General features: G+C 39.5%; 3 protein-coding genes across 3 annotated transcripts; 1 reads left to right on the top strand and 2 right to left on the bottom strand.

Moving 5' to 3' along the window:
* Window positions 1-14,667: 14,667 nt before the first annotated feature.
* Window positions 14,668-22,053, bottom strand: LOC129775017 (alanine--tRNA ligase, cytoplasmic). Its single transcript, XM_055779171.1, has 3 exons — window positions 21,757-22,053; window positions 19,914-21,588; window positions 14,668-16,116 (listed from the first exon to the last, which is right to left on the bottom strand). The coding sequence occupies exons 2-3, from the start codon at window positions 21,570-21,572 to the stop codon at window positions 14,872-14,874; spliced, it is 2,904 nt and encodes a 967-aa protein (XP_055635146.1). The 5' UTR covers window positions 21,573-21,588; window positions 21,757-22,053; the 3' UTR covers window positions 14,668-14,871.
* A 15,567-nt stretch (window positions 22,054-37,620) lies between these two features.
* Window positions 37,621-40,084, top strand: LOC129775018 (aspartate--tRNA ligase, mitochondrial). The gene is made up of 5 exons (XM_055779172.1): window positions 37,621-37,855; window positions 37,910-38,584; window positions 38,644-39,192; window positions 39,247-39,369; window positions 39,442-40,084. The coding sequence occupies exons 1-5, from the start codon at window positions 37,730-37,732 to the stop codon at window positions 40,021-40,023; spliced, it is 2,055 nt and encodes a 684-aa protein (XP_055635147.1). The 5' UTR covers window positions 37,621-37,729; the 3' UTR covers window positions 40,024-40,084.
* A 7,054-nt stretch (window positions 40,085-47,138) lies between these two features.
* LOC129775020 (diacylglycerol O-acyltransferase 1) lies at window positions 47,139-61,882 on the bottom strand. Its single transcript, XM_055779174.1, has 9 exons — window positions 61,230-61,882; window positions 55,864-56,021; window positions 49,106-49,234; window positions 48,948-49,039; window positions 48,728-48,889; window positions 48,391-48,528; window positions 47,951-48,309; window positions 47,722-47,888; window positions 47,139-47,657 (listed from the first exon to the last, which is right to left on the bottom strand). The coding sequence occupies exons 2-9, from the start codon at window positions 55,977-55,979 to the stop codon at window positions 47,336-47,338; spliced, it is 1,485 nt and encodes a 494-aa protein (XP_055635149.1). The 5' UTR covers window positions 55,980-56,021; window positions 61,230-61,882; the 3' UTR covers window positions 47,139-47,335.
* Between the last annotated feature and the right edge of the window lie 10,207 nt (window positions 61,883-72,089).

Here is a 72,089-nt window from a genome sequence, read left to right as displayed (position 1 = left end):
CAACATGCGTGGCACGATTTTCAACAAGTCTGGTCAGTTTGTCTGCTTCGCCGACGACGTGGACATAATCGGAAGAACACATACGACGGTAGACGACTTGAATACCCGACTGAAACACGAAGCAGGGCTGATTGGGCTTGAGATCAATGCGTTCAAGATTAAAAATGTGGTAGCAGGAGGGATTGAACGCGACAGAATTCTTCTTGACAGAAGTGATGTGATCGATGGCGACGAGCTCGAGGTGGTAGAGGAATTTGTCTACCTTGGCTCGATGATAACAACTGACAACGATAATAGCCGTGAAATTTGAAGACGCATAGTCAATGGAAGTCGCGCCTACTATGGGCTCCGCAAATCATTAAGGTCCAACAAACTCCGACCCTGTACGAAGTGTACCATGTACAAATCCCTAATTCGACCGGTTGTTCTCTATAGAACGAAGTGTGGACTATGCTTGAAGAAGACTCACAAGCACTTGGTGTTTTCGAACGCAGAGTGCTCAGAACAATAAAAGGTGGTGTACGATTTGACGTAACTCTACGACCCAATGAGCGATATGCTTGGGCCAGGTGGAATAGTGCTTGGCACGTATTGGTGGGAGTTGGAGAACTGCAGCTATGAGCCGAGTTCATTGGCGGAACAATGTTGTCAATAAGCTCCAATCTCTTCATGAGATGTAAAATCATTGTACATAAATAAATACCGAAAAATGCATATGATCGGACTCATCATCGGCGCTTCATTCGGTAATCGGTAGTCATTCGTATCGGATGTATTTATTGATAGCTCCTGCGGTGGTTAGAACGAAAACGTCCATCATCGTTCTTTCTTAAGTCAAAGTGATTTCTTTTGTTGTGGTTTCTTTTCTTTCGCATCAGACTGTGTTAGAACAATTGAGTTGGTGAATTGAGTTAGCCAGTGGTGCGTTCCGTACACGAAAGCGAAAACGCGCCCCGACTGCGTGCACCGGACCACATACGTGAATAAGTGGAGTGCGCAAGCAAATCTCAGTCAACGAGAGGAGAAATTATTCCACAGCGAGCGCTGTAATCTTTTGTTCGTGCATCGGCATTGATTGCCCGTTCGACACCAATACACTGACGATAGTGTGGAGAGCGTGGTCAGCGGAAGCAGTCATTGAATCATACGCACTGTGTGCAAATTTAGGTATAGTCATAAAAAAATAATTATAAGATATAGTTTTTTTTTTGTTTTTTTTCATTATTTTTATTTCATTATTATTTTCTATATATTATATACAAAAATCATAATTAGAATTAAAGTTCCACGTAATGGCAGAGGGTGGTGGGGAGTCTCCTTATATGGAGATCTCCGACATGGAAACAAGTGACTCCCCCTTATGTATGAAAAAGGAAACAGGAAGAGCACTCAAACGCGATAACTCTTCCGGGGACGAGTCAACTCACCCTACTAAGCCCCCCTCGAAAAAACTCGCAAGTCTCCCTCCCCAACTTTCCGATTCTCCCACTCTCCCTCCTCAGCCCTCCAATACTCCCACTCTTCCTCCCCCTCCCTCGGTTTCGCTTCCTCCTTCTGATATTACCGTTACAACTCAATCCTCGTCCTCGTCTTCTCCCTCTGTTGTCTCCGCTCCACGTATCAGAGTCTATCCAGAAGATGCACCTGGAACTGGCCCGTGGGTTGTTTTCTTCCGGCCAAAACCAAATGGAAAAGGCCTTAACGTGATTCAGATCATGAAAGATCTGACCAGATACACTTCCGTAGAAGAAATTTTCAAGGTCAGACCGAACAAATTACGAGTTGTCGTGTCTGAACGGAAGGATGCAAACGAGATTGTTGCTGATAAGCATTTCATCCTCGAATATCGCGTATGGATTCCCTCCAATGACGTAGAAATCGGGGGGGTGATAACTGAAACGGGTCTGACGTGCGAAAAAATTAGAAGTGAAGGAGTTGGCAAGTTCAAGAAGCTCCCTTCGGCGGAGGTCATAATCTTGGACTGTCGCCAACTCGGTAAAGTCTCCCAAGAAAAGGAAATAACAAAATTCACGCCGTCCGACTCGTTTAGAATAACTTTTGCTGGTTCCGCTCTCCCGGACTACGTTATGGTGGACAAATTGAGGCTACCGGTGCGACTCTTCGTGCCAAAGCCCATGACTTGCCAAAAATGCAAGTCAGTCGGCCACACTTCAGCTTATTGTGGCAACAAGGAGCGCTGTGCAACTTGCGGAGAGCAACATGTGGGCGAATCTTGCAGTGCGACTGAGCATAAGTGTCCATATTGTGGGGGGACTCCACATGTGCTCTCAGCTTGTGAAACTTACAAGAGTCGCTGGGAGAAACAGAAGCGCTCTTTAAAGGAACGCTCGAAGCGCACTTTTGCGGAAATTTTGAAGGGCGCTTCTCCACTGGCCCAACAACAACAACAATCAATATCGACACACAATACCTTTTCCACGTTGCCAGTTGACGAAATGGAAGCGGACACAGCTAGCGGGGGCACACCGTGTATTTTCAAAGGGAATCCCCGGCGCAAAAATGTGACCACTCCCAAATTTCAAGAACAAGTCCCCCCGGTGAAAACCCCTGTTAGCTTGCCTAAAAAATCGAGTGCAGCGGACAAGCCAAATCAGGTTCCTCCTGGCTTCCGTGGGAATAGTTCACCTTCGAACGACCCAGCACTCGAGGGGACATCAAAAACCCCAAATGTCCCTTTTTTTGCGTCCAGCTCAACTTCCCAATCGGGATTTATAAAGTTGACTGACCTTGTGGATCAAATCTTCACGTGTTTTAATGTTTCCGACTCCATCAGAACCATTGTCATCTCAATGCTTCCAGTATTAAAGACAATTCTGCAACAATTGATGCAAACATGGCCCCTCCTTGCAATGATTATCTCTCTTGATGTCTAATTCAAATAGAGAGGTCGGAGATATCACTGTTTTACAGTGGAATTGTCGTAGTCTTATACCTAAATTGGATACGTTCAAATTTTTAATTCATAACTTCAACTGTGATGTTTTTGCTCTGTCCGAAACTTGGCTCTCTTCTCAAAATGATCTCTCTTTCCACGATTTTAATATTATACGCTTGGACCGTGATGACAGATACGGAGGGGTGCTATTGGGGATCAATAAATGCCACTCATTTTTTCGAATTGACCTTCCACCTATTGGAGGGATCGAAGCTGTTGCTTGTCATGCAAACATCAGAGGCAAAGACCTCTGTATTGTCAGCTTGTATTGGCCTCCGAGAGCTGCGGTTTGCCGCAAGCAACTTGCTGACATGTGCTCACTCCTTCCTGAGCCACGATTGATCTTGGGAGACTTCAACTCTCACGGAACTGCCTGGGGGGAACAGTACGATGACAATCGTTCATTGTTGATATATGACCTTTGTAACAGCTTCAATATGACCGTTTTAAACACTGGGGAAACAACACGTGTACCTAAACCTCCTGCTAAACCAAGTGCTCTTGACCTCTCGCTTTGCTCGAATTCACTATCGTTAGATTGCAAGTGGAATGTAATCCAGGACCCCAACGGTAGTGATCACTTGCCAATCAAAATTTCCATCACCATTGGGTCGAATTCTTCAGAATCTATAAACATGGCATATGACCTCACAAGACACATTGACTGGAAAAAATATGCGGACGCGATTGCTCTAGCCATCAATTCCAGAGATGGTTTGCCTCCATTGGAGGAGTATAACTTCATTTCTCGTTTGATATATGACAGCGCGGTTCGCGCTCAAACGAAACCCATCCCAGGCTCCACTATTCGTCGAAGGCCTCCCAATCCATGGTGGGATAGCCAATGTTCCAAGCTTTATCAGGATAAATCGAATGCATTTAAAGCTTTTCGGAAACGTGGAACCCCTGAAAATTTTCAAACGTATTTAGCCCTTGAGAATCAGTTCAAAAATTTGATCAAAGGGAAAAAACGTGCTTATTGGCGAAATTTCGTGGGAGGTTTATCACGAGAAACGTCAATGAAAAAATTATGGAAAGTGGCTCGAAACATGAGAAATCGCTCTTCATCGAATGAAAGCGAGGAATATTCACATCGATGGATTTTTAATTTTGCACGGAAGGTTTGTCCCGATTCCGTTCCTGTGCAAAAAATTGTTCGAGATATACCACAAGATAGGTGCGATCTTGATTCCGAGTTTTCGATGGTAGAATTCTCTCTTGCTCTCCTTTCTTGTAACAATTCTGCTCCGGGATCGGATAGAATTAAGTTCAACTTGCTGAAAAACCTCCCTGATGTGGCGAAACATCGCTTGTTGAATTTATTCAATCAGTTTCTGGAGCATAATATTGTTCCAGATGATTGGAGACAAGTGCGAGTTATAGCTATTAAAAAACCCGGAAAACCCGCGTCCGACTTCAATTCGTACCGCCCAATAGCAATGCTGTCTTGTATACGGAAATTGTTGGAGAAAATGATCTTGTTTCGCCTTGATCGTTGGGTTGAAACGAATGGCCTACTCTCAGATACACAATATGGGTTCCGCAGGGGCAAGGGGACGAATGATTGTCTTGCGTTGCTTTCTTCAGAAATTCAAATGGCTTACGCCGGAAAAAAACAAATGGCTTCAGTATTCTTGGACATAAAGGGGGCCTTTGATTCTGTTTCAATAGAGGTTTTGTCAGACAAATTACACTCTCGGGGTCTGCCGCCTCTATTGAATAATATGTTATATAACTTGCTTTGTGAGAAGCATTTGAACTTTTCTCACGGAGATTCGGCAGTAAGTCGGGTCTCTTACATGGGCCTCCCCCAGGGCTCATGTTTAAGCCCCCTTTTGTACAACTTCTATGTAAGCGACATCGACAATTGCCTTACACAAAATTGCAGCCTAAGACAACTTGCAGATGATGGAGTGGTGTCTGTCGTAGGATCAAACGAATCCGACCTGCAAGGACCCTTACAAGATACTTTGAACAATTTTTCAACCTGGGCCATTGGGCTAGGGATCGAATTCTCCACGGAGAAAACAGAGATGGTGGTTTTTTCTAGGAAGCATAGACCAGCAAAACCAAAGCTTCAACTTTTGGGTAAACCGATCACTCATGCTATGTCATTCAAGTATCTTGGGGTCTGGTTCGACTCCAAATGTACTTGGGGGGCCCATATTAGGTATCTGAGTAAAAAATGCCAACAAAGAATAAACTTTCTCCGTACAATTACCGGCACCTGGTGGGGAGCCCATCCCGAAGATCTTATAATGTTGTATCGAACAACTATTCTCTCAGTGATGGAGTATGGCAGTTTCTGTTTTCAATCAGCTGCCAAAACACACCTCATTAAACTCGAGCGAATTCAGTATCTTTGTCTCCGTATCGCGTTGGGATGTATGCCCTCAACGCATACCATGAGTCTCGAGGTTTTGGCAGGCCTACTCCCACTAAAAGATCGCTTCAAATTATTATCTCTTCGGTTCTTCATCCGGTGTAAGGTCATGAACCCATTGGTGATCGGAAATTTTGAGCAGCTGATCGAGCTAAATTTTCACTCCGGATTCATGAGTTCATATCATGAATTCATCTCCATGCAGGTTGATCCTTCTTCGTATATTCCCAACCGTGTTTGTTTCCCTGACTACATCAATTCCTCTGTGAATTTTGATCTGTCCATGAAGCAAGATATCCATGGATATTCAGATTACCAACGATCGAGGATCGCTCCAACGATCTTCGATGAAAAGTATGGGGGTATCAATTGTGATAATATGTACTTTACTGATGGGTCCACTATAAACGAGTCCACAGGATTTGGAGTGTTCAACGAATTTTTTAGCACCTCACACAGTCTTCAGAATCCTTGCTCAGTGTATATTGCTGAATTGGCAGCAATTCATTGGGCGCTGGACAGCGTCGCCTCACGACCTGTTGAACACTATTACATTGTAACGGATAGTCTTAGTTCTGTCGAAGCTAGGTAGTGCGGACTGAATCAAAACGGCTGTCAAAAAAGATCCAATTGAAATGTCAAAAGAGATCCAACGATCAGGAGTGTTATTTTTCTTATGATAATCAACACTATAAAAGAGGTATTGTTGTCAGGGGCAAAAATAATTCAAACAATAAAATGAACGAACTACATTTTTCCGTAAATTGTTTAATTAACCATTGCATCTCTGAAAGAGCATCTCAGCCTTTCACTGAGCTACGCCTTTTTAATGTCCCCTCTCTTTGACATAACGTTTTTCCGAACGAAATAAAAACAAACGAAGTCAGAGTCACGTAAATGTTTACTCCTGCGATTTGAAAATATTCCATAAAAAGTGGAAGGAAGAGATGCCAGATGATTTTTAAAAAAAGTCTGTAAAAACATGTGAATGTCTGTTAAAAATGTGGAAAAGTCTGTAAAAGTGTGCAGATCTATAGAAATGTCTTTTAACGTTAATTTTCACATATTCATTAATACTTTGTACATCGTGATGCACGTAAGATTGTATTTTGTATATATATACAGCCATTCCATGCCAAACCAATATAGTGGTTCTCAGATCTTCGTCAAAAGTGGTAATGTTGTACTTTATCGCAAAACATTAGACTCGTATTTTTTTATTTTTTCATTGGGGTGCCCATTTCCATTTTAGGGTGATCCAAAAAATCATTTTTTTCCACTTTTTCCCAAAATGACTTTTTTCAAAAATTTATAACTTTCGATCCACTTAACCGATTTAGATGATCGACATATCAAATTGAAGCCAATGAGCTTTAATTGAGAAATATTGAACTTGCAGATAACATGGATCCTATTTTCGTAATTATTGATTGTACTCGTTTTTTAATGTTTTCATGGCTTTGGACTAGGGGGCGCTATATTTTTTTATATTTTTTCTTGAAACGTGAGAAATTTTTACATAAAATATATCGATATCAGAGATGCTATTTTTTCGTTTTTGAAATATGATTTTTCAAAACTAATCGATGGTTTGAAAAACAAATTTTACCCATTTTTCCCACTACAAAAACATAACTCTTGAACTATTGGACCGACATGATCAAATTGAAGCTTACGAGCTATTTTTCTTTGGAAAAATGTTACTTTTGCGAAAAAATTTAATTCTTGTTTTTGTAATTATTGATTGAGTTATTTTTTCATAGTTTTCTCGTTTAAAGATAGGAGCGCTATATTTTTTTATATTTTTTATGGAAAGCTGAGGATTATTTACCTAACATATCTCGATATCGGAGATGTTATAATTATCGTTTTTAAGTTATAAATTTGTAAATTTAACATGTTTTAAGTCTTCGATCAATATTCATATGTGACTAAACTAGAACTATGCTACTAATATCCGTCCCGCAAGTGTGATATTTTTTCAAAGTTTGCTTATTGGCTTCCATTTAATACATCGATCATCAAAACCGGTTCAGTAGTTCAAATGTTATGATTTTTTGCAGAAAGTTATTTTTGGACAAAGGGGAAAAAATGATTTTTCGAACCACCGGATTACTTTGAAACATCATATCTAAAAAAACAAAAAAATAGCATCTCTGATATCGAGATATGTTATGTAAAAAATCCTCAGTTTTCAAGGAAAAATATAAAAATATAGCGCCCTCTAGTCCAAAGTCACAAAAAAAAAAACGACTACGATCAATAATTACTAAAATATAATTATTTTTTTCGCAAGTTAAATATTTTTTAATAAAAGGCTAAGTCATTAGTTTCAATTTTATATGTCGATCATCTAAATCGATTCAGTGATTCAAAAGTTTTTAATTTTCATTTGTCATTTTTGGGAAAAAGTGGAAAAAATTGATTTTTCGGACCACTTAATTTGATCAAAGGGAAACATGAGAAATCGCTCTTCATCGAATGAAAGCGAGGAATATTCACATCGATGGATTTTTAATTTTGCACGGAAGGTTTGTCCCGATTCCGTTCCTGTGCAAAAAATTGTTCGAGATATACCACAAGATAGGTGCGATCTTGATTCCGAGTTTTCGATGGTAGAATTCTCTCTTGCTCTCCTTTCTTGTAACAATTCTGCTCCGGGATCGGATAGAATTAAGTTCAACTTGCTGAAAAACCTCCCTGATGTGGCGAAACATCGCTTGTTGAATTTATTCAATCAGTTTCTGGAGCATAATATTGTTCCAGATGATTGGAGACAAGTGCGAGTTATAGCTATTAAAAAACCCGGAAAACCCGCGTCCGACTTCAATTCGTACCGCCCAATAGCAATGCTGTCTTGTATACGGAAATTGTTGGAGAAAATGATCTTGTTTCGCCTTGATCGTTGGGTTGAAACGAATGGCCTACTCTCAGATACACAATATGGGTTCCGCAGGGGCAAGGGGACGAATGATTGTCTTGCGTTGCTTTCTTCAGAAATTCAATTGGCTTACGCCGAAAAAAAACAAATGGCTTCAGTATTCTTGGACATAAAGGGGGCCTTTGATTCTGTTTCAATAGAGGTCCTGTCAGACAAATTACACTCTCGGGGTCTGCCGCCTCTATTGAATAATATGTTATATAACTTGCTTTGTGAGAAGCATTTGAACTTTTCTCACGGAGATTCGGCAGTAAGTCGGGTCTCTTACATGGGCCTCCCCCAGGGCTCATGTTTAAGCCCCCTTTTGTACAACTTCTATGTAAGCGACATCGACAATTGCCTTACACAAAATTGCAGCCTAAGACAACTTGCAGATGATGGAGTGGTGTCTGTCGTAGGATCAAACGAATCCGACCTGCAAGGACCCTTACAAGATACTTTGAACAATTTTTCAACCTGGGCCATTGGGCTAGGGATCGAATTCTCCACGGAGAAAACAGAGATGGTGGTTTTTTCTAGGAAGCATAGACCAGCAAAACCAAAGCTTCAACTTTTGGGTAAACCGATCACTCATGCTATGTCATTCAAGTATCTTGGGGTCTGGTTCGACTCCAAATGTACTTGGGGGGCCCATATTAGGTATCTGAGTAAAAAATGCCAACAAAGAATAAACTTTCTCCGTACAATTACCGGCACCTGGTGGGGAGCCCATCCCGAAGATCTTATAATGTTGTATCGAACAACTATTCTCTCAGTGATGGAGTATGGCAGTTTCTGTTTTCAATCAGCTGCCAAAACACACCTCATTAAACTCGAGCGAATTCAGTATCTTTGTCTCCGTATCGCGTTGGGATGTATGCCCTCAACGCATACCATGAGTCTCGAGGTTTTGGCAGGCCTACTCCCACTAAAAGATCGCTTCAAATTATTATCTCTTCGGTTCTTCATCCGGTGTAAGGTCATGAACCCATTGGTGATCGGAAATTTTGAGCAGCTGATCGAGCTAAATTTTCACTCCGGATTCATGAGTTCATATCATGAATTCATCTCCATGCAGGTTGATCCTTCTTCGTATATTCCCAACCGTGTTTGTTTCCCTGACTACATCAATTCCTCTGTGAATTTTGATCTGTCCATGAAGCAAGATATCCATGGATATTCAGATTACCAACGATCGAGGATCGCTCCAACGATCTTCGATGAAAAGTATGGGGGTATCAATTGTGATAATATGTACTTTACTGATGGGTCCACTATAAACGAGTCCACAGGATTTGGAGTGTTCAACGAATTTTTTAGCACCTCACACAGTCTTCAGAATCCTTGCTCAGTGTATATTGCTGAATTGGCAGCAATTCATTGGGCGCTGGACAGCGTCGCCTCACGACCTGTTGAACACTATTACATTGTAACGGATAGTCTTAGTTCTGTCGAAGCTAGGTAGTGCGGACTGAATCAAAACGGCTGTCAAAAAAGATCCAATTGAAATGTCAAAAGAGATCCAACGATCAGGAGTGTTATTTTTCTTATGATAATCAACACTATAAAAGAGGTATTGTTGTCAGGGGCAAAAATAATTCAAACAATAAAATGAACGAACTACATTTTTCCGTAAATTGTTTAATTAACCATTGCATCTCTGAAAGAGCATCTCAGCCTTTCACTGAGCTACGCCTTTTTAATGTCCCCTCTCTTTGACATAACGTTTTTCCGAACGAAATAAAAACAAACGAAGTCAGAGTCACGTAAATGTTTACTCCTGCGATTTGAAAATATTCCATAAAAAGTGGAAGGAAGAGATGCCAGATGATTTTTAAAAAAAGTCTGTAAAAACATGTGAATGTCTGTTAAAAATGTGGAAAAGTCTGTAAAAGTGTGCAGATCTATAGAAATGTCTTTTAACGTTAATTTTCACATATTCATTAATACTTTGTACATCGTGATGCACGTAAGATTGTATTTTGTATATATATACAGCCATTCCATGCCAAACCAATATAGTGGTTCTCAGATCTTCGTCAAAAGTGGTAATGTTGTACTTTATCGCAAAACATTAGACTCGTATTTTTTTATTTTTTCATTGGGGTGCCCATTTCCATTTTAGGGTGATCCAAAAAATCATTTTTTTCCACTTTTTCCCAAAATGACTTTTTTCAAAAATTTATAACTTTCGATCCACTTAACCGATTTAGATGATCGACATATCAAATTGAAGCCAATGAGCTTTAATTGAGAAATATTGAACTTGCAGATAACATGGATCCTATTTTCGTAATTATTGATTGTACTCGTTTTTTAATGTTTTCATGGCTTTGGACTAGGGGGCGCTATATTTTTTTATATTTTTTCTTGAAACGTGAGAAATTTTTACATAAAATATATCGATATCAGAGATGCTATTTTTTCGTTTTTGAAATATGATTTTTCAAAACTAATCGATGGTTTGAAAAACAAATTTTACCCATTTTTCCCACTACAAAAACATAACTCTTGAACTATTGGACCGACATGATCAAATTGAAGCTTACGAGCTATTTTTCTTTGGAAAAATGTTACTTTTGCGAAAAAATTTAATTCTTGTTTTTGTAATTATTGATTGAGTTATTTTTTCATAGTTTTCTCGTTTAAAGATAGGAGCGCTATATTTTTTTATATTTTTTATGGAAAGCTGAGGATTATTTACCTAACATATCTCGATATCGGAGATATTATAATTATCGTTTTTAAGTTATAAATTTGTAAATTTAACATGTTTTAAGTCTTCGATCAATATTCATATGTGACTAAACTAGAACTATGCTACTAATATCCGTCCCGCAAGTGTGATATTTTTTCAAAGTTTGCTTATTGGCTTCCATTTAATACATCGATCATCAAAACCGGTTCAGTAGTTCAAATGTTATGATTTTTTGCAGAAAGTTATTTTTGGACAAAGGGGAAAAAATGATTTTTCGAACCACCGGATTACTTTGAAACATCATATCTAAAAAAACAAAAAAATAGCATCTCTGATATCGAGATATGTTATGTAAAAAATCCTCAGTTTTCAAGGAAAAATATAAAAATATAGCGCCCTCTAGTCCAAAGTCACAAAAAAAAAAACGACTACGATCAATAATTACTAAAATATAATTATTTTTTTCGCAAGTTAAATATTTTTTAATAAAAGGCTAAGTCATTAGTTTCAATTTTATATGTCGATCATCTAAATCGATTCAGTGATTCAAAAGTTTTTAATTTTCATTTGTCATTTTTGGGAAAAAGTGGAAAAAATTGATTTTTCGGACCACTTAATAACTTATGTGTTGTAAGTGTGTTTAAATGTTTCAACGATCTACACATACATACATACACATACATACGCGTTGTTAATTTTTATAAAAATCGGTATTTCTTCGTTGATATATTGGACATCCACCAAGGTTTGCGGTCTTGTCGTTGATGAAACTTATAAGAAAATACAGTGTATATTTTCCATCCGCCATGCAAGGCTATACAAGTTTTAGATCCCCACTTAGCCATGAACTATGTCTGTGGTAACAATATCGAACAGTAACCCATTTTTCGTCATAAGCAGGCCCGAAAGCGAATGTAAAATGTTGAGAATAGAATGAAAATTTCTATTCGATTTTGTTTTAATACTAAGAAGACATAGTCCTGACCCTAGCCTTACTATTTTTCAATAAATCTCCTTGCATTTCAGCAAAACAATCTTATCTAGAACAAAAAATTATTATCAGAGACAATTTTCGTTCAAGATTTTTCGTTACCTGCAGAGAATGCAATTTTTCATTAATTGTGAATAACCGTATCCTCTCTTTCGTCTGCAATGAAGTCAGGGCAAAAGTACGGGTTCCTAACTTCATACACACCAGATGGGCCAACCAGAAAGACTGCCGGGCCGCAGGTTGAGAATAGCTGGTCTAACGTCATGTGTATTGATATAAACTAAATATAATAACTTTTCTGTATTAAAACTGTGGAAAATGTCATATGGTGAGTCGAATATTTTTGATGTGATGAATAGAGCCCTTTTATTTTTCAAAAACCTGTGAAATATTGTTATATCCAAAAAGTCTACAATAAAAACAAAAAGTGTTTTACAGACATGTCTGTAAATTTACAAACATATTTGTAAATCTGGCATCTCTGGTGGTCTAAGAATTTATTGCAAGAAATCGCTTGAAAACATGCATGAATTTGCTTGAAAATGAAGTGGATTGAGTCCGCACCACTTAGTGTCGAAGCTATCCGTTCAGTGAGGCCGGAAAAGCACTCGCCGTACTTCCTTGAGAGAATACGTGAAATTTTGAGTGCTTTAACCAGACGCTGTTACGTCATTACCTTTGTCTGGGTCCCTTCTCATTGCTCAATTCCGGGTAATGAGAGGGCTGACTCATTAGCAAAGGTAGGTGCAATTGAAGGCGATATTTATCAGCGTCAAATCGCCTTCAATGAATTTTATTCTTTAGTCCGCAAAAATACCATCGCTAACTGGCAACGCAAGTGGAATGAAGATGAATTGGGCCGTTGGTTTCACTCGATTATCCCTAAGGTTAGCCTCAATCCGTGGTTCAAAAGTCTGGAATTGAGTCGGGACTTTATTCGCACCTTCTCCCGACTCATGTCCAATCACTGTTCTTTAGATGCACTACTCTTTCGTTTCAATCTTGCCAGCAGCAATCTCTGTGTTTGTGGCCAAGGCTATCGCGACATCGAGCACGTTGTTTGGTCGTGCGAGGTGTATCTGGTCGCCAGATCGAATTTAGAAAACTCCCTTCGGGCCCGAGGAAGACAGCCCAATGTGCCGGTGAGAGATGTGTTGGCTCGGTTAGACCTTGATTACATGTCCCATATATATGTTTTCCTTAAAGCTATCGATCTTCGTGTGTGATTGTCCCTATGTCCTTATACCCTCCTTTCCTTCCTTTGCGGGTAATTCGTCCCCTTGCTATAAATAGTATAATAAGTTGAAATGTAAAAACACTATAGATATACAAACAGATTTAAGGATTGAGTGTTCATTAACATTGTTACCGTTTTCTTATACCCCATCCTTCTCCTAAAAATATGTCACCCTTCTAAACTCGAGTACACCGCGAGTAATCGGTTTTCCACCTTACTAACCATAGATGTAAGAAAATTGTTTATATATATAGTTTTAAAATTATATTTAAGAATTCGGCTCCTTTAAACTTAAGTTACTGAGCCTGCAAAAATAAACGAATTAATAAAAAAAAAAAAAAAATCATCGGCGCAGGATATAGCTTCTGGGGTGCGGTACGCAGCAAACGTATTAGGATGGGGAAAAAGTAATCCATTATTTTCTCGGTAGCTGCCTTTAGTGATCAATATCTCGCGTAATATCGATCATACAATTCCAAGTTTAGGTTCGTTGTAAAGGTGACATTTCACACTAAAACATTTCTTTGCTGTTTCTTGTTTGTTCCATTCAGTTGTGAGTCACAAGGTGTTAACAATGAAGGTCAACAAAGAGAAAATTCGGTACATTTTACACTTTTTCTATTATAAATGCAAAAATGCAAGCCAGACAGCTGAAATTGTGAATGGTGTTTATGATGCCAATACAGTAACAGTAAAATACGTGCAATTTAAATTAAACTTTCTTAAGTTTTTTTTAGTGCAATGCACTAATTTGAGATCTCTACTATCACCAAATGAATCGTTTGAAGCTAGCGATTGACCAGAAACGTCCAGAATTGACTAACAGAAGAGGCGTTGTGTTTGGGATGTTTTAATGCAACCACCATATATTCCGGAATTAGCACCAAGTGATTACCACCTTTTTTGGGACCAAGAGAAGATTGTAAAAAACTATTGCTAGAGTTTTTTTTGCCAAAAAGGACCAAGTCCTCTATGATAGTGACATTATGGAGCCATTTTTAGAATGGTAACAAATTTTACAACAAAACAATGCACATTTGATCGGACAATCCAAAGCACATTGAAAATAATTCTGAATTTCACCTAAAAATAATGGCTTACTTTTTCCCCAACCTAATTTATACTTCCGATATTACCAAGGGAATGCTAAGATGGCCGCCTTTTAGTAGCCAGCATAGAAATCATAACCTAAAATTAAAAATGAAGTGCTCCGCACGATTCTTCAGCTGTGATTTTAATTGAAAATCGTCAAGAAAGCTACCGGATGGGTATCCGAACATCGCTTGCCAAAGGAAACTATCCAACGTAATCAAATATTAACATATATGACTCCAAACATTAAACAATACGTGAGCTCCCTAAGCGCGAGCCCTGTTTTATGCTGCCTACGCTCAATTTGCATTGGATGGGATAGGGTTGCTAGAGCCCCGGATACTACTATCAAATGAAAGATTGTGATGTGTGAAAAAATGAACATTCAGATTTACGAGCCGGAACACAAGTTTTTATTTGATTTCAAGAGCTTCAATACCAAGCGTGCCTTTCAAAGTCACTAAAGTGAAACGGGAATAAATTAACGATAGTTTTAAGCAAATGCATGAATTCTCGATATGCCAATGTGTGTAAACTTAATCATTCAATCAGAAATGCTCTCCCGGAATTCTATTTGTATGCTCCGACGGATGCTTACGACAACTTCGAGGCGGCAAACTTTCGTGCGAGCTCAAGAATCTCCTCCACCTTGTCGTAGTTAGCACCAGATGCTTGTGCAGATTCCGGTTTGCCACCGCCTTTGCCTCCCAGGCTGGGTGAGATGTGCGAAATCCATTCGTTCGCTTTAAGGCCCTTTTCGACGGCAGATTTGGGGACGGATGCCAGACAGAAGATTTTTTTCGTGTCCGGATCGGAAGACACAAACAGGGCCGACTGCTCGGCATTAATTTTGCGCACTTCCTTCAGCGCCAAATCGAGCGCTTTGGTGTTGTTGAAGGCCTCCAATCGGTGTACCAGGAATGGTGCGTCCTTGTTTGCCAAAGACAATTCTTTTGCGTTTTCTACGACGGTGGTGGCAACCGCTGCTCTGGCGGCGCGTTCCTTGTCATCAAGTGTCTTCTTCAGCGATTTCAACACATTTCGGATTTCATCTTTTTTCACATACGGAACAACCGCTTGAGAAACGTCTTCGGATAGTTCAACGATCTTCTTCACGTGCTCTTTGGAATCCTTTCCGGTCTTATCGGCTTCGATAATCGATTTTAGTGCGTTCATTTCATTCTCTAGCAGTTCGGTTTTCTTGAGGGCCTTAACCGCCTCTGGACCGGTCAAAGCGACAATCCGACGAATTCCCTTGGCGATTGCTTCCTCAGTGGCGATGACAAAATCCACAATGTGACCAGATTGATGCAGATGAGTTCCACCACAAAACTCGACCGAGGTTTCCGTTCCGGCTATACCCTCTGGATGAGTTTCGAGCTCTTCCACAGGGACACCAAACGAGATGACACGCACCGGGTCCGGGTAGACTTCATCGAAAACTGATCGCAACCCGTTGATGGACTTTGCCACGGCGAGGTTGGCTTCTTTAGCATAAACCTGTACATTCTTCTTGACCACCTCCCGGGTGAGCCGTTCCGCCTCTGCGACCTGTTCGATCGTCATCGCAGATTTGTTGGTAAAATCAAACCGCAGTTTCTCGGGAACAACCAGAGAACCCCGTTGGTCTGTATCCTGTCCGAGCACCTTCAGCAGCGAATGGTTCAGAGCGTGAGTAGCAGAATGGTTTTTCATCGTTAGCTGTCGGCGGGTGACATCCATGTGGCATGCGACCTCATCCCCAACGTGCAGCGTTCCTTCGACGACTCCAATGTGCAGAATGTATCCGCCCCGATTGTAGACCAGATTCACGTTGAACTCGGTGCTCTCGTCGCTGGTCTGAAAACCGGAGAAAAGGTCGTCAATTTTGTTTCTAATAAACCCAAAATTTTTTTAAGGCATGTCAGGAAAATTCCCAGCTCGGGAAGATCCTTGACTGATTGAACCCAATATCTAAAAGTGTCTACTTAGACCATGACAGAGATATGTCACAATTCATAAATACTCGATATAACCGTCTGATAAAAAGATAGTTTACGACAATGCTGAATGAGCTATTCTCATTCCAGTTTCCAATTCAGACCACGCATAAAATTTATTGTGTAACATTCTCCAGACCTACCAAATGTGCTCAAACTCTCGTAGACAACGCTCATTATTCTATTTACAATATACATTAACAATAAAACGCATCGCAATCAAATGCATTAGCTTACTTTGAAAACGCTGCAGTCTCGTTAATGGTGTGTTGTTTGCAACAAGGTGTTGTACTATAGGTGGACCGGAATGTCAAAATTGCGGTTCGGCCATTGCTGGTGAACAAACAAATTGGTTTACAAAACAAATCGTATCTATTGGTGACAAATGCATTCGCTGGCAAAATAGCTGCTCGCGCTTTACTGTAGCTAGGTAATTTTTTGGATGTCTATTATAACAATTTCTCATAATTGCTTCTATTTTGTCTTTCATTTCTATACCAGGGCTATACCAAAGTTTCTAAAACGAAAGCGTTACGCCGGAGACCGAGATTTTGAGTATTAATAGCTCCTGAACAACTGAACGAACTGGTATGATAAACACTTCATTCGAAAGATAAAATGTCTACGCGTTATACACTTGTTACTTTTTGATCCAAAAACTTGTTTCAGTAGCCTATTGAAATAACCAATCGGTATATAAGCGAGCGCCGCTCGGAAATCCACTCAGTTATAATTGAACAGCGATTAAGGTATCATCGCAGGAATGAATGGATGTTTCCCTAACACAGACTTCAAAACCATGGAGCCAGGGGAAATCGGCATTGCAAAATAGATACAAGCAGCGGGTACTTTTGTACTCGCTTGCGTTTTTGCAAACCGGAATGTGTTCTCCCAACACAGATTCCGAAACTAATAAGTTGGGAAAATCGGCATTCCAAATCTCGGCAATACTTTTTATACTCCCATGCATTTTTACAGTCCGGAATGCGTTTTGCTAACACGGTCTACAAAAGCGGGTACAAATGCAACGCTTTGGCTCGGTTATTCAAGACTGTATGCCCTTCCATGTCGCCAGCTCACTGAATACTACGCATACCCTTTGATGATTAGGCAAAATGTTGATCATTATTTGCTGCGAAAACCACTACCATAATGCATGAATTGACCTAAATTGGGATTTGTTTGCAATTGAATTCGTAAATTGTTTCATTAAACACTAGTTTAATCACTTGTTGCTAATTGACAAAACACAAATGATTACTAAGCCAACGGCAGTCCTACGTCAACCTTGCGGTTATATCATAGGTATAACCCACCCATAGTTTTTTTCAGATATCACAATTAGCGGTCGAATGTTTTTAGTATTTCTTTTCACTCCTAGCCGCGCAATCAATACCTTTCCTTCTAAGCAAGATGCACTTCTGTTTGGCTCCCATTGGCGGGGAAGAGAGTGATAGTACGGCTATGGTGACAAGAAATAACGCTAATAGTGGCTCAACTTAATTCGCTCAGGGAAGAGGAGAATGTTGTGCATATACCGGGAAGGAGATTACCAGATCCGGAAGATCCGGAAAGAGCTGTTACAAGTAATTGGTTTTGCATAAATGCTAGAGCAAAAAGAGATTGACAATGATTGCAACAGGTTCGTGTTTACTTTTCAACTTGCCAAACAAGTGAACCACGAATTTCTGCATAAATCAAACAAATGGAGCCAAATTAGGCATGTGGAGGTTTCAGGGGACAAGAAATGTTTCTATGGTAGTTTGACGGTATTGATAATAAAAAAAATCCGTTTTGAGCGAGACGAAGTTTGCCGGGTCAGCTTGTTTATATACAAAATAAACTCGAAAACACTTCCCTGTGGCACCTCGACTGAGTTGCCAATGGGATCGGAAACAGAATTGATTGGAACGAGTCTTGTCGCACAAATATTGAAAGCCCTTTATACGACATTCCTACAATTCCAATACGCTTCAATGTTCGAACAATAACGGCCTAGAAATTGTTTTGAAGGCGCGTTCAAAATCCAAAAATTATCTCAAGTAGTCTCTTTCACAGCGATATTCTCTTTCCATTTTGTTATCACCAGATTCAGCACGGTTCAACAAAAGTGTTTCTCTCGATAACCCAACTGTTCTGGTATTCGCAAATTGTTGTTATCCAGGGTTGCCAACTATAATTTTCAAAAATTTGAAAGAATGAAAATAGAAATCAGGATGGTTTATATTGGGTTCCCCAGAAAGTTCGTGCTGTTTTTTAGTTAAACTAAAGCATATTTTTATAGGCATACTAACATATATTCAACTCATTATTATTTTGTTCTACAATATCCGGCCATCTTTCATGCAGTTAAAAAATTGTACCCTTCCAGAACATGTTTATTGACGTAGGACTACGTCTAACCGGATGCTATAGGGGGTAAAATTAAAATCTAGGCACTGAACATGTAGGAAAAAACGAAAGATTTCGAATGCTTATAACTCGAGCATTTCTTAATAGATCGCAATGATGTTTACATCAATTGATAGGAAATATTTCTACGCATCTAAAACAATGAATTGACGTCTGACCGGAGTATATGAGGGTGAAATGAAAACCTAAACACAGAACATGCAGAAAAAAATTAAAGATTTCGAATACTTATAACTCGAAAATTTCTTAATAGATCGGAAATATGTTCGCATCAACATTCGCTCTGCAAATATATGCAAGCTGCAAGTCCCTTGTACTCTCTTGTCTTTGTGCAGACCGGAATATGTTTCCCTAAAACGTACTTCTAATATCGATATCGATAATTTGCTCAATACAATATAATTGCCTACTTAGATAACGGTAGTCCCACGTCAACCTTGCGGTTATATGAAAGATATAACCAACAATTTTTTTTTGTATTTTAGAAGCCAATAAATAGAAAAACGCGAAAAAATATAAAAAAATCGGTATCAAATAAATGGTAATCGGTATCCTAGCGGTATCATATATAGTTTACAACCTATTCTCATGCCTGCCAAGTTTTTTGTGCACAATTTCATCAAAATCGGTCGAGCCGTTGACTTGGTAAGAGATCACTGCCGTTGAGGTCCTGGATTACATTCCACTTGTAACGATAGTGAATTCGAGCAAAGCGAAAGATCAAGAGCATTGGAGTTAGCAGGAGGTTCAGGTACACGCGTTGTTTCCCCAGTGTTCAAAACGATCATATTGAAACTGTTGCAAGGGTCATATAAATCAATAATGAACGGTTGTCGTCAAACTGCTCCTCCCAGGCGGTTCCTTGGGAGCTGAAGTCTCCCAAGATCAACCGTGGCTCAGGAAGGAGTGAGCACATGTCAACAAGTTGCTTGCGGCTAACGCAAATCTAGGAGGCCAATACAAGCTGACAGTTCAGAGGTCTTTGCTTCTGATATTTGCATGACAAGCAACAGCTTCAATCTCTTTAATAGATGGAAGGTCAATTCTGAAAAAAGAGTGACACTTATTGAATTCCAATAGCACTTCTCCTAATAAGACACCATAATCCAAGCGTATAATATTACAATCATAGAAAGAGAGATCAGTTCCTGAATAAACCCAAATAACCTAACAAAAAGTTATTTAAAAATTGATCTAAAAATGTTCCTTACCACACCCATTATAATAATTCGAACATGATATTACCTTAACTAAATATCCCTGGTCGTAAATTTGTCCACCGCTCTCCGCGTAGAAGTTGGTTTTGTCCAAAATCACAGCACATTCCTGTCCGGTCTGGATCTCCTCGACGAATTCATTGTTATATCGTAGAGCAAGCACCTTTCCGCTGCATTCTTCGAAGATATATTGCGCTAATGGATCGATGCTCTCGGCCTTATACCGGTACTTGAAGGAATCGTCCGTGACGGGAATCTTTTTCTCCTGTAGCTCGGAGATTGCGTGCACATCCAGATCAACGGTCGCCGTCTTAGATTTTTCCTTGCCTTGTGACAGAATATAGGACTGATGTTTGGCCTTTTCATACCCTTCCATATCAATGCTCATGTTTCTCTCCTCGGCCATCAGCTGAGTCAAATCCACAGGGAAGCCGTACGTATCGTAAAGACGCCAGGCAACGTCACCCGAAATGATCTTGCTGTCACCCAGCTTGGCGATGGTGCGATTCAGCAGATTACGACCACGCGTCAGCGTCTTCAAAAACTGCTGCTCCTCTTCGTTGATGATGTTCTTGATATGTTGTGGGTCCTTCTTGACTTCCGGGAAAGTATCCCCCAGGAGGAGCACAACAGTATCCACAAGCGTCGCGAAAAATCCGGGCTTTGCGTTGAGTTTTTCGGTTGCGTAACGCACCGCGCGACGCAGAATTCGTCTCAGCACGTAGCCCCGACCGGTGTTATCCGGAAAGCCGCCATCAGCGAGGGCAATCGTTATGGTACGAGCATGATCGGCTAGCACACGGTAAGCCATATCAATACCATCCACATCATCGGCTCCAACGCGTCCTTTGTAATCTGCAGCACCTGTTCCCTTCTGTATCGATTCAAACAACGGCACGAACACATCCGTATCGTAGTTCGATCGTTTGTCCTGAATAACCGAAACCAATCGCTCGAAACCCATTCCACAGTCGATGTGTTTCTTGGGAAGCAGCTTCAGGGATCCATCCTGCTCCCGATTAAACTGGATGAACACCAAGTTCCATATCTCAAGCACATCCGGATCATCCATATTGACCAGCTCGGGAACACTGCGACCTCCAATACGATCGAAGTGCAACTCCGAGCACGGTCCACACGGGCCAGTCTCTCCCATCTCCCAGAAGTTATCCTTCATGCTTCCCGGCAGAATGTGCTCCTCCTTAACGCCCAGCTTCAACCAAATCTCGCGACATTCCAAATCCGGCTCCAAACCAGATTCCGGTGCACCACCAAAGTACGTCACGTATAAGCGATCCTTCGGCAGCTTCAGCCGATCGGTCAACAACTCCCAAGCCCATGTGCAAATTTCCTTCTTGAAATAATCTCCAAACGACCAATTTCCCAACATCTCGAAGAACGTATGATGATAAACATCCTTTCCGACATCGTCCAAATCGTTGTGCTTGCCACCGGCACGGATGCACTTCTGGGTGTTGGCTGTGCGAACCCATTTGGCCATATCGCTGTTCGGATCGGCGGTTCCCAGGAAAATGGGCTTGAACTGGTTCATCCCGGCGTTAGCAAAGAGCAGAGTCGGATCATCCAGCGGGATCGTCGAGGACGAGTGCACATACAGATGCTCCTTCTCCTTGAAGAAATTCAGGAAAATATCCCGAATCTGCTTCGCTGTCAAGGAAGTATCCATTTTTCTATTCGAGTCTCTAAAATGCGCAACGAAAAAACAAAAAAAAACTGGTTTAGTGTGGTCGATATACTTTCACTTCCCAACAGTGCACAATGCAATCCACGGTGGCATTTGTACACGCACCGCATTCTAATTTCATCATCCGCACGAAATAAAGAAAAAACAGTTCATATAATTGACTCACTCGATTGCAGTAATATGAATCGATACAATGTCTTCGATGTTTATAGGGAAATAAAAATCCTTGCTCTAATCGTAGCGAAGATCGAATAAACAACTTGGATTAGAGTTTTTCCTTAACCGAGTCGATCCACGTTTTAAACTGGTCCCTTCAGCACACATACACACGACGGGGAGAATAGACGTGCCACAAGCCACGAACAGTAACTTTCCTGACCGCACGGTAACGAGCCGAGCACATGAATGAATGAAATGGAGCGGTGTGTTTTGCCGTAGCAGGGGCTGACTGTTTATATTTGTCTATTTGTTGTTTTTGCTCCATGCGAAGGAGTTGTCAATCTCTAAAGGCCCATTTATACGTTGCTAGTAGCTGACTTCACAATGAGCAGCTACTGACCCGGTGAACTCGCTTGACAAATGGTTGACTCGCCTTGTCCGTTCACACAATGTGAGCTGCTGGCAAGAAACTAGATACTATGACACAGGTTTACCAGAGATGCCAGGCGATTCTTCAAATGTCCATCAAATAGTCAGAAACAGCAAACAGATCCGAATTTGTCAGATGATTGATGCGAAATCGACTTCTTTATTGGCAGTTTTCGTCTTAGGTTTTCAGTTGAATTTATCATTACACAATTTTATCGCGAAACACACGCTGGCCGTGTTTAAAAATACTTTGTGCTGATTTTTTTTTAACTGAAGGTACTATCCGGAAAAAGACGAAAGAAAAAAGGATTCGGGCCAGGAATTGGATGCAAAGAAAAGAAGCAACAAATACAATATTGAAGTAACTCTACGATGATGATCCCCGAGAGTACAGAGCCGTGTTGAGAATAACACCGGAAAAAGTGAAAAAACTGTTGGATTTAATTGCTCCACAAATACAACGCAATATACACTCATGAGGAATGCTATACCTACATGAGTGAAACTAGAAATGGTGTGCCTTTCTTCTGGAATATCGTTCAGATTATTGTCGATATTTTTTTAGAATCACGAAAACATCCATAGCTAAAATAGTTCCGAAAGTATGTGGTGCTACAAATGGCAGTCTAAAAGATTTTTCAAAATTTGATTTATTTCGCCTTGACAACAGCTTCGTGTACCAATTTGTGAAATGAAAATGATAGTAAATTTGCAGGAGGAATAAATACGCCTCAAAAACTAAAATCGAATATGTAAAAAAAATCGAATATGTATTCTGTTTCTTAGAACAATACTTTTTTTGCAAGTTGTGAGTGAATTTTGAATGAAAATTGTGCCCGATAATGATTTTATATTTAGAATCCCAAGAAAACTATCTCAAAAAGAAAACGTGTCCCACCAGCGCGCAAAACAAAATAAAATGAGTAAAAAAACTTTTTAAGTTAAACGGTTTATTTGTGATTAAACATAATAATGTACTAAAAGCTAGAAAATAATTAGGCAAGTAGCAGTTAGAAGTTATCACACCTCTCCTTCATTAGTTTAGGGCATTGATAAGACTAAAATAAAATCGTGGGACATATGATGAAGTCACTAATTGTGGATAATGGAAATCCAACGTGCCCCACGATTTCATTTTAGTCTTATCAATGCCCTAGACTAATGAAGGAGAGGTGTGATAACTTCTAACTGCTACTTTCCTAATTATTTTCTAGCTTTTAGTACATTATTATGTTTAATCACGAATAAACAGTTCAACTTAAAAAGTTTTTTTACTCATTTTATTTTCTAGTTTTTAGTACATTATCTGTTTCATTAGAATATTTTTCTACAATAAAGCCATTGTACTGTATTCTATCAGTCAAAAAATTTCATTTGATACCGATATTGAGTGGATTGCAGAAAATACATAGTGTGTTCTCCAAGTCAAGTTCGTTGGTTTGATACACATATCTCAATCAACCTCTTGTTTTGAGATGATATGGAATCAGCTATTTTGTAGCCAAATTGGATTTTTCAAGATAAGCAGTTTTAAAATGACAGCAGAGAAAAAGGTATTTTAGAAATTCGGTCAGTTTCTATTGGTCAAATTTCTATTAATGTGGGACAATCCTACAGACATACGAACAGTTCAAGCTAAATAAAACCGTTTAATAAAGTAATTTGCTATTTTGTGATTACGGCCATCTTGGATTTTAATTTTTCATGATCTACTGTGAACTACTATTCAAGCCCTTTCATTTGAGAGCCATATTAATGGTGTTTTGACATAATATGTAGTCCGCCATTTGGTAGAATTTAGATGGATTTGCATTTCTCATAAATAACCGTGTTCTACTACTTCATTTGATACCCATAATAATAGGGTTTTTAGAAAATATGTAGTCCGCCATTTTGTAGTGGCAGCCATCTTGGATTTACATTTATCATAAATAACTTTATTCTGCTAGTCAGTCCCTTCCATTTGATACCCATATTAATGAAGTTATGAGGAAATATGTAGTCCGCCATTTTGTAGTGGCAGCCATCTTGGATTTGCATTTTTCTTAAATAACCGTATTCTGCTAGTCAAGCCCTTTCATTTGATACCCATATTGATGGGGTTTTGGAAAACCCACATTGATGAGGTTTTGAAGAAGAAAGGAGTCCGCCATTTTGTAGCAGCCGCCATCTTGGATTTTCAAGATCATGAAATACGCAGTTTTGTAATGACTACAGAGATAAAGGTGTGTTCCAAATTTCTGATCAATCGGTCAACAGGAAGGGGGTCAAATTTCTATTAATGTGGGTCAGCGCTACAGACAAACATGTCACAAACATACAAACAGATTACTGGGCAAGCTAAATAAAACCGTTTAATAACAACGATTCCGCTTAGAAACTATGAGGGTTTTATTTGTTTTACAATAATTTTCAAGTCTATAAATATCTTCGCTTATTTTCAAATATCTTAAAAATGTCTCTATGTAAAGAAAATGTAAAGATTTGGCATCTCTGATTCGAGCGCTAAATTCTGTTTTTGACGTTTTGAGGGATGCGAGTGTGAGTAAATTCAAAAAACTTTGAAGTAGCTCGCACGCCGGATCACACATGACACTAACTGGCATGATGTGTTCACACGGTGTGAGTAGCTGTACTGCAGTAACTGACTAGACCGACTCGTATGCTTACTCGCACCGTCTGAACCCGGCTTAAAGCGAATTTAGCAATTAGAATTTAGCGCTCGAATCAGGGATGCCAAATCTTTACATTGTCTTGACATGTCTCTATTTTTAAGATATTTGAAAATGTGCGAAGATATTTATAGATTTGAAAATTATTGGAAAACTAATACGTTTTCTTTTTGAGATAACTTTATTGGGAATCTGAATATAAAATCATTATCGGGCACAATTTTCATTCAGAATTCACTCACAACTTGCAAAAAAAAGTATTGTTCTAAGAAACAGAATACATAATCGATATAAAAAAGTAGATTTTCCTTCATTATTTTAGTTTTCGAGGCGTATTTGTTCCTTCTGCAAATCTACTATCATTTTCATTTTCCTCATCTGACAAATTCGGACCTGATTGCTGTTTCTGACTATTTGATGAACATTTGAAAAATCGTCTGGCATCTCTGGTAAACCCGTGCCGTAGTATCTAGTTTCTTGCCAGCAGCTCACATTGTGTGAACGGACAAGGCGAGTCAACCATTTGTCAAGCGAGTTCACCGGGTCAGTAGCTGCTCATTGTGAAGTCAGCTACTAGCAACGTATAAATGGACCTTAAGATAAGATCAGACAATAGGGGGTCTTTTACGGACCAAATTTCTGTCAGATACGGACCAAATTTCTGTCAGTCGTTCTGATTTCTGATTGGTCGATTTCGATAAATTTTGTAAACAAAGTCGATTTTTCCAGTGTTGCCAATAAAAATAAATTACGTTGGGTTTGTTTTGAATTTAGAAAAAAAATGAATTTAATTGATATTACGATACTTAGTTTAGAGGAAATGTGAAGGAATTGTATACACGTTTTACCTAATTATTTTGTTACTATATTTTGATTGAATTGAAAAATTTATATATATATATATATATATATATATATATATATATATATATATATATATATATATATATACATCCATTTCATGTCAAACCGATATAGTGCTCCTCAGATTTCCATGAAAAGTGGTAGTTTCTTTCTTTATTGCAAAATATTAGACCCGTATTTTTTATTTTTTCGTTAGGGTGACCTTTTCTTATTTTAGGGTGGTCCGAAAAATCATTTTTTTCAACTTTTTCCTAAAAGTGCCTTTTTTAAAAATTCATAACTTTTGAATCACTGAACCGATTTAGATGATCGATATATCAAATTGAAGCCAATTAATCTTTTTTGGAAAAATATTAGGCTTGCCAAGAAATCGAATTTTGTTTTCGTAACTATTGATTGTAGTTGTTTTTTGTTATTTTTATGTTTTTTGTTTTTATGTTTTTATATTTTATGTTTTTTCTTGAAAGCTGAGGATTTATTACATAACATATCTCGATATCAGATAGGCTTTTTTGTGTTTTTGAGTGACTTTTCAAAGTTAACCGGTCGTCCGTAAAATCATTTTTCCACTCTTATCCAAAAATAATTTTTTGCAAAAATTTATTACATTTGAACTACTGAACTGATTGAGATGATCGACATATTAAATTGAAGCCAATAAGCCAATCTTTTTTGAAAAAATATCACACTTACCGGAAAGATAGGATTCTAGTCGCATAGGTCTAGTCTAGTCACATAAGAATATTGAATGAAGACTTAAAACATGTTAAATTTACAAAATAATGACTCTAAAACGAAAAAAACACCTCTCTAGAACCCTCTTTCCAAGTTCAATACTTTGTATCTCTTCCCATTCCTCATTCGCGGATGCAGCTAAGGTCGGAATTTTCGTAACTCCATTTTCATTGTATTTCCCATCAACAAAATGAGCCTGTATATATACTAGTATTAGGATACGTTTTAGAATTAGTTTTTAATACTTACGCTACATATTCTTGTGCTTGATTTGATTTCAAAGAATGGAACTTCTAATTCACTGTTCACGCAAAATCGAATCCATTCTTTCCGAATATTTTTGTCTTAATTGAACCGATAAAATTTATACTCAGGATGAGTATCCGTCCTTCGCTCACAATTTAAGGCTTTACACTTCATTTTTATTTTTGAATTACGTTTTGTATGAATAAAATGGCTTCCTAACGTTGTTTTGGTTGTATTCCTGCTCATATAATAAGATAGAATGTTTTGGTTCAGACAATGAGAATCTGCATAACGCTGTAACGGTTGTCAGATTAGATTTATTTGCTAAAAAAAAATCCCAAATTTGTTTTGGAAACGATTATATTATAGATATGGGTATTTAAAAGACTTATTTTATCCTTTTAAAGCATATTTTTGAGATTGTCTATTTGAAAATATGCAATAATCATTGAATTCGCACCAACCAAATGTTACGATTCATTAAAATAGAAATTTGAAAAATCCGATATTTTATAATATTTGGCAGCTCTGGCATCTTCATGTCATGGCTTCGTTTTTGGACGACGAAGAAGAGTAAGAAGCCAGTTGTCTGGTCTTGTCTTAGGTCAATCTCTTTCTTGACGGATAGGAAAATAATTTTGTGAACGTGTCCCGATTGTTTGCAGAAGTTTGAAATGCATACACATGTGATCCCCGATTTTTGAAATTAATCGTTCATCAGCTAATCGAATCCTTTTCAGCAGTTTGTTATTCGATACGATTAAGTGCGATTCATATACAACATCCACGTTACGTTCACGTTCCGTCCAGTCACGTTGTGTCAATTATTCTTCCAAGCAGTTGTTATGCAAACATTCACATTCACCGGCAATGGCAACTTCGACTTGCCGTTGCTGGTGTATGTGAATGCTTCAAAAGGAATTGCATGGAAGAATAATTGACGCAACGTGACGTGACGGAACGTGAACGTGACGTGGATGTTGTATGTGAATCGCACTTTAATGGACATACACCCGACACGTAACGACCCGTCAGCATATACGTTCAACGAAAACGACCGGCAGGATTTGTAGAAAAGAATAATTGACGGAGAGGAACGGTTCCTTGGGTTTTTGTCTGGGCTTTGTGTCTCGGCTTTTGTTTTGATTTTGGTTGTACAGTAATTTACATCTAATTCTACATTTTGCCAATTGGACAGACCTCCCAGCAAACTTTAAATCGTATAATTTTGCACGTGCCAAGTCTTACAAGAAATCCGAATAAATCAGAATCGCATATAATATCTATCAAAGTATGTATTGTGTATATTTGAAATCGCATAAAATGTAAAAACTCGATTTTATATACCATTATCAAATTAAGTCGCAATTCGGTATAATAAACATCAATTTTATGATGTATATTGTCGTAAAATATATTTAATCCGCATCATATACTGTTGATAATAGTAAGCCATGAATTAGATTTTAAATAAAATGTTCATTCTGTCTGTACAACTAGTCATAACCAAACGTGTTTTACTAACGTAGTAACCATTAGGTTATGGGCCCAGGTACCATAGCTACGGACAAACAAGTGTGAAATTTTTTTTTTGAAGAACATTATTTCAAGATGTCTCTTGCTGGAGCTGGAAGCGGAAGTTCCGGAACCGGAAGCGGACATGACGGGGACGGAAATGGACGAAATTTCGGAGATAGAGGAAGATCGACCGGCAGTGGAGGGATTTCGCTGCCAGCCATGGAACGTCTTCGAGGCCGAGAAAACTATTCTTCATGGGCATTCGCGACCAAAATGCTGTTAATCCGTGAGGAAACTTGGGACGCTGTGAATGCACCGGAAGAAGGTGATCCGGAAAACGAGAGGTCGCTGAGAGCACTAGCTACGATATGCCTCAGTATTGAACCGATCAATTATAGCCTGGTCCAGTCGGCAAGCACAGCGAAACAAGTATGGGGTAACCTCAAGAAAGCCTTCCAGGATGACGGGATGACTCGGAGGATTGGGTTACTTCGTAAGTTGACCAGTATTCGCCTGGGAGACTATTCCACTGTTGAAGCGTACGTGAACGAGATGATGTGTACGAGTCATAAGCTGAGTGAAGCAGGATTCAAGGTTGACGATGAATGGTTGGCCAGTCTGTTGCTGATGGGACTCCCCGAGGTATATGAACCAATGATAATGGGCCTCGAGGCATCAGGAAGGAAAATCACAGCGGATTCGGTAAAGGCCAAGATACTTCAAGACGTCAAGGTTTCCAGCGATTCAAGCTCAAGCGGACATGATGGTGCGTTTTACTCCCAGCAGCGGATGAGATCCAAGTCATTCAATAAGGCCAACGTGAAATGCTACAAGTGCAAGCGATTGGGGCATTACGCGGCGGAATGTCCTGTAAAGGATGAGAAGCAGAAAAAGGTCAAATCCGACAAGCATACTGCATTCATGATAACGCAATCGTCAGCCAAGCGCGATGTGAGCTGGATATTCGATTCGGGTGCTACTTCACACATGTGCAACGGTGAAGTTACTTTGGAAGATGCTAAAGAAGTCCAGCAGCGAATCAGCGTGGCGAATAATGCTGTGTCGATGGTAGACGCCGTTGGCAGCGTGAAGATTGAAGCTGATGTCGGCAATGGCACGTGTAACGTTACATTGTCCAACGTGTTGAGTATTCCCGACTTGGCAATCAATTTGATATCGGTGAGTAAGATATGCAGTAATGGCCATTCGATTACATTCACCAAGGATGCATGTGAGGTGCGATCGGCTTCCAACGAGGTAGTGGCCATTGAACGAGAAAGCAGCGGACTCTACAAACTTTGTTTGGTGAATGAACGTGTTTCGTATGTGGTCAAGGAAGAAAATGGCATGGTGCTGTGGCACCGAAGGATGGGGCATTTGAACGTGCACAGTTTGAAGATGCTTCGGTCCATAGCAACAGGAATCGATTTCGTTGATGCAGAGGTACAGTCATGTGTTGCGTGCTTGCAGCGCAAGCATTCTCGTCGCCCCTTCAAGAAGAGTGGAAACCGCGCAGGAGAAGTTCTGGAATTGATCCACAGTGATCTATGCGGCCCGATGGAGAACGTGTCAATCGGTGGTAGCCGGTATTTTCTAACGTTCATTGATGACAGCAGCCGCAAAATTCATGTGTATTTTTTGAAGTCGAAGAAGCAAGTGTTGCAGTATTTCCAAGACTTCAAATCGATGGTGGAGAACCAAACCGGCAAAAGAATCAAGCGCTTACGGACGGATAATGGCACAGAGTATGTGAATGGAGAGATGGAGAATTTTCTTCGCAAATCCGGGATTCATCATGAAGTCACGGTGCCGTACAACCCAGAGCAGAACGGGTTAGCGGAGAGAGCGAACCGTACGATCGTCGAGCGGGCACGATGTCTGTTGTTTGATGCCAACCTGGAAAAACGCTTCTGGGCGGAAGCTGTGTCAACTGCTGCGTTCCTGGCGAATCGATCACCAACGAAAGGCTTACGAGTGACCCCGGAGGAACGGTTCAGCGGTGTGAGACCAGACCTGTCCAAATTACGTGTGTTTGGAGCAAAAGTAATGTGCCATGTTCCGAAGTCGAAGCGATTGAAGTGGGATGCAAAATCCGAAGATGGCATATTTGTTGGATATTCCGAGCATTCGAAGGGCCTGCGAGTGTTCAATCCTAGGACTGGAAAAGTATTTGTGTCTCGTGACGTCGTCTTCGTGAGCGAAGCTAGCGGAAATGCCATGCAGATGTCGGAAGCTGAACCTGTGAATGAAATGATGGAATTAATGAGTGAAGAGATCGTTGAAGGTAATGAAGCTATCGGCTTGCCAACTGGTTCCACCGAAGGCAATGATGAAAATCAAAAAGACCTGTCATCGGAGGACGATTTGGAGGACGAGACGGATTACGACAGCGCGAATGATAGTATCGAGACAATTCGGACAGCATCACCTGCGCTCCCCTCGCAACAAGAAGAGCAGCGATATGCTGTCAGGCGCAGCGAGCGGGATCGCCGTATTCCAGGCAAGTACTATAATTTCGATTTGACGTATAGTGTACTTCCTGAAACGTTTGTTGAATCTTAGATAATCGGCAATGAGCGGGAAACCGAGCCGCAGACGGTCGGTCAAGCAATGGAGGCCGACGATCATGAGCTGTGGCGTGAGGCTATGGAAGCTGAGATGCAGGCGTTGAGAAGCAACAAGACGTGGAAGTTAACAGAGCTACCAGCGGGAAGAAAAGTTTTGAAGTGCAAGTGGGTCTTCAAGCGGAAATTCAACTCGGACGGATCTGTGCAGAAGTATAAGGCAAGGCTCGTCATAAAAGGGTTCTCGCAAGTCAAGGGAGTCGACTATAACGAGACGTATTCACCGGTGGTGAGACTCGCAAGCATTCGATTTCTGTTGGCACTGTCAGCGCAGCAGGATATGCGTATACACCAAATGGATGCCGTTACAGCGTTTCTTCAGGGAGAGTTGTCCGACGAAGAAATCTATATGGAGCAACCTGAAGGATTCGTTGATAGGAAGTCTCCGAAGAAAGTTTGTCGTCTGCTGAAGGCTCTGTATGGATTGAAGCAAGCGAGTCGTGTCTGGAACACGAAATTGGATGCGGAGCTGAAGCGTATGGGTTTGAAGCGATCTAGCTTCGATCCGTGCGTATACTTCAAGATCGAAGGAAATACTATTCTGGTGGTCGCTGTATACGTGGACGATTTCTTGCTGTTCTCGACGGATCAAGATTGGATCGACACCGTGAAGAAGCAACTGATGACGAAGTTCCACATGAAAGACCTAGGAGAGGCCAAACGGGTTCTCGGCATGCGAATCACCAGAAGTAAGAACGCTGTTATGCTGGATCAAGAAAGGTATGTGGAGGAACTACTGGAGCAATTCAACATGACCAATTGCAACACAGTGTCGATACCCATGGACCCACATCAGCGATTGACGAAAGCAGGACCAAGAACGGAAGAACAGAAGCAACAAATGGAAAAGGTTCCGTTTCGTGAATTGGTGGGAGGATTGCAGTTTTTGGCGCACTGCACACGGCCGGATATCGCTTATGCCGTAAACGCAGTGAGCAGTTTCAACAGTGATCCTAACGAGATACACTGGGCAGCGGCTAAAAGAATTCTCCGGTACCTGAAGGGCACAAAATCCAAGAAGCTGACTTTCCACAAGCAAGCTGAACCATCGTTCGAAGGATATAGTGACGCGGATTGGGGCAACGATTTGGAAACTCGTCGTTCTGTCACAGGGTATACCTTTCAGTACGGTGGCGGATCAGTGGCGTGGAGTTGTAGGCGACAACCAACAGTGGCTTTGTCCACAACTGAAGCGGAATACATGGCTCTATCAGGTGCAACACAGGAAGCTGTTTGGTGGCGTGGTTTTCTCAACGAGATGTTTCAGATTGATGTTACTGTCCCGATCTTCTGCGATAATCAAAGCGCAATCTGCTTGGCGGAAAAGGAGATCGGTTATTCACCTCGAAGCAAACACATCGATCTAAGGCACCACTTTGTACGCGAACAACTGGAATCCAAGGCGATCTCGTTGCATCACGTGAAGTCCGAGCTCCAGAAGGCGGATGTTCTTACCAAACCCATTCCGGTAGGCCGTCATACTGAAGCAGTGAAGAATCTTGGAATTCAACAAATTCATGGTTAAGGAGGGGATGTTCATAATAGTAAGCCATGAATTAGATTTTAAATAAAATGTTCATTCTGTCTGTACAACTAGTCATAACCAGACGTGTTTTACTAACGTAGTAACCATTATATACGTATATTACGCTGATGCAGTTTATGTGTCGTATAAGCGTATAATTTTAATCGATTCAGTATTGTAGTAAATCGTGTTGCATGCTGAAGAAAATCATGGAACAGTAATCATATTCGATCCTAATAAAGAACATTTTACATCATATTGAAATGTCAATGAAATGCTGATGCACTTGAAAGTTTTACCGCTGTTGAATTAAATTTCAGATAGCCGCGCGAGATAGCTGGTGGATGATAATCCAGACGACCGGAGTTCGAACCCACATCGGAGCAGTTTTCACCAAACAACAATCTGTGTTATTTTAAACATTCATATTCCACTCCCAACATAAGTCAATCAGTCAACTATTATTTCTACGAACATAAATACTCATATATAAAAATGGCGATTCGTGATAAACATTTCTCGAAAATATTTTGCCCCATTGGTTTTTTTTTCTAAGTCTGTAATCAATCGTATATGAGTATGGTAAAAGATGTATTTGGTGCTTTGACAATTCATGAATATATTCATATTAGATCGCAATTCAATTCCAACATAATCGCTATTATAGTCGGTCAAAGTTGCATATTCATCCAAACAAATTCGGTAAACATTTGCCATGTATGTATATGGCCTCCACTTTTGCATGCATATGCCAGTTAGGCGCATTATATGCCAACCAAATTGTAGGGCATATGATGTTATATATACGCTTGTTATGCGATTCAATGTTTGCTGGGCTGTGATGCAACACGTTTAATTGGACATTTTTACCTCTAATTGGACATATTTGTAAACATTGAGTTCGGGGCTCAAATTATGGACCCACATTGAAAGTCCCCACCAGTCACGAATGTTCAATTGCCTCAAAAAAATTGCCTCCAATGTGACACTGAGTGGTGCCTCGGCATTTCGCATTATAAGTAACTTACTGTACTTTTTATGCCAACATATCTCTTAGGTCCCAATTTCGGAGTGAAAATCATTCGCGACTAGCTGAGAGAAATAGTCTATATATTATTATTATTGAATAAGGGTCGGACTACAGGTTTAAAGCATTTAAAAAATTGAATTCAATGATTTTTTTCAAAATTTACAACTGATTCTAGGCATGCTGATTCGAAAGAGGGCATTGCAATTGGAAATTGTTGTAGGTGGCGACACCATGAATAACAATTAATAAATCATTCGATTGACATTTGACGTGACCGTGCTGGTGGAAGCCTTGACTGCATGTGTGAATTAGTGGAGACGTTGACTTTCTTCTCCGTAACGTTCTATGTGAATCGCATATAAAACCGTTGGTTTTTTCTCTCTGGGTTTGGATCGGTTACTCGACGTAAATTATTCGTTCGCTTCGATTATTGGTTGCGTAGTATTCGTTAGATCAATAATCGATTTCTGTGGGAAGTATTTGATTAATCGATTAATCGAACGATTATCGGGGATCACTATGCATACTTCCCAAAAGAACGAGAGTCGTTTGAAAAGTCCGTTAAAAACTAAAACTATTTAATGGGTTCTGATCAAGCAAACCATTTGTCATGACAATTGTCATGCAAAAATGCGAAAACAGAATAGAAACTGAGAGAGGTTGGCGTCGACATCATGCCTCATACCGTATGTTTCTATTCTGTTTTCGCATTTACGCATGACAATTGTCATGACAAATGGTTTGCTTGGTTCTGATAAATCATTTTTATTTTCAACCTTTCAGGTGTGTACACTTCGTCCAACGCTGCTCTAGTTTGTTGATCTCTTTCGAGAATAGAATTTGTACAAGTCTGTAAAATAGTCATTTCTGCAATCACCTTCTCGTTCGAATAAAATATTTTTCCAGCCAGCTGTTTCCTTAACACGCGTCGGTTCCCAGGGGCCGACATTGAGCTTTTTGGTAGGAAAGTGCTGACTGACTGGAACTGATAGTTACAAAATAAGAAAATACATATATATGGTTTGCTTTCGGATGTATTATTAAACGGGTCTTCCTTCTAATCGAATTTCTGAATATTTTCTTTTGACGTAGGACTACGTCTTTCATTTCTATACCGGGGTGTAAAATCAAAGTTTCGAAAACGAAAGCGTTACGCCGGAGACCGAGATTTTGAGCGTTAATAGCTCCTAAACAACTGAACGAAATGGTATGATAAACACTTCATTCGAAAGATAAAATGTCTACGCGTTATATACTTGTTACTTTTTCATCCAATAACTTGTTTCAATAGCCTTAAAATTGCTTTCAAAACAGGCTATTTAACTCACCAATCGGTATATAAGCGATCGCCGCTCCGAAATCCTCTCAGTTATAATTGAATAGCGATTGAGGTACCATCGCAGGAATGAATGGATGTTTCCCTAAAACAGACTTCAAAACCATGGAGCCAGGGGAAATCGGCATTGCAAAATAGATACAAGCAGCGAGTACTTTTTGAGTCGTTTGCGTTTCTACAAATCGGAATGTTTCCCTAACACAGACTTCAAAACCATGGAGCCAAGGGAAATTGGCATTGCAAATGAGATGCAAGCTGCGAGTACATTTGTACTCGCTCGCATTTTTGCAAACCGGAATGTGTTTTCCAAACACAGATTCCGAAACCAATAAGTTGAGAAAATCGGCATTCCAGATCTCGGCAGTACTTTTCATATCCCCATGCATTTTTACACTCTGGAATGCGTTCTGCTAACACGGTCTACAAAAGCGGGTACAAATGCATTGCTTGGGCTCGGTTATTCAAGTCTGTATGCCCCTTCATGTCGCCAGCTCACTGAACTTCTACGCATACCGTTTGATGATTAGGCAAAATGTTGATAACTGTTAGCTGCGATAACCACTACCATAATGCATGAATTGACCTAAATTGGGATTTGTTTGCAATTGAATTCGTGAATTGTTTCATTCATTCACTACTTTAATCAATAATTTAATCATCAGCTTTGCGCAGCGGCGATATCGTACCCAATGAGAAACATTCGAAGTGCGATTATTGCTAATTGAGAAAAACACAAATGATTACTAAGCCAACGGAAGTCCTACGTCAACCTTGCGGTTATATCATAGGTATAACCCATCCATAGATTTATACAATGAGTATCTTTGGGAGATGTGACCGACACTGATATTGTACAAAAGCTCTTGATGCGGGCTGAATGGAAAGCGCAGCTGAATCGTGGCTCAAAGTGTTGAATTGAGGAACAAGTAAACGGTTTTGAGTCAGAGGGGACCAAGTCACAAAATTTCGAGTTATTGATTGCATTAGGTTCAGCATTTCTGTACAACAATCAGTTGTATATTGAACTAGCTGACCCGGCAAACTTTGTCCCGCCCAAAATTTATTTTTCGTCTCACATTCACGTTTTCTTACTAAATGCTGTTCATCGGTCCAATCGCAGAATTATTCGTTGATTGATCTTCTAATATACCCTTTAAAATTACCTTTCACTATAAACTTCCTAGAACTTCTACCAATACTCGACATTATAATATCACATTATTTTCAGACACAATTCTCGTTCAAGATTTTTCAACCACTTGCAAATAACATGTTTCTCCGTTACGTTACATGCCAAATTTGGTTTTATTTACTTGATTAATTCTCGAGTAATGCAAAAATTTGTGTTTCATTTGTATGGCAGCCCCCCCCCCCCCCTTAGAGAGAGGGGTGGAGTGTCTAACCACCATAGAATTATTTATTGCACCCTTAAACCTCCATATGCTTAATATGGTTTCATTTGCTTGATTAACTCTCGAGTAATGCAGAAATTTGTGTTTAATTTGTATGGCAGCCCCCTTTTAGAGGGGGGGAGGGGTTGGAGTGTCTCACTACCGTAAAAACATTTATTCAAGAAAGTTTGAAGCCTCTGTAATTCAACAATTCATTCTGGCTCATTCTACGTTTTATATTTAACCCTCCTGTACTCGCGTGCAGAATCATAACACGTATACTCGCGCACGGTGTCACAGACCGAAAATTGAACTTCTCTGTAATGTTGTCATTGTGTATTTTTCAGGTTTCATTGACATTTATTTAAAGAAGGACATTTATTTGAATGAAAAAAACTCCAAAAAATATGTTTTCTTCATCTTTATTATGTTTCAATAGTCATCTAATTCAGCCTCTTCAAAACAGAGTAAATTTTGATACTCCAACACAAATAACGAAATTCGAATTTTTCACTGTTATCAATTACAAGTAAGCAACTGAGTACGATTCATGGAAGTATAAAGAGCTATGAAACAACATAAAAACGTATTAATCGATTGTGGTTTCATTGGAGTAAGAATCAGAACATAGCATAACTGCATGCCCGAAACAAACATATTTTATACATTTCATGCAGTTGTTGCGTATTTTTCGGGTCTTTTATCAAAGAGAAGAATGTATAACGACCTTCTAGACAATTACCAGATGATAAAAGTTCTGGAATATAAAGTTTGCATATTTCTAATGTTCTTTGTCTCTGTATTCTTGGTAAACTAGAGATTAATGCCTTTTTTTAGATGGGGCACAAAAAAGATGATATAAAAGGATTTCTAGGAACTTCCTTTTCTTTTTCTTGTTCTCTTGTCGATATTGTCCATTATAAATAATATATCCCCGAACTGTTAAAAATTACCATAAGCCACCGATTAGTTTATAGTTTACTGTCTACAATTATTCCACAAGTTAAATTCTTTCACAAGTGTGAATATGTATGTCCATTATATTTAGCGAATAACTATACGAAGGTCAAACATTTATACTTTGCTTTTGAATATTCCACGCCACTAACATTAATTTATACATTTTATTCAACAATATTCTAGAATTTGAAAAAAGGCACTTGTCCAAAAAAGTTACTCCTATACTCGTGTCGGTGTGTCAGACCGAATATGTTAAAAAAGTGGCACCAACACATTCGATACGCTGAACAATGACGAACGACGAATAACGAAGCTAGAGAGAATCGCAAAGTCGTAGTGTTGATATTTTCTGATAAATGAACGAATTATTGATTTCTCGGTCTGACAGACAAATGCGCGAGTATAGGAGTGTTAAGCATGTTTAGCGAGATGTTTTTTTTTCTATATCAGTCTGGGGAGCGTTCATGACTAATATTGTAAATCTGTAAGGTGCTGTCAACGTATTGAATATCTTCCTTTTTCACTTAACAGTGTGTGTGAACTGTTATGTTGCAATTTTATATTTATATCTTGAAATATTGTGACAAATCAAAACACCGGTGTTTTAAATTTGCTGTACAGTTTTTAGTTTTCCTATGCAATAATTTGCAATGAATTCCATCATGTTACATTCACATTTGTTTAAGAATGGCGGCTTATTCTTGCGACAATCATTTCCAGCAAGGAGGGCATGTCCTGCCCGGTTTGCCTCACAATATTTTGGCCTTGGTCAGGTGGTCAGTATCTATACAGATTTTTTATCTCAGGTTGTATAAATATTATCTTCATAGAGCACTCATCCCAGCAGAACTTCTGATTACACGATCAGGCGAATGTATGGCTTGTCTAGCATATCGTTTCATAAGTGTCAGCATTCAACTGTAGCCAGTCTTGCTCCAGAACTCTCGCAAGGAGTAGCAGACTTTGAAAATGCGAAATTGAATCGTTTCACAAATCGGACTCACAACTGCGGGGAATTACGAACTTCCCACGCTGGTCAGAATGTAACTCTATGTGGATGGTTGGAGTTTTCACGGATGAACAAATTTTTCACACTCCGAGATGGTTACGGTGCGACACAGATTGTAATACCAGATGAACTGGTATCGAAGGTTGCTTTGAATAATATATCTTTCGAGAGTATCCTGGAGGTCAAGGGAACGGTGATAAAACGACCAACAGGACAGGAGAACCTCCGCATACCAACCGGTCAAATCGAAGTCGTTTTGGAGGAAGTTGAAGTACTAAATAGTGCTAGGAGTCGTCTTCCAATCGACCTCAAGAATCACAATAAAGCGAGGGAGAGTTTACAGATGGAGCATCGATACATCGCTCTCAGAAGTTCGCAAATGCAGAGGAATCTTAGACTACGGTCGCAGATTATCATGAAGATGAGAGAGTATATGATTAACAATTGTGGATTTGTCGAGGTCGAGACACCGACATTGTTCCGGCGAACACCGGGGGTATGTAAGTGGTGTGCCACATCTGTTATGTGATCACATTTCGCATCGACCATTTACAGGGAGCTCAGGAATTCGTTGTACCAACACGCAAACCTGGTCACTTCTATTCGTTGGTCCAAAGCCCACAGCAGTTCAAACAGATGCTCATGTCGGGTGCTATTGACCGGTATTTCCAAATTGCACGTTGCTATCGAGACGAAGCTACGCGCCCGGATCGCCAACCGGAATTCACCCAACTCGATATTGAGTTGTCCTTTACAGATCGAGAGAAAATAATGTCTCTTGTGGAAGGAGTTTTGGCTTATTCCTGGCCCTTCACGGGCGGCGCGTTGATGCTTCCCTTCCATCGGATGACACTGGATGAGGCGATGAAGCGTTACGGATGTGATAAACCAGACACTAGATTCGGGTACGAAATGCAAGATGTGACATTCAAAATGGAACTGAATGAAAAGTTGCGACTAGGATTGCAGAGGTGCGATTACGGGGCGTATGCCATTGTGGCCAACGAACCATACAGTAGTTCGCCAACGTCGATGAAAAAAGTACTGAATGGGTTGTCCAAGGAATACAGAAACTGCAAGTTAGTTTGTAGCTACATAACACCAGTAAGTTCTCGATATATTTACGCTTCTCATACAGTATTGATCACAATTTTTTAGGACTGGTTGGAAACGTCAATCGAAAAACTGCTCGACAACGGAGTTGCAGAAGAATTGAAATCGCATTTATCACTTAAACCTGGAGATCTATTGCTGCTGGGATATGGAAAAAGGCGTGATGTGGTTAGTATAAACGAACGCAATTCTGCGTTCGATTGATCGAATTCAACAAACGATTCATATCTATCATTCCAGCAAGACATGATGGGAAAAGTTAGGCTAGCATTTTACGAGAATCTGGAAACTCGAGGTCTCGTGGAGAAGCGTTCTTCGACCGTACAAAACTTCTGCTGGGTGGTCGATTTCCCCATGTTTGAACTTGACGAAAATACTGGTACCTTGGGAAGTGTTCATCATCCCTTCACCGCTCCCCATCCAGAGGATTTAGAAAAGCTTAAAGGGAAGCAGAATTTGACCGAAATCCGATCTCAGTCGTTCGATTTGGTTTGGAACGGGGTTGAAGTTGGCGGGGGATCGGTTCGTATTCACAACGGTGAACTGCAGAAGTTGGTTCTGGATGAAGTGTTGCAGTTTGACCGTTCCCATCTGAAACATCTACTGGCCGCCCTGGAATGTGGATGTCCCCCACATGGTGGGTTTGCAATAGGATTGGATCGGTATATAGCGTTGCTTTGTAATGCACACTCCATTCGGGATGTGATTGCTTTCCCCAAGACACTGGATGGGAAAGATTTACTCTCGAAGGCACCGGTGACGATTAGTGAAGAAGAGAAAAAAATGTATCACATATGTATTAAGGAAAATATACAACAGTAAAGGGCTATGATGTTTTTGATGTATTCTCTATGTTACGGGACTTATTTTGCAAAATCAAGTCTGTTTAAGTTATAAGCTAACAATGATTTATAATAAATCATGAAGAACATTATGTTCACGAAATGTAGAATACAGTCTTTGTGTTAAAATTTCAATTGATTGGTGAGGAATCTGTATCACGAAAGATATGATATTTGTGTAAATTCCTTAATATTTCAAGCGTTCTCCTTTTTTTTAATTAAATCGTTTATTTTCACATGCTCAGTTACATAAGTTTAAAGGAGCCAAACTCCTATTTGTATTGTTACAAGTATATATAAACATTTTTCATAAATTCTAATGTTAATGAAGTAGAGAACCGATTACTCGCGGTTTGCTCGAGTTTAGAAGGGTGACATATTTTCTTCTGGAAAAGGAGGGATATAAGGATGTGTTGACAATGTTCACACACACATTCATCACACTCAATTCTTAAGCCTATCTTATATCTAATATGTATTTACATTTCACCTTATTCTATTGTTAGTAAGAAGGGATTTGATTTCTCGCGAAGGAAAAGGAAAAGGAGAATATAAGGATATAAGGACAATCACACACGAAGATCGATAACTTTTAGGAAGACATATATTTGGGACATTTAATCAAGGTCTAACCGAGCCAACGCATCTCTCACCGGTACATTGGGCTGCCTTCCTCTGGCCCGAAGAAAAGTTCTCTAAATTCGATCTGGCAACAACATATCCCTCGCACGATCAAACAACGTGTTCGATGTCGTGGTAACCATGGCCACAAACACAGATATTGCTGTCGGCAAGATTAATACGAAAGAGTAGCGCATCTAACGAACAGTGATTGGACATGAGCCGAGAGAAGGTGCGAATAAAGTCCCGACTCAAGTCCAGACTTTTGAACCATGGTTTGAGGCTAACCTTAGGGATAATCGAGTGAAGCCACCGACCCAATTCATCTTCGTTCCACTTACGTTGCCAGTTAGCGATGGTATTTTTACGGACTAAAGAATAAAATTCATTGAAGGCGATTTGACGCTGATAACTATTGCCTTCAATTGCACCTACGTTTGCTAATGAGTCAGCCCTCTCATTACCCGGAATTGAGGAATGGGAAGGGACCCAGACAAAGGTAATGACATAACAGCGTCTGGATAAAGCACTCAAAATTTCTCGTATTCTCTCAAGGAAGTACGGCGAGTGCTTTTCCGGCCTCACTGAACGGATAGCTTCGACAGAGCTAAGACTATCCGTTACAATGTAATAGTGTTCAACAGGTTGTGAGGCGACGCTGGCCAGCGCCCAGTAAATTGCTGCCAATTCAGCAATATACACTGAGCAAGGAAACTGAAGACTGTGGGAGATGCTGAAAAATTTCGTTGAACACTCCAAATCCTGTGGACTCATTCATAGAGGACCCATCAGTAAAGTACATATTATCACAATTGATACGCCCATACTTTGCATTGAAGATCGAAGGAACGATCCCCGATCGATGATAATCTGGAATTCCATGGATTTTTTCCTTCATGTACAGATCAAAATGTACAGAGGAATTGATGTAGTCAGGAAAACAAACATGGTTGGGAATATACGAAGAAGGATCAACCTTCTTCGGGAGTACGGGAGTACGCCTGCCAAAACCTCGAGATTTATGGTATGCGTTGAGGGCATACATCCCAACGCAATACGGAGACAAAGATACTGAATTCGCTCGAGTTAAATGAGGTGTGTTTTGACAGCTGATTGAAAACAGAAACTGCCAAACTCCATCACTGAGAGAATAGTTGTTCGATACAACATTATAAGATCTTCTGGATGGGCTCCCCAGGTGCCGGTAATTGTACGGAGAAAGTTTATTCTTTGTTAACATTTTTTACTCAGATACCTAATATGAGCCCCCCAAGTACATTTGGAGTCGAACCAGACCCCAAGATACTTGAATGACATAGCATGAGTGATCGGTTTACCCAAAAGTTGAAGCTTTGGTTTTGCTGGTCTATGCTTCCTAGGAAATACCACCATCACTGTTTTCTCCGTGGAGAATTCGATCCCTAGCCCAGGTTGAAAAATTGTTTAAAGCATCTTGTAAGGGTTTTTGCAGGTCGGGTTCTTTTGATCCTTCGACAGACACCACTCCATCATCTGCAAGTTGTCTTAAGCTGCAATTTTGTGTAAGGCAATTGTCAATGTCGTTTACATAGAAGTTGTACAAAAGGGTGCTTAAACAGGATCCCTGAGGGAGACCCGACTCACTGCCGAATATCCGTGAGAAAAATTCAAATGTTTCTCACAAAGCAAGTTATATAACATGTTATTAAATAGAGGTGGCAGACCCCGAGAGTGTGATTTGTCTGACAAAACCTCTATTGAAACAGAATTAAAGGCCCCCTTTATGTCCAAGAATACTGAAGCCATTTGAATTTCTGAAGAAAGCAAAGACAATCATTCGTCCAATATTTTATTTTGCTCCAGAAACCGATTGAATAAATTCAACAAGCGATGTTTCGCCATATCAAGGGGGTTTTTCAACAAGTTGAACTTAATTCTATCCGTTCCTGGAGCCAAATTGTTACAACAAAGGAGAGAAAGAGAGAATTCTACCATCGAAAACTCGGAATCAAGATCGCACCTATCTTGTGGTATATCTCGAACAATGTTTTGCACAGGAGCGGAATCGGGACAAACTTTCCGTGCAAAATTCGAAATCCATCGATGTGAATATTCCTCGCTTTCATTCGTTGAAGAGCAATTCCTCATGTTTTGAGCCACTTTTCACAATTTTTTCATTGACGTTTCTCGTGACAACGAAATTTCGCCAATAAGCACGTTTTTTACCCTTTCATCAAGTTTTTGAATTGATTTTCAAGGTCCAAATACGTTTGAAAATTCTCAATGATTCCACGTTTCCGAAAAGCTTTAAATGCGTTCGATTTATCCTGATAAAGCTTGGAACATTGACTATCCCACCGTGGATTTGGGGGCCTTCGACAAATAGTGGAGCCTGGGATGGGTTTCGGTTGAGCACGAACCACGCTGTCATAGATCAAATGAGAAATGAAGTTATACTCTTCCAATGGAGGCAAACCATCTCTGGAATTGATGGCTAGAGCAATCGCGTCCGCATATTTTTTCCAGTCAACGTGTCTTGTGAGGTCATATGCCATGTTTATAGATTCAGAAGATTTCGACCCAATGGTGATGGAAATTTTGATTGGTAAGTGGTCACTACCATTGGGGTCCTGGATTAAATTCCACTTGCAATCTAACGATAGTGAATTCGAGCAAAGTGGGAGGTCAAAAGCTCTTGAGTTAGCAGGAGGTTTAGGTACACGTGTTGTTTCCCCAGTATTCAAAACGGTCATATTGAAGCTGTTACAAAGGTCATATGAACGATTGTCGTCGTACTGTTTCCCCCAGGCAGTTCCGTGAGAGTTGAAGTCTCCCAAGATCAATCGTGGCTCAGGAAGGAGTGAGCACATGTCAACAAGTTGATTGCGGCTAACCGCAGCTTTCGGAGGCCAATACAAGCTGACAATACAGAGGTCTTGGCCTCTGATGTTTGCATGACAAGCAACAGCTTCGATCCCTCCAATAGGTGGAAGGTGGAATTCTAAAAAATGAGTGACACTTATTAATCCACAATAGTACCTCTCCGTATCTGTCATCGTGGTCCAAGCGAATTATATTAAAATCGTGGAAAGAGAGATCATCTCGCGAAGAAAGCCAAGTTTCGGACAGAGCAAAAACATCACAATTGAACATATGAATTAAAAATTTGAATGTATCCAATTTAGGGATAAGACTACGACAATTCCGTGCTCCCTTGGCCGAGAGGTTAGCGTAATAACTGACATGCCGGGTGTTCGGGTTCGATTCCCGTTCTGGTCGGGGGAATTTTTCGTCAAAGAAATTTCCTCCGACTTGCACTGTGATCACGCGTATTCTAGAGCTTGCCACTCAGAATGCATTCAAGGCATGTTATTTGGCATAGAAATCTCAACTAAGTACTAATAAAAATGACGCAAGTAATACTACGTTGAGACGGCGAAGTTCCTCTATGAACGTTAGTGCCATTGAAGAAGAAGAGGAAGACTACGACAATTCCATTGTAAAACAGTGATATCTCCGACCTCTCTATTTAAATAAGACATCACGAGAGATAATCATTGCAAGGAAAGGCCATGTTTGCATCAATTTGCTGCAAAATTGTCTTTAACACTGGAAGAACTGAGATGACAATGGTTCTGATGGAGTCGGAAACGTCAAAACACGTGAAGATTCGACCCACAAGGTCAGTTAACTTTATAAATCCCGATTGGGAAGTTGAACTGGACGGAAAAACAGGGGTTGGGGTTGGGGTTTTTGATGTCCCCTCTAGTGCTGGGCCGTTCGAAGGTGAATTATTTCCACGGAAACCAGGAGGAACCTGATTTTGCTTGTCCGCTGCACTTGATTTTTTAGGCATGCTAACAGTGGGTATGACCGGAGGGACTTGTCCTTGAATTTTGGGATGGTATTTGTTGTTGGGCCAGTGGAGAAGCGCCCTTTAAAATATCCGCAAAAGTGCGCTTCGAGCGTTCCTTCAAAGATCGTTTCTGTTTCTCCCAGCGACTCTTGTAAGTTTCACAAGCTGAGAGCTCGTGTGGGGATCCCCCGCAATATGGACATTTATGCTCCGTAAGTGACACAGTGCTCCTTGTTGGCACAATAATCTGAAGTGTGACCAACTGACTTGCATTTTTGGCGAGTCATGGGCTTTGGCACGAAGAGTCGCACAGGCAGTCTCAATTTGCCCACCATGACTTAGTCAGGGAGAGCGGAACCAGCAAAAGTTACTCGAAACGAGTCTGACGGCGTGAATTTAGTTTTTCTTGGCTGTCCAACATTTTAACGGCCACCAAAAGGAGTCTTTTGAATTTACCAACTCCTTCTTTTATCATTTCGCACGACAGACCCGTTTCTGTTACCACCCCCGAGATTTCTACGTCATGGGCACTACAACACGATCTCTCGTCGATCACAATTGCATTTGCGTGTTTCCGATCTCTCACGACAACACGCAGTTTGTTCGGTCTTACCTTAGAGATTTCAACCACGGAGGAATAATATCTTGCCAGATCTGAATGACATTGATAGACTTTCCTTTTGGTTTGGGTCGGAAAAACAACCCATGGACCAGCTCCAGGTGCATTGTCTGGATAGACCTTGACACGAGGAGAGGAAACAACTGAGTGGGAAGACGAGATCGATTGTTGAGCGGGAGCGGGATCAGTAGGGCTGGGAGGCAAGTTCGGGAGTTGAGTGGAAGCGGGAGCGAGGGATTGAGGGGGCGAAGAGGAAAAGATTGCCAATTTCCTTGAGGGGGGCTTGTTGAGGTTGATTTACTCTTTCTCTGAAGAGACATCTTCTGAGGAGGGAGCGCGTTTAAGCGACTTCCCAGCCCCCGTTGTGAGGAGGAAACAGTAGTTTCAATCTCCATTTCAACATGACCTCTTTCTGCCATTACGGCAGATATAAAATAATATAATTCTTAATTTTTCTCTATTCCTAAATCTAATATATGTTATACTTAAAGCGCACACCAATGCGAATGAAATGAAACGGTGTCCCAATCGAACCGCGTGGCAATCGCTCGGCACAGCTGCAACGGTATATCGCACTACAACACGATGATGGAATCGATGACGATGATAAAGCACACACAGCGACGATACGGCACACGTACATGTGCACACGTGGAGGACTTCTTCCTCACGCTGGTTGTGATTGCTGCTCTCCTCACTCGCGCAATACAGAAGAACCCCATTAGGGCGAAATAACTTCATCAGCCACGAACTGATAACGGTATAATCTCCGCTCAATAATAGACGCGAACAAATTTGCGACCGATGTCTTCGGACTGCGCGAGCTGACTGGAGCGTTCTCCTTAACACAAGGTAACGAGACCACTTGTGTATTAGGATTGGACGATATCGGATCGATTCTTAGAAGATCGATCTTTTCCATTCCCATTTCCAATTTTTTGTATTCTTTTGTACTCGAGAAAATCGATTTTTTTTTTGCTTTCGAAATTAGAAAATTATTTGTAGATTTGTTTTTCAATATTCATCGATTTTTTATCTCATCAAAGGCCACCTAACATTTTTTTTAAACATAATGTCAACATTTGGATCGCTTCTTCTACGATTTACCTCTGTACAAATGCTGACAGAGACAGGCGAAAGGTTGTTTTCTAGAACTGGCGCCAAAATCAAGAATCGGCTTCGACTAAATGGCAGATGTATGGAACGATTTGCATTTATGGGATCATTGTCAGATTAGTTCTGGGTGGTTGTTGAATTTCTAATAATGCTTTTTCAACTAATTTATTTAATAAAACGACTACCTGACAGCACAAGATGAATGCCCTGTGGCTGTGGCCTTCATGTTGAGAATTATAACAAAATGTTTTTGATGTTCGAATAGAAATATGCATTCCCTGTTTAAGTCGCTTAGGTTCTTAGTCCGCCTACGACCGATTATCTCACCGGGATTCAAAATGCTTTTTCAACTAATTTATTTAATAAAACGACAACCTGACAGCACAAGATGAATGCCCTGTGGCTGTGGCCTTCATGTTGAGAATTATAACAAAATGTTTTTGATGTTCGAATAGAAATATGCATTCCCTGTTTAAGTCGCTTAGGTTCTTAGTCCGCCTACGACCGATTATCTCACCGGGATTCAAAACGGATCTCCAGTAAGTTTGTTCGTACACCGGTTGATGCCACGACGAGGTTGAGATTGAATTTGTTGGTCAGAGGTGATAACAGCAGTGGTAACACGAGTTGCACGTAACCAAAAACAAATGAGAATATGCGAGAATATAAGCAGGAGCAAAAGTAATAATCATTGCGATGGAAATGCTTAGATCTTAGTTATTCGTAAGCTGTTCTAAACTAAAGCCTATTGCGTCAATGAATTTTGAAGCAAAAGGAAAGGTTTTTTGAAGCTTCTGATGGAAAATATGTCGTATGTCCGAATCCCGAAGCATTCCGACAAACAAGACCTTCAAAACTTTCTTTATGGACGGACTTTGGTATAAATTGTATGAAAATACGATCGTTAATTTCCACAAAAATGTATATATTTAAAAAGGCAATAAACGTACAAAATGTTGAATTATCTATCGAAAAAATGTGATGTTATAGTTGATGTATGGCTCTCAAAAATGTGATGTTAAGGCTCAATGTTGTTTGTGAGTTTTCAAGCCGTTGTGAACCTAGGTTCAAGCTCTGCCGCACCTTGTACCTTGGCAACGGTCACACCAAAACCTCGTTGTAGTGCGTAATCACGTAATCGTGATAGTACATCATGATGGCGAGCGGTTGGCCGAGAATAATCGATGCCCACACAACGATGTTTCCGAAGCGGGGTCCGTACTGGTTTTCCATGAACTTGGAAACGAAAGAGAGCGGTATCTGGGCCATCATACCCATGAAGGCCCAAATCTTGAATGTTCTCAGCGGAACACTGACGAGGTACTCGTGGAAGAAGGCACTGACGAAGAACACAATTATCGAAGCGGTTCGCTTGGAGCATCCCTGGCCGACCACTGGAATGTAGAGATGTCGAACGCACCATCTGGTATAGGAGAGAGTAATCATGTTTGGGATTCAAACCAATGTTGCTAGGGGAGCATTCTTACTTATGCACGGGCATGTTCCAACTTCTCCAGAATGTGTCGATGTTGTTTGCATTCCACCAATCCTGGTAGAAACTGCGGTCGGCAAAGTGAAGGAGTTCTCCCATCAGGTTTAGAAATGAGTGGAAACATAGATAGAAGAAGCACAGCCACATTAAATGGTTGGGAATCTACAATGAAACAAAATTGGGGTTAGCTACTCGGTTCGATGATCGTATCTTTCTACACATACCGCTAATTTCAGTAATCGTTCAGTCGTTTTGGTCAGGTCCATGTTTGAGAACGGAATCAACGAGTTTTTCACCGAGGGTATCATCCACTGTTGGAATAAACCCATCACAATGTGGACTCCGATCACCACTTCCAAAATACGCTTGATCAGGAAGCGCTTCCGGATCCGCGAGGTTCGTGGGAAGTTCAGTTCGTAGCATAATGTCGGGGCCAACAGGAAGTAGCAAAAATCCTTTAGATGTAGATTGTCCGGATAGTGAACCAGTTCGGGTACCTTATCTTTACCGTTGTCGTTGGGCTGTGGTGTCGTTTCACCTGCCCCGCTTCCACTGCGTTCTTGCTCGTGTTCGCGTTCGTTTTCTGACGTGAGGAAGGTAGAACTTAATTAGTCGGAGATTGAAATATAAAGCGAGGGCTACTAAGCGCGTCAACTATACTTACGCAGTTGTGCAATGGAAATACTCTGTCGTCGGCTGGATCGACTGCGGCGTTGGTTACGGCACCACATGTTAACCTGAACGTAGCTCCACATTTTCAAGAACAGAATGCAGTACCAGAAACAGACTGTCATCGCACCAACTAGAATTATATGGTATATTTTATTTTATTAGTTTAGGTATTTTTTATTACAAAAAATTTACATGACAAAAATCGCACTCAGTTAACTTTTCAATCTGTTTGTTTCCAATATTAGTCTCATGAAATAATAAGAGATATAGAGTGTAGTCATTTTCTATACCGTGCAATTTAGCCAATAACTACAAGCTGTTGTACCTACCGAGGCTAAAGTTGTGCCCTTTGACGTGTATCACAACCATTGGAATCAGCACTAGCACTCCCATGTTTACCATCTGCACAGCCATTCCTCCGCCCTCGATGAGTACCTCATGGGCCAGCCCAAGCTCCGTGAACAAACATATCAGTATAGGAATAAACGAATCTACAGAAGAAATTTAAAAATCCAACGCATCTCATCAATGTTACAAAAGTTATCTTACACAGTATCAACAGCATCGACGGAATTCCTTCGCCCTCGTCCTTCCCCGTGAGCACCACGAACCACTGCACCGGATCGACCCGGATGCCGTATCTGGCGAAATCGAAAACTACCATTAGCACCCGGATGTACTCGGGCGGAAGCAAATTTGCAACATACTTGATAAAATTTTCTAACACTAGCCGAAAGCCTCCCATCGTGAGCAGCAGAAAGCCCCAATTGACTAGACCGGTGAAGTTGTCGAAGCCCGAGCTCCAGGAGAACAGTGAATCCCTCGGGTAATGGCATCTGGAATTGGGGAAGAAAACAAGAGAAATGCGCGATAATGGGTTGTGTTCCTGGAAGGATGTGATTTAAAAGATGTGTGTTTGACGTTGTGACAAAATAAGTAACATGCATTTGTGATTTTCTAACGATGCAAAACTAGCAGTGAGAAAACGTACCAGACGATGCTAAAGAGACCAATGATGACCTCTTCGCATTTGCTGAAATATGTATGTCTCGTTCAATGATTCAACTGGTTATGTACATAGCAGGTACAATTGTTATGTATAACTGAAATATATTTCACAATGAAGATTTTTTTTGTGTATCGGTCGATATGTATAGGAAATTTTCCCTCCAAACTATCGGTACTCAACCTTTTTTTCATAGGGGCCACAAACACGTGACAGTCATGGTGTCGCGGGCCGCAGAAAAAAAGAAGTGGCCAAGCTTAGCCAAAAATTCAGGAATGAATCTCTTTAGTACAGACATTTAGTAGCCCTTAGAAGAGCCGATCATAATAACCAAGGCAAGCAGTTTTCAGTATCTTTTAGCGGAATAACATATCCAATGCTTCCAAAATCAACGTCCAAAGAACACAGCGACGTAAAATCCGAATCGAACCCACCGAAGAATGTAGTTTTCATCGCTGAAAAATACCTTTTTCACATCCGACTTGAAATGCGCTGCACCTTGACACCATTTTCAACCCGGAAACAATACTCGAATTCAAAAAAAAATATTGATCTATCGGAAAAAGTCGCCAATAAGTCATTCACGATCTATCAGACATACGGCAAACGACGGCAGCAATGGCAGGGCAGCGAGGCTTTCCAAATGGCCAAATGTTCAGTTTAGTTTTCCAAATTGATCTTTTTTTAAAGCTAAAGGCGAATGATCTGAGAAAGTCAGAGAGTCTGAAAAAGTCTCGATAATTCAAAACATCATCACCATTACATCAATCTATTCGAACATCCTCCTAAATTCACAGCAGCTCTTTTCTAGCAAGAAATTATTTAAATAAATTGGATGACTGACGAATTGTGAATGCTGTGAAATTTCGAAAAGCTTGTTTATGCTCAATAAATTGAAAAGAAGCGGAACTTAAATTGCAATATTAGAGAGAACACATTGTTCGTAGAACCATCACTGATTTTGCTATTTGTTGTTTCAGAGAGGAGAGTCGATTTTCATTTTTTTTCTTCGAAGATGGTCATAACGTGTGTAAAGCTTGAATTACTTAAAAAATCGGTTTCTTTTTTGAACGATTTTGACCGTTCTTGTATTTCCCGATAAAAATGGCCAATACATCCCAACATTTCCTTCTCCATCCTTGACCCAGTTCGGAAGGTCTTTCGCCTGATTTGCTTATCTTATCTTAGAGATCTTAGAAATTTTATTTCAGTAGCAATTTTTCAATCGTTGGATTTTAGTAAAACCTTTTGAATGGCCATTTCACACCTGTGTGGCTTAGAAGCATATCAGCGATCAGTCGAACCAGCAAAAAAGTGAGTAAACAGATTAAACTGTTCTAAAAAATGGGTGGGTTATATCTATGATATAACCGCAAGGTTGACGTGGGACTACCTTAGCGTAGCAATCATTCGTTTGTATTGATTAATTGACGTGGGACTACGTCTAAGCGGAATATATGAAGGGTAAAATGAAAACCTAAACATAGAACATGCAGGAAAAAATGAAAGATTTCGAATGCTTATAGCTCGAACATTTCGTACTGGATAGGATAGATGTTTGCATCACTTGATAGGGAATATTTCTACGCATCTATCGCAACTAACAAAATGTTGTTTTTTCATTAGATAAACAATTGAATAACTGTAAAATATTAGGCGTTATCTAAACGCCCAAACTGCATCGTTTTGATTGGCCCGATTTACGGTTTCCCTAACACAGCCATCAAAACCAAGCAGCCTTGGGGAAATCGGCATTGCAAATACATGAAAGTAGGGGGACTTTTGTTCTCATCGAAAAATGTTCCCTAACACAAACTTTAAAACCAAGCAGCGAAATCGGCATTGCAAGCACACGAAAGAGCCTAGAGGCGAGTGAACTGAAAAGTTTAAACCTTCTTAAAGCCAAAAAGAAGAAGAAGAACACACGAAAGTAGGGGGAGCTTTTGTTCCCACCGAAATGTGTTCCCTAATAGAGATTTCTAAACCAAGGTGCCTGGAGAAATCGGTATTTCAAATTCATGCAAGTCGGGGGTATTTTTGTTCCGACTGGAATGTGTTTCCCTAACACAGACTTCAAATCCATGGAGCGTGGGGAAATCGGCATTGCGAATTCATACAATTCGGGGGTATTTTTGTTCCGATTGAAATGTGTTTCCCTAACACAGACTTCAAAACCGAGGTTTCTGGGGAAATCGGCTCTGCAAATAAATGCAAACTGCGAGTACTTTTGTCCTCGCTTGCCTTTGTGCAGAGTGGAATATGTCTGTCCTAACATGATCTTCTAAACTTAGGAACCTGGGAAAATCGTGCAGACACTAGAAGCGAATGAACTTCCCAGTTTCAAGCAAATTCGAGATTCGAGAAGTATGTACACTTTTGGGATGTAAACTTCAGAGGGAAATGTAAAATAAAATAATCGTTTGATAATTTTTTTTTGTCTTTATTGGAAAGATTTTCAGCCTTAGGCTGGTTCATCAAACGTTTGATAATTCTTCCGTACATATATTTTGTTCTAGTCATCATACCAAACGTAAAAGGTCCGTCATTAAATTCACTTGTAACGAAGAACAATCAATCACAATAAATGAATTGACTTTACACGGCATTTGTTCATTTTTTTCACTCACAGAGCAAATATATTGAACTCAATTGAATTTGGAAACTGTTTCATTCAATCAAGAATTTAATCAATACAAACGAATGATTGCTAAGCTAAGGTAGTTCCACGTCAACCTTGCGGTTATATCATAGATATAACCCACTCATTTTTTTTTGATAGAATGAAACAATTCTCGAATTCAATTGAATTCAATATATTTGATTTGTGAGTAAAAATATTGTATAATTCCTTATAAGGTCAATTCATGCATTGTGATAGATTATGTTCTTCGTTACAAGTAAATTTAATGACAGTCCTTTTACGTTTGGTATGATAGCACAAAATACGGAACGGAAGAACCATCAAACGATTATTTTATTTTACGTTTCCTTCTGAAGTTTGCATCTCTCATGTGTACATTTTTCTCGAACCGCAAATTTGCTTGATTTGATGAACTTCAGGCACTTGCACAAAGGCAAGCGAGTACAAAAGTACTCGCAGTTTGCATTTATTTGCTGAGCCGATTTCCCCAGACATCTTGGTTTTGAAGTCTGTGTTAGAGGCAAACACATTTCAGTCGGAACAAAAATGACCCCGACTTGCATGTATTTGCAATGCCAAATTCCCTAAGCTCCATGTATTTGAAGTCTGTGTTAGGGAAACACATTTCAGTCGAAACAAAAATACCTCTGACTTTCATGTATTCGCAATGCCGATCTCTCCAACGCTGCTTGGTTTTGAAGTCTGTGTTAGGGAACACATTTCGGTGAGAACAAAAGTCCCCATACTTTCATGTATTCACAATGCCGATTTCCCCAAGGCTGCTTGGTTTTGATGGCTGTGTTAGGGAAACCGTGGATGCGGCCAATCAAAATGAGGCAGTTAGGGCGTTTAGATAACGCTTAACATATTACAGGTGTTCAATTGTTTATCTAATGAAAAATAACATTTTATTAATCGCGATAGAAGCGTAGAAATCGAAAAAGAAAAATAATTTTTTTCCTGCATGTTCTGTGTTTAGGTTTTCATTTTAGCCCCCACATACTCCGGTTAGGCGTAGTCTCACGTCAAAAAATAACAGTTGCCGAAAAGTATAACGTTTGTAATGCATAAAGAAAATATAAAATAAATAAACTTGGTCTATTTTTTACGTCATCACGGGTTTGAATCATTATGGGAAGACCTAGTTAACTGCCCAAATGGGTGCGAAATCCAATTCTATCCATTGGGTGCATTCAGAAGCAAACTATTTTGCATTTCTGTTCATCATGGGCAGCAAAAAAGAACTGATAGAGATTGGCCAGCCGACACATCGATGCAAAAAAACCCTTTCTTTTATGCCGTTGGAGCAGTTGTTCGCACGTGAAAAAAACGCGTTCGACGTCTCGTGGCTTCAATTCATTCGGATCATTCCCGCTACTCTAAGTGTATCTGCAAGTTCTTGTTGCGTTTGTGACGGATCTTGATCGAGTGAAGCCTCCAATTCTTCATCTTCATACTTTTTGACGTAGAACTACGTCTTTCAGGAAGGGTGCCAAATCAGACAACAGGTCACGTTTTTATGAAATAAAGTTAACGTTAATAACTATTTTCACTGTGAACAAATTCTCATTATTTGCATACTAATCTAATTGGAAATTCTCTAAGATTTGTTTGATACGCTATTTATTACAATTCGCTAATCTCAAAACGGTTTAAATTCATGAAAACTGGAAGAACTTCTTACTGCCAAGTTTCGATTGGCCCGATTCATGGTTTCCCCAACACAGACTTCAAAATCGATGTACCTTTGGGTATTTTTGTTCCCACCGAGCTGTGTTTCCCTAACACGGACTTAAAAATCAATGTGCCTGGGGGAATGCGCTTTGCGAATACATGCAAGTTAGGGTATTTTTTGGTGTTGAGTACTTTTGTACTCGCTTGTCGTTGTGCAGACCGGAAGCGCATTTTTAAACTGAGAAGCCTGGAAGAATCGTCATTTCAGATACTAGAGGTGAATGAACTTTCGCGGTTCGAAAACTACGTGAAGATGAGATGTGCAACAATTTCAGAGGAAAATGTAAAATACAATTATCGTTTGATTCCATTCACATATTTTGGTAGTCCTAGGCATCATATCAAACGTAAAATGACGTTCATCAAATTTATTTGTAACGAAGAACATTATATATTACAAAAATGTCGATGCATTCTAAAATAATATTCGAAGTGGTAAACAAGTGGATTGCATAATGTAATTGCGTAGTTCTACGTCGAAAATATGCGGTCGTGTCCTAGATACAACCCTTTACATTTTTTTTGCGGTCCGGAACGTTCTTCGTCTTCCAAGTCAAAATTACCACTTTTAAACCGTGCAAACCACGTCTGACACGTTCGCTGAATTGGAGCATGGTCATCATAAACTTTTACCAAAGTGCGATGACTTTTTACAGCTTTCTTCTTCATATTGAAGTAATGAAGTAACAATCCCCGCAAAAACACTCTCGTTGGTACGAAATTCGACATATTCGGAGTGACAAAAAACTATGTTGTTTACGCTTCAACTTTTTGACATATACTGAAAATAACGCGCAATGACAGTAGCTTTCCAATGAATGTATATAAATTTAATTCACTGGAAAAATAATCAAGTTACGCCATCTGTTGTAAAACCGAAGAAATATACCGGTACACTTAATAAATTTCAGCAGCAAAAAGCTAAAAGTATCCAAAATTGATTTTGTTTATCAATGTTAACAATTCAATGCTATCGAATCTGTTTGATACTTGAGCGTATGAGATTTTTTTATTACGAATACTCCAAAACACAAAACATTTAATGATCGAAATTACGAACCAAATTATATCCACTCCTGTAGGTATATATAAATGATGGCATTGAAAGGAACTAGGTCAAGTGGTTTTATCAACGTTAGCAACTGCCATTATTGGTTTTGCGAGATTGGGGTAGCTGACACGTTCCCACAGTTAACCGGAACCACTCGTTGATATGTGTTATCATGCGATGAGAACCAAAATATATATGATGTCTAGACACAACAGAGTACTTATGTGCAAGATCAATTGTACGCTATTATTAGTACACAAAATGAAAACGCAAGTGACGCGAAGATGAGAACCGGATTACGCCAGTTCTTCATTGTTTTCCTGGAGCAATGCGAGGGTGCACATGGTTCCAAAGTTCATCCTCTGAACGCGTGCATGGCCACAATCAATCGACCATGGTTTGATTAATCTTGTATGGCGTACGTTTGTGCACATGGCATGTGTTACATATAGTTATTTCTGGGAGATCCGGTTTTTGTTGTATCCTGGTTATCTGCTCCATGAAATAAACTATATTGACTAACGAAGTATCAAACAGATTTGTATTCCGATGTCTAGATAATCATATATAGTTTTGAAATGAGATAGATTCAAATGTATTTATCATACAAAACATAATGTTTCGAAAAACGGATTTAACCGTTTATTGATCCTCGGGATAACGAAATCCAATAGAGGAAAATTGGATGAATCATATAGCTAAAACAGCAACCGAAACAGACATGCGCCACCTGATTATTCTGTTAATATAACGTTGGTTTTTATAATATTCCGCAAACTCATCCGCATGCTCACAAAAACTAACCCTTACTCAAACGGGTAAGTGCGTTTTCAAAACTATCCCAAGACAGAACTGATTTCTTGCGTCTAGATTTTAACTGGATAACTTCATTTTTTTCATTTTTGATACGAAATTTCCGTCCGACTCACATTGTTTAAAGTACGTTCAATAGTTGCGAGTGGCAAATGTCAATCCAATATCAAACCAACAATTCATTTCAACATTATCTAAATGAACCGCCCGCAATACTCACGGTTTGTCTGGTTGCGATTTTCGCTGTTTGGTTTCCTGTTTGGTAATCTCCTCGGCTCGGGTCACGCTTTGCGTCCGCCGGTAACGGACTTTGTTGTCATCCGTCTCGTGTAACATTTTCCTGGTTCCGTCTTTCTATTTTGGCACTTTATTTGGTCTCTGTGAATTGTAAAGATATTGTGTTATCAATTTTGGTGTCTGGTTTGGTGTTTCTATTGATCTGATATACCGTTCTGAATCATATTTCGAATAGCTTCATATTTCGGACACTCTGCAATAATAACTTGAAATGCTTAATGCCCCGATGATATAACTAAAGGGTTACTCCAAAGAATCAATTGTGATATTAATTTTATAGTTGCATCATCAGGGAATTAAGCATTTCAAGTTCTTATTACAGTGTATCCGAAATATAGTTCAGAACGGTAATATAATCATATTTGTTTATATAGGTAATTGGGTAGAGTATATAATTTTGTGGTATCTGGTGATAAGATTCTAGTTATGCAACGTATGATAGTAACCGTTGTGACTGATAATGGTCAAGATATAGATTCGTTGGACGACATGAAATTGTTACTAGAGCGATGATTAGATAGAGGATAATCCTTTTAAATATCACGCTCGGATTGCCACATTCTTTGTAGAAAATCGTGTTCGTCGAAAATTTTAACAAAACTTAAACGTATGTCAAGTAAACAAAAAATGATTAATGCCGGTATTGCATTGAATGTTTCACCAGTTACGAAATTAATACCCGCAAAAATGGAAGATTGGTTCAAGGTTCCTTTCATGTGAAGCGACTGCCGATTTCCTCCCGTCGTATGCGTTTTCCGCGTAAATAAGGTTGATATTGTTCAATTATCGTGGTACACCGTCTAACACTGACTCATCACGCCGTTCGCAAATGATGGTAAATACGTTTTACGATCTATTTGTTAGCGAAAATGAACGCTGAATGAGTGTTAAGGTAACACGGGGTTACACATATGGGGTGATTTGGACCACCCCTTTATCTCAAAAATTACGGCTCGACTTGGATTTTTTATAATGTCATTTCATTCTATTGTTGAACCGTATGTACCTAAAGTAAAAAGACTTTGGTAAAACTTCACAAGTAGAGGGAAACGGTAGCATGAACATAGCAAGCACTTTGATCGTCAAAAAATGTGAGTTTTCTGATAGTGGTTTTAAGGTTTTTCCCGCTAATTAAACAAACTTTTCGTGTTTTGTGCAGTGAACTTCTGTTCGCCTACAGAAGAGGAACAATTTGATGTAGCAAAACTGTAAGTTTGCTAACAATAAATGAAATTAATTGCATTTTAATTTTTGCGTGTTGTGTTGGGTGACATGGACACGTTTCTGTGGGGTGAATTGGTCCTACTGGTTTGAGACCTTTCTTTGGTCTAATTGATTCCAGATGCCGCTGAATTACAAAAAGAAGGATGGACAGACAACGTTGGATGAAAGAGGAGCTTCAAAGAGCAACGCAGGCCATCGAGAACGGATTTTCTTTGACCAAGCATCAAAAGTGTTTGAAAATGCTCGATCAACAGTGAAAAGATTCATGCAGAATTCGAGATGGTGTCAATCCAATTTTTCTGGTCTGCAATCTGGCCAAGGCACCTGGTATCGATCCCAAAACATTGTTACTGATTGTAACATTATCCCAAAATACTTTACATAAACATAAGTATGTTTTTTTCGATGAAACACGCACTGGACCAAATCACACCACAGACGGTCCAAATCACCCCGCATCAAATTTTAATGTCCAAAAATCATCTCTTTCATTTTATGATATGTTTGGTAGATTGAAGCTTTATATAATGATTGAACATTATTTATTGGGAGAAAACAAGTGTAGCTCAGTATACAATGTGACATTTTTTTATTTAGACCGTATTGGTTTGGAAATATTAGGATCTGCTTAGGTGGTCCAAATTCCCCCTTTTCCCCTAGGTTACTTCTTCTAGGTTACGTGCATTTAAATAAATATACAGCACTAGATGACCCGGCAAACTTCGTCCCGCCCAAAATTTATTTTTCGTTATCACATCCACGTTTTCCTACTAAGCGCACGTTTATTGGTCCAATCACAGAACTGTTCATTGATTGATCTTCTAATCTACCCTTTAAAATTATTTTTTACTATAAAATTTAAGTACTTCCACCAAAACTCGACATTATAATATCAAATTATTTTCAGACACAATTCACGTGCAATATTTTTCATCCACTTGCAAATAACATGTTTCTTGGTTACATAGAATAAATGTTTGATACAGAAAATATGATAGAATGAAGACAGCCTTAAATCGGACAATTCCTTTCTAAAGTTTTGTTCTTATCAATACATTCGGCGATCCATTTTTATCTATATAGATAGAATAAGATATAGGAGTTCGTTTTATCACATTAAAATCCATTTCCACTTTCGAACAAAGATAAATTTCGTTAGCGCAAATATCAAATGGACTAACAACACTTGTCACTATGTTATTGTAGAACATATACGAATTGAATTTTTCGAATTTTTCAAATTTCCTTCACAGTTCTCCGAAACTTTTAAATTGTAATCCCCCACCCCCTCCAGAACCACCACATGCCAAATTTGGTTCCGTTTGCTCGATTGATTCTCGAGTAATGCAGCCCCGCTCTTAGGTAGGGGGAGGGGTGTCAAACCACCATAGAAACATTTATTGTCCCCTAAACCTCCATATTTTGTGTTTTATTTGCATGGTAAATCCCCCCCCCCCCTTTTCAGCCAAATTAACCGATGACTGCTCTGACCCTCTTCGATTTTTTAAACTTTGTAAACATAAGATGACAGCTTGCCAAAAACCGTAATTTTATTTATCTAGTGACTTATTTGAATTGAGCCTGTCTTTTTATTAACGCGTACCCGTAAGCATATTTGATCCTTTTTTTACGTAGAAAATTTGGCAAAATTTACGGTACGGATGATACAGGTGAACGCAGGATACAGGAGTGGTTTGTTCGATTTAGTTCTGAAAATTTGGATGTCAAAGATCGACATTGCTCTATTCGGTCAATCATTGAAAAAGTCGATCAAATTTTGCAACTAGTCGAGTAAGCTGTCAGAAATCAGAATGCACTTAGAATCAACCATATGACAGTTTGGAATCATTTGAAAAAGTCAGGCTATGCAAAGAAATTCGATGTTTGTGTGCCACATGAATTAACGCAAAGGAACTTGATAAACGGGATTCCCATCAGCGAAGCACTACTAAAGGTGGCCGTACGCTGTTTATCCGGAGGTCAAATATCTGACAGTTTTTGACAGATAAAGTTTGGTTTGAAATTTGTACAAATACTATTTTGTATGCCACTCTTCAATGATCAACAGTGGCAAACAATGTCAAACATGGAAAAAGTTCGACTGAAATATTTAAGGTAACACATGTATCGACAGGTTAGGCGAACAGACCGAAAAAATATTTTAGACATCCGATAACTGAATATTTGCTTGTCGTGTTTTGTGTCGAAAATAATTGATCAGTGCACGTTGTCTCAAAATTTTATCTGTCAAAAGGCTTCGGTCAAATAGCGTATGAGCACCCTAACACGCAACAACATCAACCCATTTTCGAAGCAAATCATCACAAGTAATGGGAAGAAGAAAAAAGGAAAAACACAGGAATACCATTCGCAAAAGAGCGCGGTGAACCATCACAAACGATTCCAATGATTTGATTGACGCCAAATAAGATGATGCTGTGTATGGTAGAATTGAGAGAAAGTCGTCCACTCAAAGCTTCATTGTTTACAAATGGAAAGATGAACGAAGCGATTAAGATAAATCCAGACCAGAATTAATCAACAGCAAAAGTGTGATCTAGCATAACGACAACGCGAGACACCTAACGCGCCAAAAAATTGAGGAATCTGGGTTGAGAAATTTTGGTGTATCCACTGTATAGCCAGGACTTTATACCGTCTGACTGTCGTTTGTTTAGATCTCTGCAGTACTTTCTTGATGGAAAACATTGACTGACCTGCAGAGCTGTTGCCGAAAATTGCTTGTAAAAGTTTTTCGTCGGCGAACCTCAAAAGTTGGATGGAAATTATCCGAAAAAAAGGTAAAAAGTGGTAGCGTCTCTTAGGGAGCTCATACACTGTTTGACCGAAGCCAAATATTTGACTCTTTTTGACAGATAAATTTTGTCCAACGTGTACTGATCAAATATATTCTACACAAAACACGACAAGCAAATATTCAATTATTGGATGCCTAAAATATTTTTTCAGTCTGTTCTTCGAACCTGTCGGTATATGGTTAGGTTACCTTGAATATTTCAGTTGATTTTTTCCTTGTTCGGTGTTTGATATTGTTTACTACTGTTGGAAATTGAAGAGTGGCAAACAAAATAGTGTTTGTACAAATATCAAATCAAACCTTATCTGTCAAAAAATATCAAATATTTGACCTCCGGGCAAACAGTGTACGGCCACCTTTAGTAACATTTGTAAATTTTAACCAAATAAACAATGTTGAATTCCGTGTATCCATTCAAAAAGTTCTTAGGGTGTGTTTCCGTGAGGAATCACAAAAATTTTCTTATTTACCGACATATCAACATATTGAGTAGTATTTTATTTTAGAGAATAATTAAAAAAAAACATAGATGAGCAAATAAGTCGGAAGAAAGTGGGGCATCTCATTAATTTGTTTCCTTGAAGAACTGTGTTAATCTTAATTTTTTTTCTGAATTATTGTGATTTAACTTGTAATTTGTAATAGGTGAATTAAAAAAAATGTCATGACATTCCGCAAGTAGTTCTTATGTAATAACAACAAGATGAGTTACAAACGGTGCAACAGTTGTTTATTATGTACCAGGCTCATTATGATCTGCATTAAACTAAAACAGTAAGTCAGATCTTTTAGGATTTAGCAAGTTTTTTAGCAAGTATATTGCTATGATGAAACAAACCTACAAGATAGATGTTGTTTTAATTGGATTTTTAATCGGATTATATGATAAAAACGAGCCATAACAAAACAGCGGAAAAACTTTAATGAGTAGAAGACACTTTTGTTAATGGTATATTTTATCGCTTCAGTTTAACAAGAAGTTATTTTTTACACTTATTTGGCCGGTACAGTTAGAAACACATGATGAAATTTGTTTATATCGATACCCACAACAAATCATCTTCGTTGAAAATCATCAACTATTATCGAAATGCACGTCAGAACACCTCAGAGCAGTAAATACGTCATGCCAACAGATGGCAATAATTCAATTAAGCCGTTCGCGGCTCCGAAACCAATCTTTCGGCTCCTCGCAGACAATTTACGATACTTGCCAATTACCCACCAGTAATGCAAACTACACTGACCTTGGTTGTGAACAGCAAAACAAAAAAAAAACAAATAATTGCCGCTCATTCAATTCCGCCGGTCCCGCTCAAGGAACCCCGAACTCGGGGTGGAGTTGAACTTCGATAACCGGTTTGTCCGTCAGGCGTGTGTCTCCGACCTCATAGCTGCATAGCACTTCGCTTTGACCCTAAGCGCATGAGCTGTTGACACTGCTAGAATGTTTGGTTCTCCACACCACATTAGCTATTGTTAGGTTTATGTGTACAAATCACATGCACATTGGAGTTATATAACACACGGAATCTTCCAGGTACACTGCGGTCTGCTGTTATCGGCTTCACTACTCGTTACTACACCGGCTTATGTTCATCAACTGAGCTCCTACAGGGCACTAGACTTTGTTTTAGCATCAGCGGCAAGAATCGAACTCATGCACCGCCCGCCGGTTATCAGCGCCTGCTATCAAGCTATTTATTACCGTTTTACTATCAGTATACAACATGGAAGGAAGCACAATGAAGGCGTCATGGACATGGAACGCAATTCCAACTCGACACACAAACTAACACTCGACATCGAAACTGACGGATTGTCAGTGAATGTGATGCAATGTTTTCATCGTCACGTTCCGACCGCACATACTAAACTAGGGAGCGTATTCTGAGTTGTGGAGCCTCGGTCCGAATGTTGAGTACAGAGTCACATGCGTTTACTTAAGTGGTCCAGAGAGCGAGAGTGCGAACTTCTTCCTCTCCGGTCGACTCACGACTATACGACCACTAAGAACCACAGACTGAACGCTTCTCATATGGGGTTTATAAGATGATTGTAAACAAAGTAGTAGAAAAACGCATGGTTGTTCCTGTCGCTAAAATCATTTATTTCATCATACATTTCATTTTTACTCATAACAGTCATCTCGAATAATCGAATCATGGAGTAAAATATAATGATTATCATGCAGTCCATCAGCCGGCGATTTCGACCTGGAAAACAAAACGTGCGTTTTGATGCGCAGTGAGTATAATAACAGAGTACAAAACAGATGTTCCGACTGCAGCATGTGGAGCTATGTTTTGGTTGGGAACAGCATCACAGCATGGGATGAATGTGTATGTACAATGCGAAAAGCATGACTCGACATAGGGAAGCTTTGGTACGGAGTCGACATAACGGTTATTGAGGCAAAATTGACTTTCAGGCGTGCTTTTTCACTATGTGATTGACACACAGTGGAAAGCACTAGATGGAGTTTTTTCCGAAAGCATGAGAAAATATGACAAGGTACAAATGTGATAGCGTTTCCTTCTGATAGATGGCTTTGTGTATTTTTAGCGGCTACCTAAATTACAATTTTCATTGTATCATGTATATTGTATTGTATCAATAATTTTTTATTTAAAAAATTGTTTTTTGCTGTTTTATGTTTGCTCCATTCAGTTGTGAGTTACAGGGTGTTAATCATGGAGGTTAACAAAGAGAAAATTCGGTACATTTCACATTTTTTTCTTTTATAAATGCGAAAATGCAAGCTAGGTCGCTGAATTGTGAATGATGTTTATGTTGCCGATAGTGCAACAGTAGAATACGTGCAACTTAATTTATTTTTAATTTTTTTTTGTTTTTTTTAATTGATATTTTTTAAATTTTTATTTTAGTGCAATACACCAAATTAAGATCTCTACTGTTAACAAATAGACCGTTTGAAGCTTGCAATTCACTAGGAACGTTCAAAATTGGCCATCAGAAGAGGTTTTTGGTTCCATCGGGACAACGCAAGGCCATCCTTTTCCGAAAGCTTGATTGGAATGTTTCAATGCACCATTTCCTCGCACTGCAAAATTTCCTGAGTGATAAGAAAATGGGATGAAGAGAAGATTGTAAAAATCTATTGCTACAGTTTTACAACAACAAATTTTACAACAAAACGATGCATATTTCGCCCAAATCGGGCAATCCGAAGCATATTAAAAATAGATTTGAATTTCGCCCAAAAATAATGGATTACTTTTTCCCCAACCTAATACTACCCTTATTGTTGGCGAAGGAATTAAAATTTATTTCCTAAAATTTGTTTTCGTAATTTTATTTTGAGGAATTCGCACTCGCGGTGATCCGAACCGCGGACTACTTGCGGACAATCGGTGCTTAATCTTCTAAGAAAATTGGTATGTAGGGGTTTTTGGGGCCGGGGAAGGTTTTCGTGATAGTTTGAGACCCCTCCCTCCTCTCTAAGGGGTGGCTGCCATACAAATTAACCACAAATTTCTACATTACTCGGGAATTATTCAAGGAAATGAAACCAAATTAGGCATATTGAGGTTTTAGGGTGCAATAAATGTTTCTATGGTGGTTAGACCCTCTACCGCCCCTCTCTAAGGGGGGGCTACCAAACAAATGAAACATAAATTTCTGCATTACACGAGAATTACTAAAGCAAATGAAACCAAATTAGGCATATTGAAATTTTAGGGTGCAATAAATGTTTCCATGATGGTTAGACTCTCCACTCCCCTCTCTAAGGGGGGCGAGGGGGTCTGCCATACATATGAAACACAAATATCTGCATTACTCGAGAATTAATCAAGCAAATGAAACGAAATTTGGCAAGTGGAGGTTTTAGGGCGCAATAAATGTTTTTACGGTGGTTACATACTCCTCCCTCTTCTCTAAGGGGGGGGGGTCTCGGCTGCCATACAAAATAAACACAAATTTCTGCATAACTCGAGAATTAATCAAGCAAATGAAACCAAATTGGGTATATTATGGTTTTATGGTGCAATAAATGTTTCTATGATGGATAGACTCTCGATCCCCCTTTTTGAGGGGGGGCTGCCATACAAATGAAACACAAATTTCTGAATTACTCGAGAATTAAACAAGCAAACGAAACCAAATTTCGCATGTGGAGGTTTTAGGATGCAATAAATATTTCTATGGTGGTTAGATACTCCTCCCGCTCTCTAAGGGTGGGCTGTACAAATGAAACACAAATTTCTGCATAACTCGAAAACTAATCAAGCAAATGGAGCCAAATTTGGCATGTGAAGGTTTTACGGGGCACGAAACGTTTCTATGGTGAATACACTCCTCACCCCTTCTCTAAGGAGGGCTGCCAGACAAACGAAGCACAAACTTCTGCATAACTCGATGATGTTGGGTATGAGAAATGTTTCTATAATGGTATGATACCCAACCCTCCTCTGGAATGGAGAGGAGGTTCCATAAAAATATTACACATATTTCAACCAAACATGTTAATTGAACATTTTCGGAAAACTCTGAAGGAAAAAGGGAAAAATCGGAAAATTCAATTCCCATATGTTCTACAATTACATAGTGACAAGTGCTGTTGGTCCATTTGATGTTTGCGCTAGCGAAATTTATCTATGTACGAAACTGGAAATGGATTCTAATGTGATGAAACGCACTCCTATATCTTCTTCTATCTATACCAAAAAAATGGATCGCCGGATGTGTTGATAAGACAGAACTGGAGCAACGAATTGTCCGATTTAGGACTGTCTTTATTCTATCATACTTTCTGTATAAATTATTTATTCCATGTAACGGAGAAACATGTTATTTGCATGTGGTTGAAAAATCTTGAACGAGAATTGTGTCTAAAAATAATCTTATATTATAATGATGAGTTTTGTTAGAAATACTAGGAATTTTATAGTAAAAGGTAAATCCAACGGGGTCGAATAGAAGATCAATCAATGAACAGTTCTGCGATTGGATCCATGAACTTGCTCATAGTAAGAAAACGTGAATGTTTGAAGGTATTGATAACAAAAAACAAATTTTGGGCGGGACAGAGTTTGCCGGGTCAGTTAGTAAATAGATAAAAACAGTAAGTGATAATTTTTGTAATTTATTATTGATTATTATTGACTATCAAAATACAAATTCAAAATTTATTCCTAGCATGTCAAAAAAAAAGTGCACCAGTGGTCGAGTGGTTAGCGTCTCACATTATCATGCCGGGTGTTCAGGTTCGATTCCCGTTCTGGCCGGGGGATTTTTCGTCAGAGAAATTTCCTTCGACTTGCACTGTGGTCACGCGTATTCTAGAGTTTGCCCCTCGGAATACATTCAAGGCGTGTTATTTGGCTTAAGAAATCTCAACTAAGTATTAATATATGACGCTAGTTAATGCATACGTTGAGACGGCAAAAGTTCCACAGGGAACGTTAACGCCATTCAAGAGAAGAGAATGTCAAAAAAAAGGATGCTGTTGGAATAAATAAACGATCTTAACGAACTAAAGGGTGTGTCACATCAAATTGCATCACGGAAAAAACGCTGTAGAAATTCGCCCAGTAGACCGATCCTTTTGAAAATTTTAGACAGTAAAATAAAAACTATTAAACAACTTTTGGCATTTTCTTTTTATTCATACTTCGAGCCCAAACCCGTATGCTCGCACCTGGCTCTTTACCCCGTCCATAAGGTTCTGTACAACGTCAGGTTGTAGTTTTTTTTGAACAGAAATCCATTTTCTCTTGAAGTCCGCCTCCGATTTGACAACTTTTGGGTTCTTCCGGAGGGCCTGCTTCATAATCGCCCAATATTTCTCTATTGGGCGAAGCTCCGGGGCGTTGGGCGGGTTGATTTCCTTTGGCACGAAGGTGACCCCGTTGGCTTCGTACCACTCCAACACGTCCTTTGAATAGTGGCACGAAGCGAGATCCGGCCATAAGATGGTCGGACCCTCGTGCTGCTTCAATAGTGGTAGTAAGCGCTTCTGTAGGCACTCCTTAAGGTAAACTTGCCCGTTTACCGTGCCGGTCATCACGAAGAGGGCGCTCCGCTTTCCGCAAGAGCAGATCGCTTGCCACACCATGTACTTTTTGGAAAACTTGGATAGTTTCTGCTAGCGAATCTCCTCCGGAACGCTGAATTTGTCCTCTGCGGAGAAGAACAACAGGTCCGGCAGCTGATGAAAGTCCGCTTTGACGTAGGTTTCGTCGTCCGGCGTGCGGCTTCGTCAGCATTTCGGTGTAGCTTCCGGGCTCGCGTCTTCCCCACCATGTTTTGCCTTTCGTCGCGGTTAGGAGCCTTCTGAACCTTGTATGTACGCAGGCGCTCCCGCTGCTTGGTCCGCTGGACGAATGAACTTGACAAATTCAGCTTATTGGCGACATCCCGGACCGAACTTCTCGGATCACGTCTAAACTGCTTAACTACGCGCTTGTGATCTTTTTCACTGACGGAGCATCCATTTTTGCCGTTCTTCACCTTCCGGTCGATGGTTAGGTTCTCGAAGTATCGTTTTAGTACTCTGCTGACCGTGGATTGGACGATTCCCAGCATCTTACCGATGTCCCGATGTGGCAACACCGGATTCTCGAAATGAGTGCACAGGATTAATTCACGACGTTCTTTTTCGTTCGACGACATTTTTCCAAATTTACGAAAAATTGACAGTGAAGCATGGCCAACGTGATCTATATACTCTTATCTGATTATAGCGAAAGCTGAAGATATAATTCCTAAAAATTAAATTTCTACAGCGTTTTTTCCGTGATGCAATTTGATGTGACACACCCTCTATGGTCTGGAATACACGAAGAAGAAAGTTCTGAGAATAAGGATAGTGTATATGATCTATTGGATCAAATCTCGACACCGATAATGAGGAAGAGAACATTGTGAACGCACGTAGGGGACAAAAAAGAATGAAATTGTTTTCTAGCTCTGATGATCATTGTGAACAGAACATTCATGATATGGAAACGTCAACTGATGGAGACAAGTCAGGACCAACAGGGTTCGCGAAACGCAATATAATGATTGGGGAAATCAGGAGTGTATTTTAGTTGATACTGGAGCAACGAATTATGAAATATGTAAAAATGTGTACAGAAGCTGAAGCTCGTCGAGTGTTTGGATCCGAATGGAGTTTAACTTCTGCAGAATTAGATGCTTTTATCCCAATATTATATGCACGTGGTGCGCATCAAACAAGAATTTGCAACATTTCATATTTATGGAATAAGAAATGGGGTCCTGAATTCTTTTCACGAACAATTAACAAAAATTGTTTCTCGGACGAGCGAAACTTTTATCAAAAAGAACTACTTTAGTAGGGGCTGGTATAAATGCTTGATTTTATACAAGCAGACAATAGGAGAAAACATATCGCGACAAGAATTTCTATTTCAGTTGGCGGAGGAAGTTGCCAATACCAATATTTTCAGGAACAAGGAATGAAAAGTATGGAGAAAACTTTAGGAGAATCGAGTGCAATTTCAAAGAGACGAAAAAACTGTCAAAGTGGATGTTACAGAAAGAATAATACTATAAACATATGTTCTACATGCAAAAAATATGTTTGTGGAAAATGTTGAATGAATTTTCTAAACCCAGATAAAAAGAAATATTTTATGATTGTTACATGATAATTAATTGTGTTTAATTGCCTATGCAAAATTATATATTGATCATAATCGATTCAAGAAAACATAACGTTTTTTCGAAAAGCGGTCATTTGATCGCCAGCGGTAGGAATTGGTATATATAAAATGATGGTAGGTTTAGTGTTTAGACACGACCATATTATTGATGTAGGACTACGTAATTATTAAATCAATTCGCTTTGGGTATTATTTTAGAAAGTATTATATAAATCACTCTCTAGTAGAGAGCTTTGATGACCCTGAAAAGGACCAACAGGTTGTGTGATGTTGTAGGAGCAATTGAAAATGGTTGATTTATGAGTCATTATTGCCTTCACGTGAACAATACACAAGTTGGACTGATGTGGCAATTTATTCTTTATATACGTACAATGCACGCATTTTTAACTGATTTTATCTCTCCGTGAAACGAGCGCTGCCGTTGATGCTGCATGTGGTCTGCAGTGGTATGTAAATATTGTACCTCGCTGATAAATTTATTGCTCGTAATTGACAGCACGAATAGGTAAACACAGAATTGCACAGAACAAAAGGGAGAGGCTCAAAATGACAGGGGGGTAAGTGACATCATCGATTTCTCTACATCGACTCTCTCTTTCGGTCATAACTTAACTGCAAAAACACATTCTCAGCTGTATTTGACAATGTGGAAGATAGGTCAGAACCTCATCTATCGGATTCTATAGCAAACTTAAATTGGAACGTTTTTGCAGTTGAGTTATTAACTAAAAAAAATAGTTGATGAAGCGAAATCGATCAAGTCATCTACACCGCTTTCCGCTTCACTTCAAAAATAGGAAAATGGGAATTATCGATGATACCCAGTGTTTCTCTGATGAAATTTATAAACGTGATACGAATACATCTGGAACTTCTGCTGAACTAAGTTGGAAGTCAAATAGGGGTAATTTAAAATGATTCTTGTTTTGGCTGGTTTGTCTGCAACATTAAGTTAATATTATGTTCATTTATTGTAAATGCTCAAATTTACATAACTTTCATATTTGTAGACAAATAATTATGAATAGTCCGAAATATACCATTATTCTGTTTAATTCAATTAAATTTAAAAATATCTCAAGTAACCTAGTTCAAGCAAGCAATTTTTCAACGCTTTACATCGCCCACCAAATTCGCCGGAATATTGCCCTATGGGAAAATTTTAGTTTATCGTGAAGACAGCATTGCGTTAGCATCCTAAAATCATACAAACTAGTTGGAGTTGAAGAAGTATGAATGGATTTAAATGGAAGATTAAAAAATGGGGTAATTTGTAGTATAAAATTGATGGGTGTAGTGTAGAGAAAAGTGCGTCATTCGGAATGGGAAAAAAATTTGAATAAAATAAATAAAACAAATCATCAGTAATTAGAAGTTCTTTATTTTCTGGAAGTCTCAATAAAAAGTACAGTTTTGGGGAGCAATTTGTATGCATTTTTTTTTATCGAAGGCACTTTTTAATTAATTGTAGATTGAGGCGTGATGTAAAACGTATGGTTGCGTGTTTTTTTAAATTAGTAAATGCAATTTTGAAAATTCAAAAAACATGTTTGTGTATTATCGACCATATTTACAATCCATACCATCACATTCGACAGGTATATTCTCAAGGCATTTTTTATCCCATTTATTTATTTTAGGCTCATTAGCATTTTAGCTGTAACAGAGCCGAATTTTAATCGTGTACATGTCACATGCTTATCATCTCTATACTTAGCACATTACACAGTTGCCATTTGCCAGTAACCCTTCTATACTATATATATTCTAGAGTATTCTTTCTGTTTTTCCATTATCCACAGTTAGACCACCGGACAGCGGAGACAGTTGATTAACACAGTTGAAAAAAGTTGAGTTATTTATAGAACAGCAGCCTGATGTGTCTTACAGAGCAGAGCAGTTGTATGGATGAATCGATCTTATTTCGACCGTGGATCGATCTCCATCGTTAATGATTGTTGCATGGACGTAGTTATTCTGTAACAACACAAAGATGGTCAATGAGGGCCCTGAGTTTTGAACTCACGATCGATCGCTTACTAAGCGAACGCGCAACCAATGTGGGTACGGAGACCCCCTAAGACATTTTTTGTAGGCCTTTATTTAGGATTTTTGATACTTTCGAGTAATTCAAAGCATAATCAACCGCATACTCCTATTGCCACAATTCTTTGCGAGCACAATGTTATATTTTCCCTACGTTAGAAAACTCACATATTCAACAAGTATTGTCTTTTGTTTTAAATTTATTTGAAAATTCTCTAGTTGAATTTCGGTTTGATTGTATTTATTTAAAATGGGTTAATTTAAATCCTGTTCCCCAATCTCATACATCGGAATAGCTCGGCTCGGAACAGTCAAATCCAATTTGTGCCGAACCAAATCACGACCCTTCTAAGCTCAACAACAAAGTTATTTATAATGAGTCTAAAACGCCAACACGTGGTTTTCCAAAGTCCCTGATTGAGTGATTATGTTTTAATAATAATTACTGTCATTAGATCCAAATCAGCGTCGTCGTGAGTGTGGCTTGTGGGTACATGAAGAGGTCGGAACGGTGTGTGGAAGGCACGTCGGACGTTTGCGGTTTGGCATACATCGGAGAGCAGCAAATCGCCTGAATTAATCCGGAAGTGTCCCTCTATTGTCAACAGGCAAATTATTAGTGTCTAACACATCCCATCCGCTGCCAGTTTCACAGGTGAAACATATATACACACATATACATGGATTCAAAAATACACACACATAAACATACGTCTATTTTGCAATAGTTTCTACTGCAAAACATTAGTTTTCGGTCGATGATATTTTAATGACCAAACAGTTGTCGGTACTTTGCCTATTTGGGTTGAAATTTTGTTGAGCGCCTAGAATAATCGAACTAGAGCCGAATTTTAAACACGCTTGTTGGTTCTAGTGCTTATGCATACAAGCAGTGATTATAATTTTATTTTTGTTGAAAATTCCAGTGCTTTTGTGCTCTTTTTTCCTGCTACATTCTCAATCCGAGCACATCAGCCGAACAATCTAATTTAGTGTGGTAAATTATCGCCACCCATCAGGCGTCACAAGGCTGGAAGAGCTCTGATTCTCATCTATCACGAAGTTAAGCTCGATAATCTCTCAAAACATTAGAGAGCTAGTAAATTTTATTGATACAGTTAGAGATCCTCAATTTGCGATGTGGTCGACAGGGTGTGGGGTATATTTATCAGGCTAACAAATATCTTAATTTATATAGCACCCGACCCGGTTTGAAGAGACGAGGAAAAGAAAAGCCAATCATTGCGCTCGATTTTTCTTTCCAAGTTTTCTGGGATTACCCGTTTTGTGCTGCTGCTGTCGTCGGGTCATGATTCAGCCATGTGTGATAGTTATCTGTGTCTGTTCCTCTCAGCACGTGGCTTGCAGTCATAAAAATTTCAGACGCAGAGCTGGCAGTTTGTAGTTCCGTAATGATGATGACGATGATGGTGATAATACGTTGATTGGGGGCAATAAGCTTGGAATTGTTTCTTTTGAAGATGTAATCTGTGGGTATTAATCTCATAGTTTTACAACAGGGAGTCTAAGTAATAGCATCCGATATCAAATGAGATGGCAATGGTGAAGTTTAGAAATGGGATCTGTTTTCTAGAATCCGTCGGAACGGAAATAGTAGGGTGATTCAGCCAAACCGATCTCATCAAAACGCCCAAAACTCCTATCGTTTTTTTTGCGAAACATCATCCCATGTCGCAGTGAAACATCCCCACAAGTGTCACATGAACACTTTTCATGGTAAATTTTCCCTAGATGTAACCCAACCGTCACACCTGCAGGCTCCCAACAAAGGCTGCTAATGAATTCCATGTAATGCTATTTGTTTTCCGTTTTGTATCTAATTAGTAACTCTTTTGAGCTAAAAAAGCGACCGACCTGGAAGCTCATTCTTTTCCTATCAACCTTAGGTTATCCGCTTGTTCCGCCCGTCCGCCGTCCCGGGCGATGCTTACGAAGCGCCGCTAAACGTTTTTCCTTTGAAGGCGACCCTCCGGATTCGTTCACCTAACAGTTCAACAACTATCCCTTATGGGTCTGGCGGCTCTGGTTCTGACTCAGCTTCCGGTAGGTATGTCCCTTGGAGCAGCAGTTCACTTGATGATGTACGAAAGCGTGTGGAAACTTTTGCGCACACACATGGGGGTGAGCCTTCTGGATAGGGGTCTCCCGTTTTGGCCTCCAGCGCTTGTCCTGTCGAAATCGTGTGCTCAGCTCCCACTGTGGAACGAGAGGGATAGGAGTGTGGGATTCCCACACATAAAAGGGAAGCCTTGTACGCTACCTTTGTGTTCTTAATTATGTCGCCTGGGTTTCGTTTCTATAAATATCTTTGTATTAACAGGTCACTTATCAATTAATCAGCAGATATAATTAAATGTGTTAATTATTGTTTGAATATAATTAAAT

This window comes from Toxorhynchites rutilus, chromosome 3, assembly GCF_029784135.1.
Source record: "Toxorhynchites rutilus septentrionalis strain SRP chromosome 3, ASM2978413v1, whole genome shotgun sequence".
Taxonomy (NCBI): domain Eukaryota; kingdom Metazoa; phylum Arthropoda; class Insecta; order Diptera; family Culicidae; genus Toxorhynchites; species Toxorhynchites rutilus.
This window is presented reverse-complemented; position numbering and strand designations above follow the sequence as displayed.

Bases quoted from the DNA above. Each gene is read 5' to 3' on its own strand.
- LOC129775017 (XM_055779171.1), bottom strand. From the start codon at position 21,572: ATGGATACTTCCTTGACAGCGAAGCAGATTCGGGATATTTTCCTGAAT. The intron at 16,117-19,913 runs GTAATATCATGT...TCCGGTTTTCAG, and splicing joins ACCAGGGATATTTAGTTAAG to ACCAGCGACGAGAGCACCGA.
- LOC129775018 (XM_055779172.1), top strand. From the start codon at position 37,730: ATGAATTCCATCATGTTACATTCACATTTGTTTAAGAATGGCGGCTTA. The intron at 37,856-37,909 runs GTCAGTATCTAT...TTATCTTCATAG, and splicing joins ATTTTGGCCTTGGTCAGGTG to AGCACTCATCCCAGCAGAAC. The intron at 38,585-38,643 runs GTATGTAAGTGG...GACCATTTACAG, and splicing joins TGTTCCGGCGAACACCGGGG to GGAGCTCAGGAATTCGTTGT.
- LOC129775020 (XM_055779174.1), bottom strand. From the start codon at position 55,979: ATGTTACACGAGACGGATGACAACAAAGTCCGTTACCGGCGGACGCAA. The intron at 49,235-55,863 runs GTGAGTATTGCG...CCCCAATTCCAG, and splicing joins AAATCGCAACCAGACAAACC to ATGCCATTACCCGAGGGATT. The intron at 49,040-49,105 runs GTATGTTGCAAA...CGATTTCGCCAG, and splicing joins GTGTTAGAAAATTTTATCAA to ATACGGCATCCGGGTCGATC.